This window comes from Zea mays, chromosome 6 (genome assembly GCF_902167145.1).
Source record: "Zea mays cultivar B73 chromosome 6, Zm-B73-REFERENCE-NAM-5.0, whole genome shotgun sequence".
Taxonomy (NCBI): domain Eukaryota; kingdom Viridiplantae; phylum Streptophyta; class Magnoliopsida; order Poales; family Poaceae; genus Zea; species Zea mays.
The window spans coordinates 6623630-6693644 of record NC_050101.1 but is presented as its reverse complement, the minus strand read 5'-3'; the positions used below and the strand labels follow the sequence as shown (position 1 = coordinate 6693644).

General features: G+C 50.9%; 5 protein-coding genes and 1 long non-coding RNA gene across 9 annotated transcripts; 4 read left to right on the top strand and 2 right to left on the bottom strand.

Moving 5' to 3' along the window:
• Window positions 1-16653: 16653 nt before the first annotated feature.
• Window positions 16654-17444, top strand: LOC541619 (ferredoxin 2). Its single transcript, NM_001111374.2, has one exon. The coding sequence runs from the start codon at window positions 16742-16744 to the stop codon at window positions 17162-17164; it is 423 nt and encodes a 140-aa protein (NP_001104844.1). The 5' UTR covers window positions 16654-16741; the 3' UTR covers window positions 17165-17444.
• A 2258-nt stretch (window positions 17445-19702) lies between these two features.
• LOC103628936 (uncharacterized) lies at window positions 19703-46942 on the bottom strand. Its single transcript, XR_554010.3, has 3 exons — window positions 46728-46942; window positions 20019-20171; window positions 19703-19943 (listed from the first exon to the last, which is right to left on the bottom strand). It is a non-coding gene; the product is annotated as an uncharacterized lncRNA (long non-coding RNA).
• Window positions 45835-46445, top strand: LOC103628935 (ferredoxin 5). The gene has a single exon (NM_001310218.1). It carries the CDS (start codon window positions 45858-45860, stop codon window positions 46272-46274), a length of 417 nt encoding a protein of 138 aa, NP_001297147.1. The 5' UTR covers window positions 45835-45857; the 3' UTR covers window positions 46275-46445.
• Window positions 46943-49580: 2638 nt separating the features above from the next.
• Window positions 49581-50301, top strand: LOC101027099 (ferredoxin 1). Its single transcript, NM_001279470.1, has one exon. It carries the CDS (start codon window positions 49643-49645, stop codon window positions 50093-50095), a length of 453 nt encoding a protein of 150 aa, NP_001266399.1. The 5' UTR covers window positions 49581-49642; the 3' UTR covers window positions 50096-50301.
• A 913-nt stretch (window positions 50302-51214) lies between these two features.
• Window positions 51215-51845, top strand: LOC100279096 (uncharacterized). Its single transcript, NM_001152141.2, has one exon. It carries the CDS (start codon window positions 51290-51292, stop codon window positions 51677-51679), a length of 390 nt encoding a protein of 129 aa, NP_001145613.2. The 5' UTR covers window positions 51215-51289; the 3' UTR covers window positions 51680-51845.
• Window positions 51846-52059: 214 nt separating this feature from the next.
• On the bottom strand, window positions 52060-56020 carry LOC100279400 (Receptor homology region transmembrane domain- and RING domain-containing protein 2). Of its 4 annotated transcripts, none has more exons than XM_023300272.2 (6): window positions 55651-56020; window positions 55371-55489; window positions 54901-55123; window positions 54264-54488; window positions 53573-53977; window positions 52060-53238 (listed from the first exon to the last, which is right to left on the bottom strand). In XM_023300272.2, the coding sequence occupies exons 3-6, from the start codon at window positions 55040-55042 to the stop codon at window positions 52472-52474; spliced, it is 1539 nt and encodes a 512-aa protein (XP_023156040.1). In that variant the 5' UTR covers window positions 55043-55123; window positions 55371-55489; window positions 55651-56020; the 3' UTR covers window positions 52060-52471.
• Window positions 56021-70015: the final 13995 nt, after the last annotated feature.

Sequence of the window (70015 nt, the reverse complement as noted above, 5' to 3'; positions counted from 1 at the left end):
AAGGAAGATGATCAAGGTGTGATATGGTTTAAAAACCGCATAGTAGTGCCAAAGAATGAAGAGCTCCGCCAGCAAATTCTTGATGAAGCACATCTTAGTCGTTATTCTATTCATCCCGGAAGCACTAAGATGTATCAAGACTTAAAGCAACACTACTGGTGGACAAAGATGAAGATTGAAATTGCACGCTATGTGGCTAAGTGTGACACTTGCAGACGTGTCAAGGCCATACACATGAAAACTGCTGGTCCATTACAATCCTTGCCAATCCCAACATGGAAATGGGAGGACATCAGTATGGATTTTATTGTGGGACTACCCAGGACAGCAAAGGGGTATGACTCTATTTGGGTTATTATTGATCGACTCACAAAGATCGCCCACTTCCTCCCTGTCAAAGTTAAATATCCCGTCATTACCTATGCGGAGTTATACATTGCCCGTATTCTCAGTTTGCATGGTGTTCCAAAGACCATAGTGTCGGATCGTGGACCTCAGTTCGTATCCAAGTTTTGGGAAGAACTTCATAAATCCTTGGGTACCAAATTACTCCACAGTTCGGCCTATCATCCTCAAACCAGTGGACAAACTGAGAGAGTGAATCAAATGCTTGAAGATATGCTGCGGACATGTGTTCTGGACTTCTCGCAAAAATGGGATGAATGTTTGCCTTTGGCGGAGTTTTCATACAATAACAGTTATCAAGAAAGTATCAAGATGGCACCTTTTGAAGCTTTATATGGACGTCGGTGTCGAACTCCGCTAAATTGGTCTGAACCTAGAGAAAGATATTTCTTTAGGCCTGATATGGTGAAAGAGGTCGAAGAAAAGGTTCAGAGAATTATTCATAATATGAAAAAGGCACAAGCTCGTCAGAAGAGTTATGCAGACATACGGCGAAGGCCCTTATATTTCCTGGAAGGAGACTATGTTTACCTGAAGGTCTCACCAATGAAGGGTGTATCGCGTTTCGGGGTTAAAGGGAAACTTGCACCCAGGTACATTGGTCCATTCCTGGTGCTTGAGCAATGTGGACCAGTGGCATACCGACTTTAGCTCCCCGAAACATTGTCTGCTGTGCACAATGTGTTCCACGTGTCACAATTGAAGAAGTGTCTTCGGGTTCCTGATCGAACCGTTGAAGTGACTGATGTTGTCCTGGAACCAGATTTAACGTACTCGGAACATCCTATTCGAGTTCTGGATCAAAAGGACAGGGTCACCCGAAGAAAGACTCTCAAATTCTACAAGATACAGTGGAACCAGCATTCGGAAGATGAGGCTACATGGGAAACCCAAGACTTCTTAGATAAGAATTTCCCAGGCTTTTTAGCCTCATGTAAATTGTAAAGCCTGTATAGCTATTGTAATAAAGAAGTAACCCCCACATTACCCCTGCCTTATACCAAAATTAAGGAAATAAAAATGTGATGTGTTTTCTTTACCATTACCTACCCTAGGATTTTAATCTCGGGACGAGATTCTTTTATAGGGGGAAGGATGTAACACCCCTGGTGTTACTATAACTAAAACTTGAGCATGGCATCATAAGCATTGGCATTACATATGTTTGACACATCTAGAGTGCATTCACTAGGCAAAAATTTCAAACAAGTTGTATTGTTTTAATGTTTTTGCAAATGGAACCCTGGTTAATGGACTTAACCCTAAATAGTGGTTAAAGGGGTAAAACTTAACCCAAGTTGAGAAAATCTAAAAGCTTTAGGGTAAAAGTCATAAAATGACCCCAAAAATAAACTTGAATCACTTTTATACCCCTGGGATACCAGAAACCCTAATTGGAACCCTGGAAAACCCTGAAACCAAACCCTAGGGGCTTATATGCAAAATTAGTCCACTTTTGGACTAAAGTGCAAAAACCAAGCCAAATAAGTATCTTAAGTCCTTTGGTTCACAAATATGTGGACTTGAAAGCAAAACCCTAAGTTTTGGGTTTATTTGCAAAAAGTACCACTTGACCTCTATATAGCCTAAGTCTGAAATCAGTGTTGTGAGCACAACTTTGAGCCCTTGTGACTTTCAAAGCATAGAGTTTTTGCCCTAGGTGACCACATCAAAGTTGAAGATCAATATTAGGAGAACAACTTTGCTTAAGGTTGAAAGCATAGTTGTTAAGAGTATTTGAGAGATAATTAAGCTCAAAGTCGGGCTGTCAGTCAATCTCTGAACTGAATTTTCAGTAGCAGTGTGATGGGATGAACTTTGAGCTCGATTATGAATGGGATCCAGTGACTTTTTGTGGAAGCACATTGTATCAAAGTTATAGATGGGTTATAGCTCTACAACTTTGTTGCAGAAAGTTGGCATAGGTTTCACCCAAAATTAGGAGTAAATTGAGCTTCAAAATGCACTGTCAGGGTCATCTGAATGAAACGCCATGGTACAGTACGGTTAAACTGAAAAAGATCCCATCCCGTGCTCGTCGCCGGTGGCCGTCGTCGTTGATTGCCGGTCGCCGAGATTCGTGCGCCGTGGCCATCGGATAAGTTCCGCCCGGTAAAAATCTTTGCCGCCGGTGAGCTGGATGCCACCTCGGCCCGCCGTAGTCCATTCCCCCTTGCTCACCGATCCCTCGGATAAGATTCTTACCGCCGTTGAACCATCACCGTCATCCGCCGCGTGTCCGGACGCTTTACCACGTCGCGGCTAACCGTGCTTCGCATGTCCGGTGATCGCTGGAGGTACCGCCACGGTAAAAGCCACGTTGCGCGGCCACCAGTGACTCACCCCGTGTTACAGATCACGATCCGCCGCTCAAATTCGTTGTCCTCGCGGCCGCTGCCTATAAATTGAAGCCACTGCAAGCTCCGTAGGGTAGTCAAGCACCCCGACACCCACTATTGTCCCCAGTTGATCGCTAGCAAGCGTGAATTTCGCAATTTCCCCAAATTCGGTTTGCGCCACCGCAAGAACACCCTCACCGCGGCCAGCCTAACTCAGGTTCGTCCAAGGCTCTCCGTCTCTTGTTCTAGCGTCCCTAGGCCCTCCTCATGCTCCTTGACCCACCCATTTGAACCGAGTTGCCTTAGATAATCGGGAACGTGCTATTCCTTTGGTCTACCGCACTGTCGCCGTGGCCAGGGAGTTTTAGTACGTGATTGGTGAAATTAAGTTGGGGGAAACATTCATACGGACTCGGATTTGGTCTCAGCCGAAGCTGAGCGCCAGTCTTAGCCTCAATCGGCCGGTGCAGTAGCTCGCCGGAGCTCAGCCGCACTTGAACACCGTCGGGGACCTCCCAGTGCGAAGAAACAGAAGTTGGAGGACCCCTGTGCAAAGCGTCAGTGACTTGCGAAAACAGTGAATGAACCTGTTCCTAGTTAGCCGAAACATCGGGGGCTTTTCTGTAAAGCCACCAGCGCGGGCGCAGGTGCGCGCGCATTTTCCTTAGGCTTGGGCCATTTGGGCTGTTTCTGGCCCGATACTGTTCAATCTTTATCTTTTTCTTTTTCCAGCAGAACTCCAACAATTATAGAAAAATGTAGAAAAATCCTAAAATTATGAAACCAATTTTCCTAGGCTTGGTATTTTCCCTAGAATTTAATAAAAATAATTTTGTGATTTTTAGTGGAAATAAGAAATTTTGAGGCATTTAAAATAGCTTAAACTAACAGTTCTGGATTTTTAGAAATTAGATAATAATCCCAAAATTTCTCAAACTTTTTATGTGAGCTTTTCACAATATTTAGAGACCTTGGGTAAAGTTTGGATGGATTTGGACCTTGTTTGATCACCAAACCCCAAAACACCCCCCCTGCCCTATGAACTCCTTTACCGACTCCGGAAACCCTAAGTTCCCGGAACTCCGTGAAGGCAAGTTGTATTCAAGACATAAATAATAAGTTTATGTTATCTTTGCATCCTCATGAGCATCCCATGGCATCCATTCTTATACATATGTATGGTTATGATTAGAACGTGAAGAAGAGGTAGAAGTCACCGAAGACAGGACACCACCACCACCTTCGGAGTCTCAGGCCGGGAATCATTTCTACTTTGACATCTGTGGATCTGAGCCTGATTCACCTGTGAACGAAGGCAAGCCCCGGTGCATTTGCCACCTTCCTTGCTATTTTAAAATCTTTCTCACTTGATTGCTGCATTAGGTGATAGGAGTTGCTTGATAAAACCATTCCTGCATTACCTTCCTTGAATTTGATTACCTTCCTTAATCACCTGTTTTATAAAAGCTTTTTGATGCTTAGCTGGGCTTTAGAAAAACAAAAGGTTTTGTTTTTACAAAATATGATGTGGCAAAAGTGGGTGGGATGTTTTTCAAAAACAAAACTTGATGATGGATCTATCAAAGGCCTTGATGGGTTCAACATCGGAAAAGATGTACCTCTGTCAGGTACCAAGCTTTGGGTTTGAAATGATTAAGCTGAGACCGGGCGGGTGACTTGCACGAGAAGAGAGTCTCGGTGTAGTGTCTCCGTCTGAGTCAATTAAGGACCTTGTCGATGTAGGCTTGATGATCGAGGACCCTTTAACTGGTCACATGCCTCCTCATGGGTAAGCCTTGCCTCGGGCAGACTAAGGCCGGAATAAGATAACACGAAATGGGCGTGGAGCGGTGGCGAGAGTAGCGTGTACCCTCCGTGGCAAGAGGCTGGACGGTGGTGTATCTGTGCTCTCGGTTTGCGTGAACCTGATCCGGTCTTAAGAACCCCGGTGGCGGGTTGACATATGCAAGGGTTAAGTGCTACATATGTCGTGTGATTGGAGATCCTCAGCTGAGTATAATCGATTCGGATCGCCGTACCTTCGCGGTTATGAAGACTTGGTCACTTCCCTGCAACCTAGAGTCAGGATGTGAACACGATGGATAAAAATGATGTTGTCTTGATGTGATGCGAAATTAGACTAGATGCAAATGGAGTCTATTAATACTTAACATGGCGTTAAAAGACTGAAAGTAAGGACTCACTTTAGTAAGCTACTTCTGCAAAAGTATAAGTTGATTTTTGCTAAAGCCTCTCCTTGACTCCTATTTATCCAGCATACCCTTGAGAGTCTTTTCCTTAGTCGGGTAAGACTTGCTGAGTATTCCATACTCAGGGTTTATCCCTTTGTTGTTTTTAGGTGAGGAAGCGACAAACTTTTGTTGCTTTTGCTCCAAGGTGGTACCTAACGAGGAAAAACAAGACTGAAGTGCGGGAGGACTCGGTCCTCCACTTAGGATCTTTTGCTTATCGGGAGGAGTTTGTGCCTCCCTTGGTTTGTATAATACTGCTCTGCACTCACTTTTAGTCTGGTCTGTAATAAAAATAACTCAAGCTTGCTTTTGAAATAAAATGTAAGTTTATGTAATTCGCTTCCGCATTTCTTTATCTCCGATGTTCTGTAATGTCTGCAAGACGGGTGAAACGTTCCTGGTAAGGTAAGGAAAGATACCGAACTTGTCAAGTGACTTAGGAACATCTACAGGGTGTCTGATGTCTGTTAGACAAGGACAACTGTAGGTGGGCCTAATTACTTGGGAGGTTCTGTCACACCGTTGGGGCCCGGCATCTTGAGCTTGAGGTAGGTGTAGTTGGGGACGGCCATGAACTTGGCGTAGCATGGCCTCCCCAGTACTGCGTGGTAGGTTCCTCGGAACCCGACCACCTCGAACGTGAGGGTTTCCCTTCGGAAGTTGGAGGGAGTCCCGAAGCAGACGGGCAGATCGAGTTGTACGTGGGGTTGGACGCGTTTCCCGGGGATGATCCCGTGAAAAGGCGTCGCGCCTGTCCGGATCGAGGACAGATCGATCTGCAAGAGCCCAAGGGTCTCGGCGTAGATGATGTTGAGGCTGCTGCCTCCGTCCGTGAGGACCTTGGTGAGCCTGACGTTGCCGATGACGGGGTCGACAACGAGCGGATATTTCCCCGGGCTCGGCATGCGGTCGGGGTGGTCGCCCTGGTCGAAGGTGATGGGCTTGTCGGACCAGTCTAGGTAGACTGGCGCCGCCACCTTTACCGAGCAGACCTCCCGACGCTCTTGCTTGCGGTGCCGAGCCAAGGCGTTCGCCACTGGCCCACCGTAGATCATGAAGCAGTCGTGGACCTCGGGGAACTCCTCTGCCTTGTGATCCTCCTTCTTGTCGTTGCTGTGGGCCCTGCCAGCTTCTGTAGGTGGCCTGGCCTTGTGAAAGTGGCGCCGAAGCATGACGCATTCCTCAAGGGTGTGCTTGACGGGCCCCTGATGATAGGGGCATGACTCCTTGAGCATCTTGTCGAAGAGATTGGCACCTCCGGGAGGTTTCCGAGGGTTCTTGTACTCAGCGGCAGCGACAAGGTCCGCGTCGGCGGCGTCGTGTTTCGCTTACGACTTCTTCTTGCCCTTCTTCTTGGCGCCGCGCTGAGTGGACGCCTCGGGGATGTCTTCCGGTTGGCGGCCCTAGGGCTGCTTGTCCTTCCGGAAGATGGCCTCAACCGCCTCCTGGCCAGAGGCGAACTTGGTGGCGATGTCCATCAGCTCGCTCGCTCTGGTGGGGGTCTTGCGACCCAGCTTGCTCACCAGGTCGCGGCAGGTGGTGCCGGCGAGGAACGCGCCGATGACATCCGAGTCGGTGACGTTGGGCAGCTCGGTGCGCTGCTTCGAGAATCTCCGGATGTAGTCCCGGAGAGACTCTCCTGGCTGCTGGCGGCAGCTTCGGAGATCCCAGGAGTTCCTAGGGCGCACGTACGTGCCCTAAAACTTGCCGGTGAAGGCTTGGACCAGGTCGTCCTAGTTGGAGATCTGCCCCGGAGGCAGATGCTCCAGCCAGGCCCGAGCGGTGTCGGAGAGGGACAGGGGGAGGTTGCGGATGATGAGGTTGTCATCGTCCGTTCCACCCAGCTGGCAGGCCAGTCGGTAGTCCGCGATCCACAGTTCCGGCCTCGTCTCCCCCGAGTACTTTGTGATAGTAGTCGGGGTTCGGAACCGGGTCGGGAACGGCGCCCGTCGTATGGCCCGGCTGAAAGCCTGCGGACCGGGTGGTTTGGGCGAGGGGCTCCGATCCTCCCCGCTGTCGTAGCGTCCCCCACGCCTGGGGTGGTAGCCTCGGCGCACCTTTTCGTCGAGGTGGGCTCGACGGTCGCGGCGGTGGTGCTCGTTGCCAAGGTGACCCGGGGCCGCAGGCGCCGTGTTGCGCGTGCACTCGGTATGGACCGAGGCTTCCCGTATGAATCGAGAAGTCGCGGGGCGATGCTCCGAGGGGTACCCCTGCCTTCGGGAGGCAAGGCTTTTGGCCCGTCGGACCGCGACATCCTCCAGGAGATTCTTGAGCTCTCCCTGGATACGCCGTCCTTCGGTGGTCGATGGTTCCGGCATTGCGCGGAGTAGTATTGCTGCCGCAGCCAGGTTCTGGCTGACCCCACTGGAAGCCGGTGGTGGCCTTGCCTTGACGTCGTCGGCAATGCGGTGCTGGATGCCCTGGGGCAGATGACGCGCTTCTCCGGCCGGAGCTTGGTCTTCCCATTCCTGCCCGATGTTCCGTCGGAACGGCTCAAGTGTTCCTGCTCCCTCGTCGAGCCTGGCCTGCATCTCGCGGATTTGCTCGAGCTGTGCGTCCTGACCCCCCGCAGGGACTGGGACCACAGCTAGCTCCCGAAGGATATCAACGCGAGGCGCAGGCCTAGGGGGATCACCGTTTTCCGGTATACCAAGATGGTTGCCTTCGCCGGGACCCCCTAGATCGACGTGGAAACATTCACGACTCGGGCCGCAGTCCTCGTCGCCGAAGCTGCGGCTACCGTCGGAACAATCGGAAAGGCAGTAGTCGCATGCGGTCATGAAGTCCCGCACGACACTGGGGTTACCGAGCCCGGAGAAATCCCAGCAAAAGTCGGGCTTGTCATCTTCCTCGGAACCCGAGGGTCCGTAGGTCGAGACGGCCGTCAGCCGGTCCTAGGGTGACCGCATATGATACCCCGGAGGGTTCAACATGCCTTTATAAAAGCGTCCACCAAAGTGGGGTCGCTCGGTGGGTCGCAGCTGGATCTAAAAGGCACGAGATGGGAACCGGTCGGTACCTCTTGGTCGACAGGCGGTGACGAAGTCGCGTCAGGGGCGGACTACACCGTCGTCTCAGGTACGAGGCTGACACCCAGCAAGTTCTTCGCGAGCGTGCTGGCATCGTTCGTCCGCTTGGAGTTGGCGTGTTGCGGGGAAACGACGCTCGTCTTCGTCTCAGACGCGAGGTCGTCGCCCGACGTGTCCCCCGTTGGGGCGCCGGCGCCGTCGACTCGCTCGACAGCCGACGAGGTGCTGCCTCCAGCTTGGCCATGGTTGCCCCGCCTCCTCCGTCAGCGGGGGAGGTGACGGGACAAACCCGAATGTTGTTCTTCTGCCACGTGGGGAAGACGTCGTTGATTCCGCCGCCGGCGGGCGGGCTATCGGCCGCCATTGTCGCTGTCGCGCGGCGGAGGAAGGAGTATCATGTCGTTGTCGCCGTCGAGGGACATGAACTCAAGACTCCCGAAATGAAGCATTGTCCCGAGTCGAAGAGGTTGTTGGAGACTACCCATCTGGAGCTTGACGGGAAGCTGTTTGTCAACACATAGCAGACCCCTACCTGGCGCGCCAACTGTCGGCGTTTCGACCCTGGGGGGTCCCTGGACCGACGAGTAAATTGTCGTCGCGTGTCCCAACCCAGATGGGTCGGCGCAAGACGGAGCACGAAGGGGGGAAGGAGACAGGCAAAAGGGGAAACCCGTGGCCTTCGTGTTGTCCTGCACCCAGGTCGGGTGCGCCTGCAGTAGGGGGTTACAAGCGTCCGCGCAGGAGAGAGAGAGAGAGCCCTACGCGCCGGCCCGTTCTCCCGCGCGGCCAACCTTCTCGTACGAGAGCCATGGACCTTCCTTTTATAGGCATAAGGAGAGGGCCCAGGTGTACAATGGGGGATGTAGCAGTGTGCTAACGTGTCTAGCAGAGAGGAGCTAGAGCCCTAAGTACATGCCGTCGTGGCAGCCGAAGAGGTTTTGGCACCCTGTTCATGTGATGTCGTGGCCGTTGGAGGAGCGCTGGAGCCTTGCGGAAGGACAGCTGTCGGGGCTGTCGAGTCCTTGCTGACGTCTCCTTGCTTCCGTAAGGGGCTGAGAGCCGCCGTCGTCATGGAGCACGCGGGGCACCATCATTATTTGTTTACCGAGGCGAGCCAGATGGGACGCCGGTCTTGTTCCCCGTAGCCTGAGCTAGCTAGGGGTAGGGTAATGATGGCCCCCCTGTGACGTGGTCAGTCCGAGCCCTGGGTCGTGCGAGGCGGAGGCTCCTCCGAGGTCGAGGTCGAGTATGTCTTCCGAGGTCGAGGTCGAGTCCGAGCCTCGGGTCGGGCGAGGCGGAGACCGTCGTCCGAGGCCAAGGCTGAGTCCGAGCCCTAGGCTCGGGCGAGGCGGAGTTCGTCGTCTTCCGGAGCCGAGGCTGAGTCCGAGCCCTGGGGTTGGGCGAGGCGGAGTTCGTCGTCTTCCGGAGCCGAGGCTAAGGCCGAGCCCTGGGGTCGGGCGAGGCGGAGTTCGTCGTCTTCCGGAGCCGAGGCTGAGCCCGAGCCCTAGGGTCGGGCGAGGCGGAGTTCGTCGTCTTCCGGAGCCGAGGCTGAGCCCGAGCCCTGGGGTCAGGCGAGGCGGAGCTTCCTATGGCGCCCGAGGCCGGACTTGGCTGCTGTCAGCCTCACTCTGTCAAGTGGCACAGCAGTCGGAGCGACGCAGACGACGCTATCTTCTTGTTAGGTCGGTTAGTGGAGCGGCGAAGTGACTGCGGTCACTTCGGCTCTATCGACTGAAGAGTGCTCGTCAAGATAAGGTGTCAGGCGATCCTTGCATTAAATGCTCCTGCGATACGGTCGGTCGGCGTGGCGATCTGGCCAAGGTTGCTTCTCGGCGAAGACTGGGCCTCGGGCGAGCCGAAGGTGTGTCCGTTGCTTGAGGGGGCCCACGGGCGAGACGTGAATCCTCCGGGGTCGGCTGCCCTTGCCCGAGGCTGGGCTCGGGCGAGGCGAGATCGTGTCCCTTGAGTGGACTGAGCCTTGAACGAGCGGGTACTTCCCTGGGCTCGGCACGCAGTCGGGGTGGTCGCCTTGGTCGAAGGTGATGGGCTTGTCGGACCAGTCTAGGTAGACTGGCGCCGCCACCTTCACCGAGCAGACCTCCCGACGCTCCTGCTTGCGGTGCCGAGCCGAGGCGTTCGCCACTTGCCCACCGTAGATCATGAAGTAGTCGTGGACCTCGGGGAACTCCTCTGCTTTGTTTCCCTCCTTCTTGTCGTTGTCATGGCCTTTGCCACCTTCCGCTGGGGGCCCGGCCTTATGGAAGTAGCGCCGAAGCATGACACACTCCTCAAGGGTGTGCTTGATGGGACCCTGATGATAGGGGCACGACTCCTTGAGCATCTTGTCGAACAGGTTGGCCCCTCCGGGAGGCTTCCGAGGGTTCCTGTGCTCAACGGCGGCGACAAGATCTGCGTCGGCAGCGTCGCGCTTCGCTTGCGACTTCTTCTTGCCCTTCTTCTTCGTGCCGCGCTGGGCGGATGCCTCGGGGGCGTCTTCCTGCTGGCGTCCCTGAGGCTGCTTGTCCTTCCGGAAGATGGCCTCGACCGCCTCCTAACCAGAGGCGAACTTGGTGGCGATGTCCATCAGCTCGCTCGCCCTGGTGGGAGTCTTGCGACCCAGCTTGCTCACCAGGTCGCAGCAAGTGGTGCCGGCGAGGAACGCGCCGATGACATCTGAGTCGGTGATGTTGGGCAGCTCGGTGCGCTGCTTTGAAAATCGTCGGATGTAGTCCCGCAGGGATTCTCCTGGCTGCTGGCGGCAGCTTCAGAGATCCCAGGAGTTCTCAGGGCGTACGTATGTGCCCTGGAAGTTTCCAGCGAAGGCTTTGACCAGGTCGTCCCAGTTGGAGATCTGCGCAGGAGGCAGATGTTCCAGCCAGGCTCGGGCGACGTCGGAGAGGAACAGGGGGAGGTTGCGGATGATGAGGTTGTGATCGTCCGTTCCACCTAGCTGGCAGGCCAGCCGATAGTCCACGAGCCACAGTTCCGGCGTTGTTTCCCCCGAGTACTTAGTGATGGTAGTCGGGGCTCGGAACCGGGTCGGGAACGGCGCCCGTCGTATGGCCCGGCTGAAAGCTTGCGGACCGGGTGGTTCGGGCGAGGGACTCCGATCCTCCCCGCTGTCGTAGTGTCCCCCACGCCTGGGGTGGTAGCCTCGGCGCACCTTCTCGTCGAGGTGGGCTCGCCGGTCGCGGCGGTGGTGCTCGTTGCCGAGGCAACCCGGGGCTGCGGGAGTCGCGTCCCGCGTGCGCCCGGTGTGGACCAAGGCTTCCCGCATGAATCGAGAAGTCGCGGCGCGATGCTCCGGGGGGTATCCTTGCCTTCGGGAGGCAGAGCTCTCGGCCCGTCGGACCGCGACATCCTCCAGGAGATTTTTGAGTTCTCCCTGGATACGCCGCCCCTCGGTGGTGGATGGCTCCGGCATCGCTCGGAGTAGTATTGCCGCTGTAGCCAGGTTCTGGCCGACCCCACTGGAAGCCGGGGGCAGCCTTGCCCTGGCATCGTTTGTGATGCGGTGCTGGACGTCCTGGGCCGGATGACGCGCTTCTCTGGCTAGTGCTCGGCCTACCCACTCCTGCCCGATGTTCTGCCGGAGCTGCACAAGTTGTCCTGCTTCCTCGTCGAGCTTGGCCTCCATCTTGCGGATTTGCTCGAGCTGTGTGTCCTGACCCCCGCAGGGACTAGGACCATAGCTAGCTCCCGAAGGATGTCAACACGAGGCGCAGGCCTAGGGGGATTGTCGTCTTCCGGCATACCAAGGTGGTTGCCTTCGTCGAGACCCCCTAGATCGACGTGGAAACATTCGTGACTTGGGCCACAGTCCTCGTCGTCAAGGCTATGGCCACCATCGGAGTAATCGGAGAGGCAGTAGTCACATGCGGTCATGAAGTCTCGCATGGCACTGGGGTTACCGAGCCCAGAGAAATCCCAACCAGAGTCGGGCTCGTCGTCTTCCTCGGAGCCCGGGGGCCCGTAGGTCGAGACGATCGTCAGTCGGTCCCAGGTTGACCACATATGGTACCCCGGAAGGTTAGGATATGCCTTTATGAAAGCGCTCACCGAAGCAGGATCGCTTGGTGGATCGAAGCTGAATCTAAAAGGCACAGGGTGGAAAACGGACAGTACCTCCTGATCGATGGACGGTGACGAAGTCGTGTCGGGGACAAACTGCGCCGTTATCTCAGGTACGAGGCTAACACCCAGCAGGCCCTTCACGAGCGTGCTGGTGTCATCCGTCTGCTTGGGGTTGGCGTGTTGCGGGGAAACGACGTTCGTCGTCGTCTCAGGCGCGAGGTCAACGCCCGACGTGTCCCCCGCTGGGGCGCCGGTGTCGTCGATTCGCTCGACAGCCAACGAGGTGCCACCTCCTGCTTGGCCATGGTTGCCCCGCCTCCTCCTCCTGCGGTGGGGAAGGTGACGGGACAAACCCGGATGTTTCTCTTCCGCCATGGAGGGAAGACGTCGCCGAGTCCGCCGCCGCCGGGCGAGCTGTCGGCCGTCATTGTCGCTGTCGTGCGGCGGAGGAAGGAGTACCATGTCGTAGCTGCCGTCGAGGGACATGAACTCGAGACTCCCGAAACGGAGCAGCGTCCCGGGCTGGAGAGGTTGCTGGAGACTGTCCATCTGGAGCTTGACGGGAAGCTGTTCGTCAACACGCAACTGGCGCGCCAACTGTCGGCGTTTTGACCCCGGGGGGTCCCTGGACCGACGAGTAAATTGTCGCTGCATGCCCCAGCCCAGATGGGTCGGCGCGAGACGGAACACAAAGAGGGGAAAACCGCGACTTTGTGTTGTCCTGCGCCCAGGGTGGATGCGCTTGCAGTAGGGGGTTACAAGCGTTCGCGAGGGAGAGAGAGAGAGAGTCTCGCGCAGCCACCTCCCTCGTACGAGGGCCCTGGACTTTCCTTTTATAGATGTAAGAAGAGGGTCCAGGTGTACAATGGGGGTGTAGCAATATGCTAACGTGTCCGGCAGAGAGGAGCCAGAGCCCTATGTACATGCCAACGTGGCTATCGGAGAGGTGCTAGAGCCCTGTGCATGCGATGTCATGGCCGTCGGAGGAGCGCTTGAGCCCTGTAGAAGCACAGCTGTCGGGGTTGTCGGGACCTTGCTGACGTCTCCTTGCTTTCGTAAGGGGCTGAGAGCCGCCGTCGTCATGGGAGCACGCGGGGTGTCATCATTACTTGTTTACCGGGGCGAGCCAGATGGGACGCCGGTCTTGTTCCCCGTAGCCTGAGCTAGCTAGGGGTAGGGTAATGATGTACCCCCATGTGGCGTGGTCGGTCCGAGCCCAAGGTCGGGCCAGGCGGTGACTCCTCCGAGGTCGAGGTTGAGGCCGAGCCCTGGGGTCGGGCAAGGCGGAGACCGTCTTCCGAGGTTGAGGTTGAGGCCGAGCCCTGGGGTCGGGCGAGGCGGAGACCGTCTTCCGAGGTCGAGGTTGAGGCCGAGCCTTGGGGTCGGGCGAGGCGGAGACCGTCTTCCGAGGTCGAGGTTCAGGCCGAGCCTTGGGGTCGGGCGAGGCGGAGACCACCTTCCGAGGCCGAGGCAGGGGCCGAGCCTCGGGGTCGGGCGAGGCGGAGCTTCCTATGGCGCCTGAGGCTGGACTCGGCTGCTGTCAGCCTCACCCTGGCGGGTGGCACAGCAGTCGGAGCAGGGCAGGCGGCGTTGTTTTCCTGTCAGGTCAGTCAGTGGAGGGGCGAAGTGACTGCGGTCACTTCGGCCCTGCCGACTGAGGAGCGCGCGTCAGGATAAGGTGTCAGCCGATCCTTGCATTGAATGCTCCTGCGATACGGTCGGTTGGCGAGGCGATCTGGCCAAGGTTGCTTCACTGTGAAGCCTGCCCGAGCTGGGCCTCGGGCGAGTCGAAGGTGCACCCGCTGCTTGAGGAGGCCCTCGGGTGAGGCATGAATCCGCCTGGGTCTACTGTTCCTGCCCGAGGCTGGGCTCGAGCGAGGCGAGATCGTGTCCCTTGAGTGGACGGAGCCTTGACCTGAATTGCGCCCATCAGGCTTCTGCAGCTTGTGCTGATGGTGATTACCAGCCGAGTTTAGGAGTCTTGGGGGGTACCCCTAATTATGGTCCCCGACAAGGTGTGCGTTAGATTTCATTTCAATTGGAGTTCGTTTGGTTCAGTTTCGCATTCGAGAACAGAATCTCGTGTTGCTAAAATCAGCACTTGTTCGCGACACGGTTTTGGGCCGATTGAGACTTTTCGGTGTCTGATTTGTGATCCGTTTGTTTTAATATGTTTTTGGTTTGAGCGTTTTCTTCATCTCAATTGAAGTGAAGTGCTCAATTTCATTTTTAGAAGCAAAATTTGATTAGCTCTCATTCACTCCGCTTCTGGTCACCTCACCGATTCTTCAGATGAGTTATGCATTCATGGAGGGAGGCCGAGAGAATGAGCTTTCATCCAGACTATCAACATTTATTCTGATTGTTTTAAAAACCGGTATTGATATAAGCATCAGCACCGGTTTTAAATGTCGAGTCCGTGCAAAAGTTGCTAATACCGGTTGGTGTCTCCAACCGGTACTAATATCAAGTCTTTAGTACCGATTTGTCTTATGAGTACATAATTTTCATCGGGAGACATCTACGGCATCAGGGAGGCCTTTGGAGGCCTCCAACTCGACCTCCCTTGGAGGCGCGACCTAAGACAGGGTCCGCCATGTCCTGATTGTGTTAAGTTTGTGGCAATGACTGACTCCGTCAGGGATCCATTTCATGACACCCTCCTATCGAATGACTGACTCCGTTAGGGATCGAAGATGATTCTATAAGACCCCATTAGGGCTTGTTCGGTTATTTTCAATCCATATGGATTGGAGAGGATTGATACGGATTGAGAGAGATTTTGACTTAGGCCTTGTTCGTTTGTGCCAGATTGCACCCGGAATCGTTCCAGCTAATCAAAGTTTATATAAATTAGAGAAGCAATCCGGTTAGGGATCGTCACGACCTACCAATCCGTAACAACCGAACGACGCCTTACTAGGGATTAAACCCTCTTAATCCCCATTAATCCATATGGATTGCGGTAGAACCGCACAAGCCCTTAGGTAATGACAACTTTAAGAAATTGGGATTCATTTGACAGACTCCGTTAGGGAATGACTGACTCCGTTAGGGCTTGTTTGGATAATCTTAGATTGGAGTGGATTGAGGTGGTATGTGGTGTGTTGAAGTGTAATATGAACTAATTTTTTTTTCAATCCCCTTCAATACACCTTAATCCACTTCAATCCCTCTATACCCAAACAAAGCCTTAGGAATTCTATAAGACTGTCAATATCTCGTTGGAGCCTTGGACGAAAGGAAATATAAACACGGTTTGACCGAGACCATTACAAGTGTGTCGTCTTGGAGCAATCTTCACGTCTTGGTCTCCTACAAATAAAAAAAAAGATCATGTATCATATATGAACGTATACGATGAGTGATATAGATATTAATAAATATCAGGAGATAAACTAAACGCCATGGAAGCGTGTCATTTTCCTTTGGTTCTTCCTTGTCCGCGTGAACGAATTTGACTGAGTTCATACAACCCCCGCACAGGATATGCAGGCGTACTGGGCTGGGCTGGGCTGGCTATGTATGCATCGCAAGTTACCAAATAAAGCCCACCAACAGAAAAAAGGAGATGGAGAGGCTAGGGCCCTTTCTCAGCCCGACCTACAAAAGGTAAAAGGTAAGCTGTGTTTGGTTCAGCTTTATGAACCACATTTACTGAAAATCTTAACCAACAGAATAGATTTCTAAAAAAATATAGGTTCTTTAGTTTAAATGATCAGAATCATCTTCGATCCTAATTTTTTTAGATTTATGTCATCCACATCACAAGTTATCACAGTCTTATAGAATCTATAGTCGACAATTGTATTACCCAACAAATTTCAGTCTTTTTATAATTATCAGCTCACAACAACTTTTTCACAGCTCATAACTAAAATCAGATTTTAATCAAAACTCCCGTCGGCGAAGAACAAGCAAACAAACAAAACGAATCACACAAGTAAACTGAATGAAAGGAAGTACTAGTAAGCAACGTGGCCTCCACATAACAATATATAAGGAAACATACTAGCTAGGTACTACATCCGTTCACAAATATATAAACTGTTGACTTTTTTTTGTTTCGAAAACTTTGACCACTTATCTTATTTAAAAATGTAAAATTTTAAGTTAAGCACAAACTAGATTAAGTGATAAAACAAATCACAAAAAAAAATAATAACACATTATTTTTTTAATAAGATGAGCGGTCAAAGTTTTTTTTAAAAAAAGTCAACAATCTCATATATTTATGAATTGAGTGAGTATACCATACTCTTATATATATGCGTTAATTTGTACTATAGTGTTACCATATATAGATCTGACAGCTAAGTGATCGAGTAGCTAGACGATATATATCATACGATGGATGTATGGCCTCCACACGCCTATCCAAATCCAACCAAGAGGGGCAGGCGGATGGCTGGTAGCGACGATGAGCAACGTGTGATCCTCGATGGGGGTTGCATTGCACTGCAGATAAGCCGACCGCTCACCGCCCGCCACGTAGCACCCCCACCCACCCTTCCCTCCGCCAATAACTCTCCCTTGTCAGCTAGCTAGCGAGCCGTGTGGCCGCCCGTGTCGTGTAGTGTGTAGTCGCAGCAGCTAGCGCCCGGCCGGCCAGTCGAGTGAGTCCATCCTCCATCGCCATCCAATGGCCGCCACCGCCCTGAGCATGAGCATCCTCCGCGCGCCGCCGCCCTGCTTCTCGTCCCCACTCAGGCTCAGGGTCGCGGTTGCCAAGCCGCTGGCGGCCCCCATGCGGCGCCAGCTGCTGCGCGCGCAGGCCACCTACAACGTGAAGCTGATCACGCCGGAGGGGGAGGTGGAGCTGCAGGTGCCCGACGACGTCTACATCCTGGACTTCGCCGAGGAGGAAGGCATCGACCTGCCCTTCTCCTGCCGTGCGGGGTCCTGCTCCTCCTGCGCCGGCAAGGTCGTCTCTGGCTCCGTCGACCAGTCCGACCAGAGCTTCCTCAACGACAACCAGGTCGCCGACGGTTGGGTGCTCACCTGCGCTGCGTACCCCACCTCCGACGTCGTCATCGAGACGCACAAGGAGGATGACCTCCTATAATTCTAGCTAGCTATACACCGCCAGGGCCCGTCGTCTTGTGCCACCACATGCAGTACCGCCCGCGCAGGAGATGAGACGTGTCGTCTCAATAATTCTAGCTATATATATATATATGCATGCATGCATGTACTTTTCCCTGTTCCAAACTGAGTATATTCTAAATTACAAGATTTAATCACAAGGTTTAGAGCAACTCCAACCATGAGTCTCATAATTGGCTCTATATTTTGATTTAGCAACTCACTTAATTTGTTTAAGATCTAAACACATGTTTTGTTTCCAACATTTGGGCCTTAAAATCACAACTACCATTTTGTGTCATCCCCGTCTAGGCACTGACGCCCTGTGTCCTCCCCTTCAGGGCTTGTTCGGTTATTTTCAATCCATATAGATTGGAGGCGATTGATACGGATTGATAGAGATTTTAACTTACTAGAGATTAAAACTCCCTCAATTACCCTCAATCCATATGGATTGGGGTAGAACCGACACTAGTACAGATAAGCTCTATAGTGGCGGTTGTAAACCTATTTACAGTGGCGTTTTTCATAGCCGCCAGTGCTAGGGGCCAGTAGAAATCATCATTTTTACAGGCGGGTAACTAAGAACCGCCAGTGGAAATCGATTTTCACTGACGGTCGACGTAATAAAACCGTCAATGAAAATCGATTCCAGGAAACATAAAACAGATTTTAAAAATAGCAAAAAAAATTTATTGGGGAGGCCTCGCGACCCACCCACCCCAACGGTCCGTCTCCATCGAAGTCGCAGGTCGAGGAATTTTTTGTGCACTACGTGGTTGCTAGGAATCGAACCCCTGACCTCACCCTCACGCATATCATCCTCTATCACTCCGGCTATGAAATCCTTTGTGTCTAGTTTGTAGTTTTGTTGCCAACATATTACAACCAACTGAGTGTAAATTTCTTGTTTGAGACCATAAACGAATTCAAATAAAACAGTTGTCAACTACAAAGTTGAATAATTTTTGAAGTTCTAAAACTTTTATTTTGACACTTTTTTCATCCGAGGTCGTTTGCAAAATTTGAATTTTAAATTTGATAAATTTAGATACAATTTTTGAGAGCCGAAATGATTTCAAATAAAAAAGTTGTCAACTACAAAGTTTTATAACTTTTAGAGATCTATAACTTTTATTTTGATGGTTTCGTCATACGAGGTCGTTTGAAAAACTCGAAAAATTAAGGATAAAAATGATTTCTAGTGGCGGTTCCTTAAGAAAACCGTAACTAGAAATCGATTTCTACAGGCGGTTTCTTAAGAAAACCACCAGTAGAAATCATGGATTTCTACAAACGGTTTTTATATGGAACCGTCTCTAGAAATACGATTTCTAGTGGCGGTTTTCTTAAAAAATCGCCACTAAAAATAGCACAGGCGGTTGATAACCGAATCCGCCTATAAAATATACCGCACCGTAGGCTTTAAGCCCTTTTCTACCAGTGCGAACAAGCTCTCAGGCTCTATTTAGAGAGTAAATAGCTCTTCAGAAATCTGCTGGTGAGTCACTGCTGATGCTGGAAGATACAAACAAGAATGTACACTAGATCGATCGATGAACTAATGAACTAAACCTGGAAGGAGAACATGCATGGTGCCTAGTGTTCTCCATCAACTAATGAACTAAACTATAACTTTACACGATGATGGAATTAAAGTATAGGATAGTGCTAATATAAATCGTATGCGATGCTGCTTCTCTACGATGGCGATGACATGCACCCAGGCGCAAGAATATGATCTAAGCTTTGCATATGACCACAAAGCAAGGGAGGAGAGCCCTCGGGTTGATCAGGTAGAGCTCCTCGATGCTAGAGTCGGCGCCCATAGGGCCGACAACCGAGTCGAACCCCGACTGCCCCGCGACGTCTCACAGGCAGGGGCAGAGGGAGGGGGGTGGGGGGGGGGCAGCGGGGGCCATGCCCCTGCCAACGGCAACATGTTATTATATGGGCCACGTGATCACAGGCTCACAGCCCAGGTTCACACCGTTGTTTATTCCTAATTCTGTGCTGACCTAATTTATTTTAGTCGCCGCAGCCTATAGGCATCAGTGCATTGTGCACCACGAATCCACCTGCAGACCTACTCGACGCTCGCTGCTTTCTCCTCTTGCGGTCTTGCTGACTCGCCGCCAAGCAGTGAAGCAGTCAAGCAGGCAACCGTAGGCCGTAGCATCGGGGCTGTGCGCCTGTGCGTGGCGGCCAGCGCTGCGCTGGCGCTCTCCATCATCCGCTGACCGCTGCCCGCTAGTACTCGCCGATCTCCTCAACCCCACCGTCATGTATCGGTAGATGCCTAGATAGCTAATTTATTTAATTTGTCTACTGTTCAGGCCTCCTCTTCAGCACAATCTACTCTAAAGGTTTCAATCATTTGACTACTGTTTTTGTTGTGCACTGTGCAATACTTTATTTATTTAATATTTTAATTTACTCGATATTGGTTGAGTAATGTATGTATCGGTAGATGCTAATTTGTCATATTATGTTTTTATCTTAAAGGACAATCATGGTATTCAAAAGAACAACAATTGATATTTTTTATAATAAAGATATTGTTGTCGATGTCCCAAGAGAACAAGAACAAAATAGTTCTGATTCTGAGTAATATGAAATTGCTAATTGGCTTGCTGCACAATAAGAGGAAGCTCCAGAACAACCATCTCCTAAGGTTCGTCGAGTAAATTTTGAAGATACTGGTGTGTTGGTTGTAGAAAGAGACCCAGGCTTACGTTGCCAGATTTTTTCTTACACCCCTGATAAGCAAGAACAAGTTATTAGAGCATACATGAAACATGGCCCATACCAATTTTTTAGAGATGTATACCCACCTTCAGGTCCAAAGAATCATCCACGGAGGTTTCAGTCACAGTGGTTTGAAACTTTTTCTTGGTTAGAATACTCGCCAACAAAAGATGCAACCTTTTGCTTTCCTTGCTTTTTATCTAAGAAGCCAGTAGGAAAAGCAGGATCTGATGTGTTTACTGTCAAAGGATTTAAAAATTGGAAGAAGGTTAAAAGTGGGGATAATTGTGCCTTCAAAATTCATGTAGGAGAGAGTGGGTCAGCTCATCGGTATTCTGTTAAATGCTATGATAATTTGAAGAATCGGTTATACCATATTGAACCGATTCTTGAGAAGCAAACAAGTGATGAAGTCAAGGCAAATAGATTGCGGCTTAGAACATCAATTGATGCAGTCCGTTGGTTAGTATTTCAAGCTTGTCCCTTTCGTGGACATGATGAGTCTGCTAATTCAAAGAACCAAAGTAATTTTCTTGAGATGGTAAAGCTAATTGCATCATATGATGAGGAGGTCAAAGCTGTTGTATTGAGTAATGCTCCACAGAATGCTAAATACACGTCACATCAAATTCAGAAGCAGATATTGGACCTTATAGCTTTTAATGTGCAAACAACTATTCGTGATGAAATTGGTGATGCCAAATTTTGCTTGATTGTTGATGAATCAAGAGACAAGTCAAGAAGAGAACAAATGGCACTTGTTGTTCGGTTTGTTGACAAAGGGGGTTTCATTCGAGAGCGTTTTCTTGATCTTATTCATGTTCATGATACATCATCTGCCACTCTTAAGAAGGAATTGGACTTTGTTTTATCACATCATAAATTAGATGTTCAAAATATTCGTGGACAAGGATATGATGGTGCTAGTAATATGTTGTGAGAGTGGAATGGATTACAAGCAAAGTTTGTAGAAGAGTGCCCTTATGCATATTATGTTCACTGCTTTGTTCATCAATTACAGCTAGCTCTTGTAGCTGCATCTAAAGAGGTAACATAAGTTCATAATTTTTTTGAACATCTTGCTCTTATCGTCAACACGGTTGTGTCTTCTACTAAGAGAAATGATGATCTACGTGCTAATCAAGTTGCTGAAATAGAGCACCTCATTGAGCTTAACGAGATTGAAACAGGAAGAGGTATTAATCAAATTGGAACTCTGCAACGTCCTGGTGAAACTAGGTGGAGTTCTCATTATAATTCCATTTGTAGCCTTATAAAGCTTTACAAGCCGACATTCTTAGTGCTGAAAGATATTGCTATTGCAAAAGGTTCAGGAACCACAGCTGCTGGACGTGCGAAGGCTGCTGGTGCTATTAAGCTGATGATGTCATTTGACTTTATATTTATTATGCATGTTATGAAGGAATTAATGGGGCTTATAGATTTACTCTGCAAAAAGCTACAACATAAATCTCAGGACATTGTGAATGCTATGGATGATGTTGCCACTACCAAAAGGTTGATTCAGAACATGAGAGACCATGGTTGGGATAGACTTATTAATGATGTGACAGTATTTTGCAATAAGCACGAAATCATTGTTCCAAACATGACTGAATTATATGTGGACTACATTCGATCTCGTGCAGGGAATGAGATCACAATTGAACATCACTATAGATATGATATTTTCACTAGTGCAGTTGATCAACAAGCTCAAGAACTAAACCACAGGTTTAGTGAACAAGTTACAGAACTTCTGATATTATGTGCTTCTTTAGATCCTAAGAATTCATTCAACTCATTGAAAATTAATGATGTGTGCTCTCTTGCTTCAAAGTTTTACCCTACTGATTTTTCTGAGCAAGAAAGAAGTACCTTAAGGCTTCAGTTGCAACATTATGAATTTGATGTACCTACAAATTCGAAGTTTCAGAATTTGACAACTGTTGCTAATCTTTGTCGCCGGCTAGCAGAAACTAGGAAATCAGATGAATGTTATTTGATCGACAGGTTATATACCATTTTATATTTAATTTAGTTAATTATTTTTCTATCGGTACAGAAAAACTCATACATTTCATCAACAGGTTGATTTGGCTTGTTCTAACTCTACCAGTTTCAACAGCAACGACGGAGCGTGCCTTTTCTGCGATGAAACTTGTTAAGACAAGGCTTCAAAGTAGGATGGAAGATGAGTTCTTAAGAAATTGCTTAATAACTTACATCGAGAAGGAGATAGCAATTCAGTTTGCAACAGATAAACTTATTGATGACTTCGATGCAATTCAAACACGCAGAGTAGCACTCAAGTAAAACATGTGAGTTCTTTTAACAATTTGTTTTGCTGAATTTAAATTATGTGAATGTAAAATTACTAAAATTTTACTTACTATATACATAGGATTGATTTGATACTTATAATTATTATTATTTCTTACACTACTATATACTATGGTCTTGTTGGCCTCTCCTATATCTTCTTTCTGGCTCCGCCCCTGCTCACAGGTTATCCAGCGGGCGGTGGATCCTCCCCGTGATGGCCCTACACACTATCAGCGCGTGTGCCCGAAAGGGAAATGTGCCCTTGGGCCATTTCTAAGTATTTTGGTGATTGAGTGCCAACACAAGTGCTTAAATGTGAAATCATGCTTGTGGATGGACAAAGTGCAAATCAAGAGCAAAGGTATGTTTCTATGTCTTAGTACATTGGTTTTGTGTACTAATATACTTGTCTAAGTATTGGAAACAGGAAGAAAAAGAGTTGGCTATGTACAGCCAAGGGGCTGTTTCGGTCTGGGGCACCGGACTGTCCGGTGGTGCACCGGACAGTGTCCGGTGCGCCAGGCTGCCTCGGCCGAAGAGGCCGCTCTCGGGAATTTTGCTGACGGCGTACGGCTAAAATTCACCGGACTGTCCGGTGTGCACCGGACTGTCCGGTGAGTCAACGGTCGCCAGGGCCAACGGTCGGCCGCGGATTCTGCGCGCGACACGTGGCCAAGCCAACGGTCGGAAGGGGGCACCGGACTGTCCGGTGTGCACCAGACATGTCCGGTGCGCCAACGGCTCCCAGACCTGCAACGGTCGGCTTCGCCATTTAAGGAAAGGAATCGGGCACCGGACACTGTCCGGTGTGCACCGGACTGTCCGGTGCGCCCGATGACAGAAGGCAAGGATGGCCTTCCTGATTTGTTCTCAACGGCTCCTAGCTGCCTTGGGGCTATAAAAGGGACCCCTAGGCGCATGGAGGAACACACCAAGTATTCCTACAACATTCTTAAGCACCAAGACATCGCTCTCGCGCATTCGTTTCATTGTGATAGCATCTAGAGCTCTTGTTGAGTTGCGAACTCTTTGAGTTGTGTTGCGAGCTCTTGTTGCGACTTGTGTGCGCGTTGTTGCTCTGATCTTTTGAAGTCTTGTGTGCGTTGCTCATTCCCCCTTTGCTCTGTGTTCTTTGTGAACTTCAATTGTAAGGGCGAGAGGCTCCAAGTTGTGGAGATTCCTCGCAAACGGGATAGAGAAAAAGCAAGCAAAACACCGTGGTATTCAAGTGGGTCTTTGGACCACTTGAGAGGGGTTGATTGCAACCCTCGTCCGTTGGGACGCCACAACGTGGAGTAGGCAAGCGTTGGTCTTGGCCGAACCACGGGATAAACCACTGTGTCAACTCTGTGATTGATCTCTTGTGGTATTGTGTTTTGTTGAGACTCCTTTCTAGCCACTTGGCATTTATTGTGCTAACACTTAACAAGTTTTTGTGGCTATAAGTTTAAGCTTTACAGGATCACCTATTCACCCCCCCTCTAGGTGCTCTCAATTGGTATCAGAGCAGTTCTCTTCAAGAAAGGGACTAACCGCCCGAAGAGATGGATCCTAAGGGGAAGGGAATCGTGATCAACGACAAGGAAAAGGAGTCCTTCGTCAACGAGCCAAAAGATGACAAATCCAACGACTCTGGCTCGGGCCACAGACGTAAAGATGGGAAGAAGAAGAAGACAAGGCGCATCAAGGAGATCGTCTACTACGACAGCGACGAATCCTCTTCTTCCCAAAAGGACGACGACAACGACTACAGGAAGACGGTCAATTCGAACTTTTCATTTGATTATTCTCGTATTCCACATAGTTCGAATTCGCATTTGCTTTCCATTCCTCTTGGCAAACCTCCACACTTTGATGGGGAGGACTACGGATTTTGGAGTCACAAAATGCGTAGTCATTTATTCTCTCTCCATCCAAGCATATGGGAGATTGTAGAGAATGGAATGAAATTTGATAGCTCGGATAGCCCTATGTTTATTAATGAACAAATTCATAAAAATGCACAAGCTACTACTGTGTTGCTAGCCTCTTTGTGCAGGGACGAGTACAATAAGGTGAGCGGCTTGGACAATGCCAAGCAGATATGGGACACCCTCAAGATTTCTCACGAGGGGAACGACATCACCATGCTCACTAAAATGGAGTTGGTGGAGGGCGAGCTTGGAAGGTTTGCAATGATAAGGGGCGAGGAGCCAACCCAAACATACAACCGGCTCAAGACCCTTATCAACAAAATAAGGAGTTATGGAAGCACGCGATGGACGGATCACGACGTCGTCCGCCTAATGCTAAGGTCATTTACCGTTCTTGATCCTCATCTCGTGAACAATATTCGTGAGAATCCCAGGTACACGAAGATGACGCCCGAGGAGGTACTCGGAAAATTCGTAAGCGGGCGGATGATGATCAAGGAGGCAAGATACGTGGACGACGCCTTGAATGGACCGATCAACGAGCATCAACCCCTTGCTCTCAAGGCAACAAGTAGCAAGGTGGCACAAATTGAGGCGGCCGGACTTAATGATGAAGAGATGGCTCTCATCATCAAACGCTTCAAGACGGTGCTAAAAGGTCACAAGGGGCAGCCAAGCAAGACCAAGACAAAGGGAAAGCGCTCATGCTTCAAGTGCGGTAAGATTGGTCATTTTATCGCTAACTGCCCCGATAACGATAGTGACCAGGAACAGGGAAACAAGAGGGAAAAGAAGAAGAATTACAAGAAGGCCAAGGGCGAGGCACACATCGGAAAGGAGTGGGATTCGGATTGCTCCTCCGACTCCGACAATGAAGGACTCGCCGCCACCGCCTTCAACAAGTCATCCCTCTTCCCCAACGAGCGTCACACATGCCTTATGGCAAGGGAGAAGAAGGTGAGTACTCGAGACTCCACTTATGCTCCTTCTAGTGATAATGAGTCTAGTGATGATGATGACATAGACTATTCATGCTTATTCAAGGGTTTAGATAGATCTAAGATAGACAAAATTAATGAATTGATTGATGCCTTGAATGATAAGAATGTGCTTTTAGAAAAGCAAGAGGATTTGTTGTATGAGGAACATGACAAATTTGTAGAAGCACAAAAATCACTTGCATTAGAGATTAAGAGAAATGAAATGCTTTCTTGTGAGTTGTCTACATGTCATGATTCAATTGCTAGTTTAAAGAGCAAAAATGATGATTTAAATGCTAAACTAGAAAAATCTAGTAAATCAACATCTTGTGTAGAACATGTTGAGATTTGCACTAGGTGTAAAGATTTCGATGTTGATGCCTGTAGTGATCATTTAGTTTCAATTTCCAAACTAACTGAGGAATTGGCTAATCTTAATGCCCAACTTAAGACTAGCAAGAATGAATTTGATAAACTAAAATTTGCAAGGGATGCCTACACGATCGGTAGACACCCCTCAATTAAGGATGGACTTGGCTTCAAGAGGGAAGCCAAGAACTTAACAAGCCATAAGACTCCCATTCCCGCTAAGGAGAAAGGGAAGGCCCCTATGGCTACTAGTGTTAAAAAGAACCATGCCTTTTTGTATCATGATAGAAAAAATTCTAGAAATGCTTTTAGAAGTTATGATGCTTATGATTCACATGCTTATGATTCTTATGCTATGACTGCTTCTAGTTCTCATGTTGTGCATGATAGAAATGTTGGTAGAAGGAATGTTGTTAATATTCCTAGGAAAGTTAATGAGCCTTCTACAATATATCATGCTTTGAATGCTTCCTTTGCAATTTATAGAAAGGATAGAATGGTAATTGCTAGAAAGTTAGGGGCAAAATGCAAGGGTGATAAAACTTGCATTTGGGTCCCTAAGGATATTTGCACTAACCTTGTAGGACCCAACAAGAGTTGGGTACCTAAGTCCCAAGCCTAAATTTGCCTTGCAGGTTTGTGCATCCGGGGGTTCAAGCTGGATTATTGATAGCGGATGCACAAACCATATGACGGGGGAGAAGAAGATGTTCACCTCCTACGTCAAGAATAATGATTCCCAAGATTCAATTATATTCGGTGATGGGAATCAAGGCAAGGTAAAAGGATTAGGTAAAATTGCAATCTCAAATGAGCACTCAATTTCTAATGTGTTTTTAGTTGAGTCCTTGGGATATAATTTGCTATCTGTTAGTCAATTATTCAACATGGGGTATAACTGTCTATTTACAAATGTAGATGTGTCTGTCTTTAGAAGAAGTGATGATTCACTAGCTTTTAAGGGTGTATTAGACGGCAAACTTTATTTAGTTGATTTTGCAAAAGAGGAGGTCGGTCTAGATGCATGCTTAATAGCTAAGACTAGCATGGGCTGGCTGTGGCATCGCCGCTTAGCACATGTGGGGATGAAGAACCTTCACAAGCTTCTAAAGGGAGAACACGTGATAGGTTTGACTAACGTGCAATTCGAAAAAGATAGACCTTGTGCAGCTTGTCAAGCAGGTAAACAAGTGGGAGGAGCACATCACAGCAAGAATGTGATGACCACTTCAAGACCCCTGGAGCTGCTGCATATGGACCTCTTCGGACCTGTCGCCTATCTGAGCATAGGAGGGAGTAAGTATGGTCTAGTTATTGTTGATGACTTTTCCCGCTTCACTTGGGTGTTCTTTTTGCAGGATAAGTCTGAAACCCAAGGGACCCTCAAGCGCTTCCTCAGGAGAGCTCAAAATGAGTTTGAGCTCAAGGTGAAGAAGATAAGGAGCGACAACGGGTCCGAGTTCAAGAACTTTCAAGTGGAGGAGTTCCTTGAGGAGGAAGGGATCAAGCATGAGTTCTCCGCTCCCTACACACCACAGCAAAATGGTGTGGTAGAGAGGAAGAACAGGACGCTAATTGATATGGCGAGGACTATGCTTGGAGAGTTCAAGACCCCCGAGCGATTTTGGTCGGAAGCCGTGAACACGGCTTGCCACGCCATCAACAGGGTCTATCTTCACCGCCTCCTCAAGAAGACGTCGTATGAGCTACTGACCGGTAACAAACCCAATGTATCGTACTTTCGTGTATTTGGGAGCAAGTGCTACATTCTAGTAAAGAAGGGTAGAAATTCTAAATTTGCTCCCAAAGCAGTAGAAGGGTTTTTGTTAGGTTATGACTCAAATACAAAGGCGTATAGAGTCTTCAACAAATCATCGGGTTTGGTTGAAGTCTCTAGCGACGTTGTATTTGATGAGACTAATGGCTCTCCAAGAGAGCAAGTTGTTGATTGTGATGATGTAGATGAAGAAGATGTTCCGACGGCCGCTATACGAACTATGGCGATTGGAGAAGTGCGGCCACAGGAACAAGATGAACGAGATCAACCATCTTCCTCAACTATGGTGCTACCCCCAACTCAAGACGATGAACAGGTTCATCAACAGGAGGCGTGTGATCAAGGGGGAGCACAAGATGATCATGTGATGGAGGAAGATGCGCAACCGGCACCTTCAACCCAAGTTCGAGCGATGATTCAAAGGGATCATCCCGTCGACCAAATTCTGGGTGACATTAGCAAGGGAGTAACTACTCGATCTAGATTAGTTAATTTTTGTGAGCATTACTCCTTTGTCTCTTCTATTGAGCCTTTCAGGGTAGAGGAGGCCTTGCTAGATCCGGACTGGGTGTTGGCCATGCAGGAGGAGCTCAACAACTTCAAGCGCAATGCAGTTTGGACACTGGTGCCTCGTCCCAAGCAAAATGTTGTGGGAACCAAGTGGGTGTTCCGCAACAAACAGGACGAGCACGGGGTGGTGACGAGAAACAAGGCTCGACTTGTGGCAAAAGGTTATGCCCAAGTCGCAGGTTTGGATTTCGAGGAGACTTTTGCTCCTGTGGCTAGGCTAGAATCAATTCGTATCTTGCTAGCATATGCCGCTCACCATTCTTTCAGGTTGTACCAAATGGATGTGAAGAGCGCTTTCCTCAACGGGCCAATCAAGGAGGAGGTGTACGTGGAGCAACCCCCTGGCTTCGAGGATGAACGGTACCCCGACCATGTGTGTAAGCTCTCTAAGGCGCTCTATGAACTTAAGCAAGCCCCAAGAGCATGGTATGAATGCCTTAGAGACTTTCTAATTGTTAATGCTTTCAAGGTTGGGAAAGCCGATCCAACTCTTTTTACTAAGACTTGCAATGGTGATTTGTTTGTGTGCCAAATTTATGTCGATGACATAATATTTGGTTCTACTAACCAAAAGTCTTGTGAAGAGTTTAGCAGGGTGATGACGCAGAAATTCGAGATGTCGATGATGGGCGAGTTGAACTACTTCCTTGGGTTCCAAGTGAAGCAACTCAAGGACGGCACTTTCATCTCCCAAACGAAGTACACGCAAGACTTGCTAAAGAGGTTTGGGATGAAGGACGCCAAGCCCGCAAAGACGCCGATGGGAACCGACGGACACACAGACCTCAACAAAGGAGGTAAGTCCGTTGATCAAAAAGCATACCGGTCCATGATAGGTTCTTTGCTTTATTTATGTGCTAGTAGACCGGATATTATGCTTAGCGTATGCATGTGTGCTAGATTTCAATCCAATCCTAAGGAGTGTCACTTAGTGGCGGTAAAGCGAATTCTTAGATATTTAGTTGCTACGCCTTGCTTCGGGCTCTGGTATCCAAAGGGGTCTACCTTTGACTTAGTTGGATACTCAGACTCCGACTATGCTGGATGTAAGGTCGATAGGAAGAGTACATCGGGGACGTGCCAATTCTTAGGAAGGTCCCTGGTGTCATGGAATTCTAAGAAACAAACTTCCGTTGCCCTATCCACCGCTGAGGCCGAGTATGTTGCCGCAGGACAGTGTTGCGCGCAACTACTTTGGATGAGGCAAACCCTCCGGGACTTTGGCTACAATCTGAGCAAAGTCCCACTCCTATGTGATAATGAGAGTGCTATCCGCATGGCGGAAAATCCTGTTGAACACAGCCGCACAAAGCACATAGACATCCGGCATCACTTTTTGAGAGACCACCAGCAAAAGGGAGATATCGAAGTGTTTCATGTTAGCACCGAGAACCAGCTAGCCGATATCTTTACCAAGCCTCTAGATGAGAAGACCTTTTGCAGGCTGCGTAGTGAGCTAAATGTCTTAGATTCGCGGAACTTGGATTGACTTATAGCATACATGTGTTTATGCCATTGATCATGTTCCTTATGCATTTTGTTGCTTATTGATGGTGCTCAAGTTGTACAAGCACTCCCCGGACCTCACAAGTCCTTTTGCAAGTGATGCACACATTTAGGGGGAGATGTGCTACAACTTGACCCTTTGAGACTAACCATTTGTTTGAGTTTGCTTGATTTAGTCTCGAAGGAGAATTGAAAGGGAAAAGGTGGACTTGGACCATGCAAGACTTCCACTGCACTCCGATGAGAGGGTAACTTATTCCAAGTTCATCTCTATGATCTTATTGCCTTTGTACTCTTAATTGAAGATTTTGGTGAGGCAATGGGGTTAAAAGGGCCAAGATTGATCCCGTTTTGGTGCTTGATGCCAAAGGGGGAGAAAATAAAGGCCAAAGCGATAAATGGATCAGCTACCACTTGAGATTTTGAAAATAGTAGAATAGAGCTTTTCGTTTTGGCAAAACTCTTTTATTGTCTCTCTTATCAAAAGTTGGCTTGTTGTGGGGAGAAATGTTGATTATGGGAAAAAGGGGGAGTTTTTGAAATCTGTGACCAATCTCTTTTGGAATAACTCTCTATATGCTTCAACATGTGTGTTTGACCTAGAGATAGAGATTTGAGTTTGATTTGCAAAAACAGACCAAGTGGTGGCAAAGGATGATCCATATATGCCAAAATTGAATAAAACTCAAATTTATTTTTATTTGAAGTGATTTTGCACTTGTTCTAGTTGCTTTATGTTGTGTTGGCATAAATCACCAAAAAGGGGGAGATTGAAAGGGAAATGTGCCCTTGGGCCATTTCTAAGTATTTTGGTGATTGAGTGCCAACACAAGTGCTTAAATGTGAAATCATGCTTGTGGATGGACAAAGTGCAAATCAAGAGCAAAGGTATGTTTCTATGTCTTAGTACATTGGTTTTGTGTACTAATATACTTGTCTAAGTATTGGAAACAGGAAGAAAAAGAGTTGGCTATGTACAGCCAAGGGGCTGTTTCGGTCTGGGGCACCGGACTGTCCGGTGGTGCACCGGACAGTGTCCGGTGCGCCAGGCTGCCTCGGCCGAAGAGGCCGCTCTCGGGAATTTTGCTGACGGCGTACGGCTAAAATTCACCGGACTGTCCGGTGAGTCAACGGTCGCCAGGGCCAACGGTCGGCCGCGGATTCTGCGCGCGACACGTGGCCAAGCCAACGGTCGGAAGGGGGCACCGGACTGTCCGGTGTGCACCGGACATGTCCGGTGCGCCAACGGCTCCCAGACCTGCAACGGTCGGCTTCGCCATTTAAGGAAAGGAATCGGGCACCGGACACTGTCCGGTGTGCACCGGACTGTCCGGTGCGCCCGATGACAGAAGGCAAGGATGGCCTTCCTGATTTGTTCTCAACGGCTCCTAGCTGCCTTGGGGCTATAAAAGGGACCCCTAGGCGCATGGAGGAACACACCAAGTATTCCTACAACATTCTTAAGCACCAAGACATCGCTCTCGCGCATTCGTTTCATTGTGATAGCATCTAGAGCTCTTGTTGAGTTGCGAACTCTTTGAGTTGTGTTGCGAGCTCTTGTTGCGACTTGTGTGCGCGTTGTTGCTCTGATCTTTTGAAGTCTTGTGTGCGTTGCTCATTCCCCCTTTGCTCTGTGTTCTTTGTGAACTTCAATTGTAAGGGCGAGAGGCTCCAAGTTGTGGAGATTCCTCGCAAACGGGATAGAGAAAAAGCAAGCAAAACACCGTGGTATTCAAGTGGGTCTTTGGACCACTTGAGAGGGGTTGATTGCAACCCTCGTCCGTTGGGACGCCACAACGTGGAGTAGGCAAGCGTTGGTCTTGGCCGAACCACGGGATAAACCACTGTGTCAACTCTGTGATTGATCTCTTGTGGTATTGTGTTTTGTTGAGACTCCTTTCTAGCCACTTGGCATTTATTGTGCTAACACTTAACAAGTTTTTGTGGCTATAAGTTTAAGCTTTACAGGATCACCTATTCACCCCCCCTCTAGGTGCTCTCAGTGCCTCACTCCGCCTCCGTCGTCCTTGTTGGACTCTATCGTCGACGAGAAATCGTGCCGGATGATGCGGCAAACGTTGCAGTTCCCGACCCGCAGACGATGTGCGAGCCAACGGAGCCGAGAGAATAGGAGATGGAAGCCTGCGTGAAAGCTCCGTGGAAGTTGGAAAACGTGGTAACAATATTGGGCCAGCACTTCTGGAGTCTCAAATTGTCGGGGACCATAATTAGGGGTACCCTCAAGGCTCCTAATTCTCAGCTGGTAACCCCCATCAGCATAAAGCTGCAAAGGCCTGATGGGTGCGATTAAGTCAGGGATCAGTCCGTTCGAGGGACTCGATCACGCCTCGCCCGAGCCTAGCCTCGGACAAGGGCAGCCGACCCCGGAGGATTTCCGTCTCGCCCGAGGCCCCCCTCCAGCGGCGAATATATTTCCGGCTCGCCCGAGGCCCTGTCTTCGCCAAGAAGCAACCCTGACCAAATCGCCGCACCGACCGACCAAATCACAGGAGCATTTAATGCAAAGGTGGCCTGACACCTTTATCCTGACACGCGCCCCCCAGCTGGCAGAGCCGAAGTGACCGCCGTCACTTCGCCGCTCCACTGACCGGCCTGACGGAAGGACAGCGCCGCCTGCGCCGCTCCGACTGCGGTGCCACTTGACAGAGTGAGGCTGACAGGCAGTCAGGCCCGGCCGAAGGCACCATAGGAAGCTCCGCTTCGCCCAACCCAGGGCTTGGACTCGGGCTAAGTCCCGGAAGACGGCGAACTCCGCTCCGCCCGACCCAGGGCTCGGACTCGGGCTAAGTCCCGGAAGACGGCGAACTCCGCTTCGCCCGACCTAGGGCTCGGACACGGGCTAAGTCCCGAAAGACGGCGAACTCCGCTCCGCCCGACCCAGGGCTTGGACTCGGGCTAAGTCCCGAAAGATGACGAACTCCGCTCCGCCCGACCCAGGGCTCGGACTCGGGCTCAGCCCCAGAAGACGACGAACTCCGCTTCGCCCGACCCCAGGGCTCGGACTACGCCCTGGCCTCAGCCGACGGTCTCCGCCTCGCACGACCCAGGGGCTCGGACTCGACCTCGGCCACGGAAGACAGACTCGACCTTGGCTTCGGAGGAGCTTCCACATCGCCCAACCTAGGGCGCAGACCAGCCACGTCGACAGGAGGCGCCATCATCGCCCTACCCCGAGCTGACTCGGGCCACGGGAGACAAGACCGGTGTCCCATCTGGCTCGCTTCGCCAGATAGTCAATGATGGCGCCCCGCATATTCCGTGACGACGACGGCTCTCAGCCCCCTTACGGAAGCAAGAGGACGTCAGCAAGGACTCAACAGCTCCGACAGCTGTCCCTCCGCCAGGCTCCATCGCTCCTCCGACGGCCACGACATCACACCAGCTGGGTGCCAAAATCTCTCCGGCTGCCACAACGGCATGTACTTAGGGTGCTAGCTCTCCTCCGCTAGACACGTAGCACTCTGCTGCACCCCCCATTGTACACCTGGATCCTCTCCTTACGCCTATAAAAGGAAGGACCAGGGCCCTCTTAGAGAGGGTTGGCCGTGCGGGGACGAGGACGAGACAGGCGCTCGCGTGAGGCCGCTCGCTCCCTCTCCCGCGTGGACGCTTGTAACCCCCTACTGCAAGCGCACCCGACCTGGACGCGGGACGAACACGAAGGCCGCGGGATTCCCACCTCTCTCACGCCGGTCTCCGACCGCCTCACTTTCCCCCCTTCGCGCTCGGCCTCGCGTCGACCCATCTGGGCTGGGGCACGCGGCGACATTCACTCGTCGGCTTAGGGACCCCCCGGTCTCGAAACGCCAACAGTTGGCGTGCCAGGTAGGGGCCTGCTGCGTGTTGACGAACAGCTTCCCGTCAAGCTCCAGATGGGCAGTCTCCAGCAACCTCTCCAACCCGGGACGACGCTCCGTTTCGGGAGTCTTGAGTTCATGTCTCTCGACGGCAGCTACGACATGATACTCCTTCCACCGCCGCGCGCCAACGACAATGGCGGCCGACAGCCCGCCCGCCGGCGGCGGAATCGACGACATCTTCCCCGCGTGGTGGAAGAACAACATTCGAGCTCGCCCCGTCCTCTCCCCCGCCAACGGAGGAGGAGGCGGGGCAACCAAGGCCAAGCAGAAGGCAGCGCCTCGTCGACTGTCGAGCGAGTCGACGGCCCCAGCGCCCCAACGGGGGGCGCGTCGGGCATCGACCTCGCGTTTGAGACGAAGGCGAGCGCCGTCTCCCCGCGACACGCCAACTCCGAGCAAACGGACGACGCCAGCGCGCTCGCGAAAGGCTTGCTGGATGTCACCCTCATACCTGAGACGATGGTGTAGTCAGTCCCTGACGTGACTTCATCACCGCCCGTCGACCAAGAGGTACCGGTCGATTCCAATCCCATGTCTTTCGGATTCAGCCTCGACCCGCCTAGCGGCTTCGCTTTGGCGGGCGCTCTCGTCGAGGCGAGTCCAAACCCTCTGGGGTTTCGTATGCGGTCACCTTGGGACCGGCTGACGGACGTCTCGACCTACGGGCCCTCTGGGTCCGAGGAAGACGACGAGCCCAGCTTCTGTTGGGATTTCTCTAGACTTGGCAACCCCAGTGCCATGCGGGACTTCATGACCGCATGCGACTACTGCCTTTCCGATTGTTCCGACGGAAGCCGTAGCCTCAGCGACGAGGACTGCGGCCCAAGTCGCGAATGCTTCCACGTCGATCTAGGGGGTCCCTCCGAAGGCAACCATCTCGGCATGCCGGAGGACGGTGATCTCCCTAGGCCGGTGCCTCGCGTTGACATCCCACGGGAGCTAGCTGTGGTCCCCGTTCAGGCGGGGGGCCATGACCCACAGCTCGAGCAAATCCGTGGGGCGCAGGCCAGGCTCGACGAGGGAGCAGGAGCGCTTGAGCCGATCCGCCGGGACGTCGGGCAGGCATGGGCGGGCCAACCTCCGGCCGGAGAAATACGTCATCTACCCTAGGGCTTCCAGCACCGCATCACCGACGACGTCAGGGTCAGGCCGCCACCCACATCTAGTGGGGTCGGCCAGAACCTGGCGGCAGCAGCAATGCTTCTCCGCGCGATGCCGGAGCCATCAACCACCGAGGGGCGGCGAATCCAGGGAGAGCTCAAGAATCTCCTGGAAGGCGCCGCGGTCCGACGGGTCGAGAGCTCCGCCTCCCGAAGGCAGGGGTACCCCTCAGAACCTCATGCCGCGACTTCCCGATTCATGCGGGAAGCCTCAGTCTACACCGGGCGCACGCGCAACACAGCGCCTGCAGCCCCGGGTCGCCTCGGCAACGGGCACCATCACCGCGACCGTCGGGCCCACCTTGACGAGAGGGTGCGCCGAGGCTACCACCCCAGGCGTGGGGGACGCTACGACAGCGGGGAGGATCGGAGTCCCTCGCCCGAACCACCCGGTCCGCAGGCCTTCAGCCGGGCTATACGACGGGCGCCGTTCCCGACCCGGTTCCGACCCCCGACTACTATCACAAAGTACTCGGGGGAGACAAGACCGGAACTGTGGCTCGCGGACTACCGTCTGGCCTGCCAACTGGGTGGAACGGACGATGACAACCTCATCATCCGCAACCTCCCCCTGTTCCTCTCCGACACCGCTCGCGCCTGGTTGGAGCACCTGCCTCCGGGGCAGATCTCCAACTGGGATGACCTGGTCCAATCTTTCGCCGGCAATTTCCAGGGCACGTACGTGCGCCCCGGGAATTCCTGGGACCTCCAAAGCTGCCGACAGCAGTCGGGAGAGTCTCTCCGGGACTACATCCGACGATTCTCGAAGCAGCGCACCGAGCTGCCCAACATCACCGACTCGGATGTCATCGGCGCGTTCCTCGCTAGCACCACCTGCCGCGACCTGGTGAGCAAGCTGGGTCGCAAGACCCCCACTAGGGCGAGCGAGCTGATGGACATCGCCACCAAGTTCGCCTCCGGCCAGGAGGCGGTCGAGGCTATCTTCCGAAAGGACAAGCAGCCCCAGGGCCGCCCATCGGAAGATGCCCCCGAGGCGTCAACTCACCGCGGCGCCAAGAAGAAGGGCAAGAAGAAGTCGCAAGCGAAACGCGACGCCGCCGACGCGGACCTTGTCGCCGCCGCCGAGTACAAAAACCCTCGGAAACCCCCCGGAGGTGCCAACCTCTTCGACAAGATGCTCAAGGAGTTGTGCCCCTATCACCAGGGGCCCGTCAAGCACACCCTTGAGGAGTGCGTCATGCTTCGGCGCCACTTCCACAGGGCCGGGCCACCCGCGGAGGGTGGCAGGGCCCGCGACGACGACAAGAAGGAAGATCACCAGGCAGGAGAGTTCCCCGAGGTCCGCGACTGCTTCATGATCTACGGTGGGCAAGCGGCGAATGCCTCGGCTCGGCACCGCAAGCAAGAGCGCCGGGAGGTCTGCTCGGTAAAGGTGGCGGCGCCAGTCTATCTAGACTGGTCCGACAAGCCCATCACCTTCGACCGAGCCGATCACCCCGACCATGTGCCGAGCCCGGGGAAATACCTGCTCGTCGTCGACCCCGTCATCGGCGACGTCAGGCTCACCAAGGTCCTCATGGACGGAGGCAGCAGCCTCAACATCATCTACGCCGAGACCCTCGGGCTCCTGCGTGTCGATCTGTCCTCCGTCCGGGCAGGCGCTGCGCCCTTCCATGGGATCATTCCCGGGAAGCGCGTCCAGCCCCTCGGACAACTCGACCATCCCGTCTGCTTCGGAACACCCTCCAACTTCTGAAGGGAGACCCTGACGTTCGAGGTGGTCGGGTTCCGAGGAACCTACCACGCGGTACTGGGGAGGCCATGCTACGCGAAGTTCATGGCCGTCCCCAACTACACCTACCTGAAGCTCATGATGCCGGGCCCCAGCGGGGTCATCACCGTCGGCTCCACGTACAAACACGCGTTCGAATGCGACGTGGAGTGTGTGGAGTACGCCGAGGGCCTCGCCGAGTCCGAGGCCCTCATCGCCGACCTGGAGAGCCTCTCTAAGGAGGTGCCAGACGTGAAGCGTCACACCGGCAACTTTGAGCCAGCGGAGACGGTTAAGGCCGTCCCCCTCGACCTCAGCGGCGACGCCTCCAAGCAGATCCGGATCGGCTCCGAGCTCGATCCCAAATAGGAAGCAGTGCTCGTCGACTTTCTCCGCGCGAACGCCGACGTCTTCACGTGGAGTCCCTCGGACATGCCCGGCATACCGAGGGATGTCGTCGAGCACTCGCTGGACATCCGAGCCAGAGCCCGACCCGTCAAGCAGCCTCTGCGCCGATTCGACGAGGAGAAGCGCAGAGCCATAGGCGAGGAGATCCACAAGCTAATGGCGGCAGGGTTCATCAAAGAGGTATTCCATCCCGAATGGCTTGCCAACCCTGTGCTTGTGAGAAAGAAAGGGGGGAAATGGCGGATGTGTGTAGACTACACTGGTCTAAACAAGGCATGTCCGAAGGTTCCCTACCCTCTGCCTCGCATCGATCAAATCGTGGATTCCACTGCTAGGTGCGAAACCCTGTCTTTCCTCGATGCCCACTCAGGGTATCATCAAATCTGGATGAAAGAGTCCGACCAGCTCGCGACTTCTTTCACCACACCCTTCGGTATGTACTGCTATGTCACCATGCCGTTCGGCTTGAGGAATGTGGGCGTGACGTACCAGCGGTGCATGAACCATGTGTTCGGCGGACACATTGGCCGCACGGTCGAGGCCTACGTCGATGACATCGTAGTCAAGATGAGGAAAGCCTTCGACCTCCTTTCCGACCTTGAAGTGACATTCCGATGTCTCAAGGCGAAAGGCGTCAAGCTCAATCCCGAGAAGTGTGTCTTCGGGGTGCCCCGAGGCATGCTCTTGGGGTTCATCGTCTCCGAGCGAAGCATCGAAGCCAACCCGGAGAAGATCGCAGCCATCACCAGCATGGGGCCCATCAAGGACTTGAAAGGCGTACAGAGGGTCATGGGATGTCTCGTGGCTCTGAGCCGCTTCATCTCACGCCTCGGCGAAAGAGGTCTCCCTCTGTACCGCCTCTTAAGGAAGGCCGAGTGCTTCACTTGGACCCCTGAGGCCGAGGAAGCCCTCGGGAACCTGAAGGCGCTCCTCACAAAGGCGCCTATCTTGGTGCCCCCAGCTGCCGGAGAAGCCCTCTTGGTCTACGTCGCCGCGACCACTCAGGTGGTTAGCGCCGCGATTGTGGTCGAGAGGCAAGAAGAGGGGCATGCATTGCCCGTTCAGAGGCCAGTCTACTTAGTCAGCGAGGTACTGTCCGAAACCAAGATCCGCTACCCACAAGTTCAGAAGCTGCTGTACGCGGTGATCCTAACGCGGCGGAAGCTGCGACACTACTTCGAGTCTCATCCGGTAACTGTGGTGTCATCCTTCCCCCTGGGGGAGATCATCCAGTGCCGGGAGGCCTCAGGGAGGATTGCAAAGTGGGCGGTGGAAATCATGGGCGAGACAATCTCGTTCGCCCCTCGGAAGGCCATCAAGTCCCAGGTCTTGGCGGACTTCATAGCTGAATGGGTTGACACTCAGCTCCCAACAGCTCCGATCCAGCCGGAGCTCTGGACCATGTTCTTCGACGGGTCGCTGATGAAGACAGGAGCCGGTGCAGGCCTACTCTTCATCTCGCCCCTCAGGAAGCACCTACGCTATGTGCTACGCCTCCATTTCCCGGCGTCCAACAATGTGGCCGAGTATGAGGCTCTGGTCAACGGGTTGTGGATCGCCATCGAGCTAGGGGTTCGACGCCTCGACGCTCGCGGTGACTCACAGCTCGTCATCGACCAAGTCATGAAGAACTCCCACTGCCGCGACCCGAAGATGGAGGCCTACTGCGATGAGGTTCGGTGCCTGAAAGGCAAGTTCTACGGGCTCGAGCTCAACCACATCGCCCGGCGCTACAACGAGACTGCAGATGAGCTGGCTAAAATAGCCTCGGGGCGAACATCGGTTCCCCGGACGTCTTCTCCCGGGATCTGCATCAACCCTCCGTCAAGATCGACGATACGCCCGAGCCTGAGGCACCCTCGGCCCAGCCCGAGGTACCCTCGGCATAGCCCGAGGCACCCTCGGCATAGCCCGAGGCACCCTCGGTTCGGCCCGAGGTACCCTCGGCCCTTGAGGGCGAGACACTGCGCGTCGAGGGGGAGCAAAGCGGGGTCACGCCTGATCAAAACTGGCAGACCCCGTACCTGCAATATCTCCACCGAGGAGAGCTACCCCTCGACCGAGCCGAAGCTCGGCGGTTGGCGCGGCGTGCCAAGTCGTTCGTCTTGCTGGGAGATGGGAAGGAGCTCTACCACCGCAGCCCCTCAGGCATCCTCCAGCGATGCATCTCCATCACCGAAGGTCAGGAACTCCTTCGAGAGATACACTCGGGGGCTTGCGGCCATCACGCAGCACCTCGAGCCCTCGTCGGGAATGCTTTCCGACAAGGCTTCTACTGGCCGACTGCGGTGGCCGACACCACTAGAATTGTCCGCACCTGCGAAGGGTGTCAGTTCTACGCAAGGCAGACCCACCTGCCCGCTCAGGCTCTGCAGACGATACCCATCACCTGGCCTTTTGCTGTATGGGGTCTGGACCTCGTCGGCCCCTTGCAGAAGGCACCCGGGGGCTACACGCACCTGTTGGTCGCCATCGACAAATTCTCCAAGTGGATCGAGGTCTGACCCCTAAACAGCATCAGGTCCGAGCAGGCGGTGGCATTCTTCACCAACATCATCCATCGCTTCGGGGTCCCGAACTCCATCATCACCAACAACGACACCCAGTTCACCAGCAGAAAGTTCCTGGACTTCTGCGAGGATCACCACATCCGGGTGGACTGGGCCGCCGTGGCTCACCCCATGTCAAATGGGCAAGTAGAGCGTGCCAACGGCATGATTCTACAAGGGCTCAAGCCTCGGATCTACAACGACCTCAACAAGTTCGGCAAGCGATGGATGAAGGAACTCCCCTCGGTGGTCTGGAGTCTGAGGACAACGCCGAGCCGAGCCACGGGCTTCACGCCGTTCTTCCTAGTCTACGGGGCCGAGGCCGTCTTGCCCACAGACCTGGAGTACGGCTCCCCGAGGACAAGGGCCTACACCGACCAAAGCAACCAAGCTAGTCGAGAAGACTCGCTGGACCAGCTGGAAGAGGCTCGGGATAGGGCCTTACTACACTCGGCGCGGTACCAGCAGTCCCTGCGACGCTACCACGCCCGAGGGGTCCGGTCCCGAGACCTCCAGGTGGGCGACCTGGTGCTTCGGCTACGACAAGACGCCCGAGGGCGGCACAAGCTCACGCCCCCCTGGGAGGGGACGTTCGTCATCGCCAAAGTTCTGAAGCCCGGAACATACAAGCTGGCCAACAGTCAAGGCGAGGTCTACAGCAACGCTTGGAACATCCAACAGCTACGTCGCTTCTACCCTTAAGATGTTTTCAAGTTGTTCATATACCTCGCTCTCACGCAAAGTTTAGTCATCAAGGAAGGGTCGGCCTCGCCTCGGCAAAGCCCGACCCTCCCTCGAGGGCTAAAAGGGGGGAACCCCCTCTGCGTCGAAATTTTCCTCGAAAAAAGATCTTTTCTGCCAGAATGTCTTTCGTGCTTTTTGACTACTTCGAAAGTGGATCCTGAAAACGACGGAGTACACGTAAGCAGCCAAGGCTGACCGAGCCGAGGGACTCCTACGCCTCCGGGATATGGATACCTCACTCATCACCTTCTGCGATAAGTAACTCATGTTCGGATAAGTGATTCCGCGGACCGAACAAGTCTTCACATTCGAAAGCTCTTCTGCTGAAGCGATTCTTCGAGCCTTCTCGACTGCGTCGGTGACAGAGCCCCATGGACGGGTAAGAGTGCGCGTAAGCGGCAAGGCCGACCGAGCCGAGGGACTCCTACGCCTCCGGGATACGGATACCTCACTCATCACCTTCCGCGAGAAGCAACTCTCGCTCGCACAAACATTTCTGTCACCGACAAAAAAGTCCAGGTACTCGAAACAAGAGGAAAAGAGACGCAGCTTTACAACACGGTGAGGGTGTGTTTTGGCCTCGGCGGCCGCAGGAAACACACGCTACAAGACAATCCGATCCCGCAGGCTCGGATCCTGACGCTTGAAGGGAGCAGTAGCACCCTCGGCGTCGACAACACCTTCGGCGAGGTCCGACCTAGCCTCGGACGGCGACGCGGTCCGAAGATCTCCACTCTGAAGGACGGCGTCATCACCAAGCCCAGGCCATCGCTGCCAGGGTCTTCTCCGGGAATCCGGCCCGAGCAGGCGGCTCGGCCGGTCACCCCGGGGCCTCGGCCAGCTGTCCTCCAAGGACGTCAGCCCGACCCGAGGCCTCGGCTGGTCAATTCCAGCGTCGGTCCCGCTAACAGACGACCCGGCCAGGCTCCGGCCGACCAGGTCTTCTTTTCAAAGCCAACTCTGCCTCTGTTCGCGCTGACACCGCTACCCCTGGCCTCGGCTCATCGAAGAGCGGCCGATGGGTTCCTTTAACTGAGCAAGAGAAGCCTCGGGCAACAAGGCCGACCGAGCCGAGGGACTCCTACGCCTCCGGGATACGGATACCTCACTCGTCACCTTTGCACGGGGCGACTCACGCTTGGTGAAGCGGTTCAGACAACCAACAGGCGAGTCTTAGTGCTCGAAAATGAGGAAAAAACACGGCTCCGTGCCAAAATTACATACATGTTCAGGCCTCGACAGCCACAATGAACAAAAACACTGGCATTCAAAGTGCCATTACAAACGGAACTCCGGTTCCACCTCCGCAGGTATGAACAACCCCACTCGATGGGGGGGGGGCCTGCGGAGCAACAGAAGACCGACGAACGGCGCGCCGTCGCCCGCTCCAGCAGCGGCGACGACGACGACTTCTGCTCCAGGGGGCCAAACAGCGGCAGCGATGACCTCAGGGCGGATGCTGCTGCCAGGAGGCCCCCGCCTATGCCCAAACTCGTGAGGCAAGGACGGGCAGAAGGCCGTAGAGTTGGAGGTCGATCCGTGGGCGGCCCTGGCTATCTCGTCGGCGGAAGAACCTCTTCCAGCTGCCGTGGCAGACGCCGGCGCCAGGAGCGGCTCCGAAGCCACTCGCGTCCGAGAGCCAGGCACGCGGCAGCTGCTGGTGCCACAGACAACAACCGCCCTTCCCCCCGATCACTGAGGGAAGGAGCGGGCCGCCGCCCACGCATGGGCCAGCCCCAACTCGACACACTCCCCTCCCCAGCCCTGGTGATGAAAATCCTTGAGGCTGAGGGAGGGGCAGAGGCTGCAGCCCGACTCGCTTTCCCCCACCATCAAACTGGAGGTCACCGTCTTGGGTGACCGCCGGCGGAGGGGTGCAGCCGGGCTGCATGATGAAAATCCTTGAAGCCGAATGATGGCCGAAAGGTACCAACTCCCGCGGAGTTGCGTTCCCCCGACGACAAGGCGGAAAGACGGCGGGTATCCCCCATCTGGGGGCTTGGAAGGTGGAAAGACGCGATGCGTAAGGAAGCGCGAAGACATGGTCGCCTTCTAAGGGGGTCACCCTCCTTTTAAAGGCGACTCTCCTTACTTGTGTCCCCAACCGTCGCGGGCTGAGTCTTCTCCAACACGCTCCAAGGCCCTCCTCCTATGGCGCGGAGGCTGGGTCCCATACGTCATGCAAGCCGGCTCAAAGCAGAAGAAGCCAAATCGTCGTGCGCGGTGCGTACAACCGCCCAGCGGTTACAAGCGACTTTCCACTTTTGCCCAGACCAGCGGGCGAGAGGGCGGGCAGCCATGCAGGCGGCATGCAACCGCGCCAAGTGGGCGCACTTCTCCGACTGCCAACACGCCCGGCATGGAGACCCAGGCCCACGCGTCATGCAACCGGCGCGCCGAGTGCTTCGTGCATGCAACTGCACCGCCACTTGTGCCACCACCGCGCCTCCTCGACTGCGGAACCAATACCGCGACTCGAGGCGACCCAGCGCACGACCCAGCAGCGCCAGCCTGGCGCGATGGTCAATGCGGCCGAAAATGGGCCGGCAGTAATGGCGGTGGCAGGCGGGCAGGAGCAGCGGCCGCGTCGTCAGCCAAGCTCACGTCCCAACCGGCGGCAACGAGAGAACCCTCTCTCACGGCGTGAAGACAACGCGCCCGTGTTCCGTTCCTCGAACGGCTCGCGCACGCGCAACGGCCGCCCCGCGAACCACTCGCCCCGTAGCATTAACTCCGCGGCGGGACAGGCGGCGCCTCTGGCAGGAGAAGCGAACGACGCTTCGCCTTTGCCATAATGACCGCGACAAAAAAGGTACACCGCGTCGTTCGATTTCGTATCCTTTTCCTTTTTCCTCTTTCTCTCTCTTGCAACAGGGACCGGGAAAGGGGGATATCCCGAAAAGGATCCTTCCCCGTGAAGGAACCAGGCTCCGAGCCTCCCTACTGATCAGAGGTTCGAAGGCTGGCCCCTCGGAAGGGTTCGACAGCCGCCTCAGATCACGTGGGCCCTACACCCACTACTGGTCAGAGGTTCGAAGGCCGGCCCCTCGGAAGGGTTCAACGACCGCCTCAGGCTACTCGGGCTCCGCGCCCACTACTGATCAGGGGTTCGAAGGCTGGCCCCCGAAGGGTTCACAGTCGCCTCAGACACAGAGCGAGGGATGACCATGGGTACGTTCGATACATAACCAAGGCTCGGGCTGCACTCCCGAGGTACCCTAGGACATTTCCGAGACCAGCGGGAACGATCTTGTAACGGAATCCCATCAGAGGGAGGCATCGAGCCCTCGGACCCCGTCGCCAGGGGACCGGGTCCGGCAGATCACCCGCAGGTACTTTTGGGCGTGCCTCCGGGCCCCTAGCCGACCCCTAACGAATGGGGCACGGACGTCCACTCGGATTACCCGCCTGCAGCTCACCGGAAACACCATGTTCGGCGCCCATTGAGGGCAACATGGCGCTTTCCCCCCCTCCTCCTTGCGGAAAGGCGACGCAGGGGCGTATGTAAAAAAGTCGAGTCTGTCCCTGATCGCCCTCTCGCCCTGTGCAGAGGCTCGGGGGCTGCTCTCGCAAACCTGGCTCCGGCCGAACCGTTGACAGCGTCAACATACCAGCCCGAGAACTTGGGACCCGACCGTACACCCGGGCTACGGCCAGCTCGCATGAGGGAATGACCAGACCAGCCGAAGCACTACGCGAGGCAATAAGACATCGGAGGAGTGAAACCACTCCTCCGAGGCCTCGGGGGCTACACCCGGCGGGTGCGCTCGCGCGCACCCACCGGAACAAAACGCAACCGAGAAAGGTTGGTCCCCTTGCAAAAAAGTGCGATGAAAAGCCTCCAAGCGAGTGCTAACACTCCCTTCGAGGCTCGGGGGCTACTGTCGGGGACCATAATTAGGGGTACCCTCAAGGCTCCTAATTCTCAGCTGGTAACCCCCATCAGCATAAAGCTGCAAAGGCCTGATGGGTGCGATTAAGTCAGGGATTAGTCCGTTCGAGGGACTCGATCACTCCTCGCCCGAGCCTAGCCTCGGACAAGGGCAGCCGACCCCGGAGGATTTCTGTCTCGCCCGAGGCCCCCCTCCAGCGGCGAATATATTTCCGGCTCGCCCGAGGCCATGTCTTCGCCAAGAAGCAACCCTGACCAAATCGCCGCACCGACCGACCAAATCGCAGGAGCATTTAATACAAAGGTGGCCTGACACCTTTATCCTGACGCGCGCCCCCAGCTGACAGAGCCGAAGTGACCGCCGTCACTTCGCCGCTCCACTGACCGGCCTGACGGAAGGACAGCGCCGCCTGCGCCGCTCCGACTGCGGTGCCACTTGACAGAGTGAGGCTGACAGGCAGTCAGGCCCGGCCGAAGGCACCATAGGAAGCTCCGCTTCGCCCGACCCAGGGCTCGGACTCGGGCTAAGTCCCGGAAGACGGCGAACTCCGCTCCGCCCGACCCAGGGCTCGGACTCGGGCTAAGTCCCGGAAGACGGCGAACTCCGCTCCGCCCGACCCAGGGCTCGGACACGGGCTAAGTCCCGGAAGACGGCGAACTCCGCTCCGCCCGACCCAGGGCTCGGACTCGGGCTCATCCCCAGAAGACGACGAACTCCGCTTCGCCCGACCCCAGGGCTCGGACTACGCCCTAGCCTTAGCCGACGGTCTCCGCCTCGCCCGACCCAGGGGCTCGGACTCGACCTCGGCCACGGAAGACAGACTCGACCTCGGCTTCGGAGGAGCTTCCACATCGCCCAACCTAGGGCGCAGACCAGCCACGTTGACAGGAGGCGCCATCATCGCCCTACCCCGAGCTGACTCGGGCCACGGGGGACAAGACCGGTGTCCCATCTGGCTCGCTCTGCCAGATAGGCAATGATGGCGCCCCGCATACTCCGTGACGACGGCGGCTCTCAGCCCCCTTACGGAAGCAAGAGGACGTCAGCAAGGACTCAACAGCTCCGACAGTTGTCCCTCCGCCAGGCTCCATCGCTCCTCCGACGGCCACGACATCACACCAGCTGGGTGCCAAAATCTCTCCGGCTGCCACAACGGCATGTACTTAGGGCGCTAGCTCTCCTCCGCTAGACACGTAGCACTCTGATGCACCCCCCATTGTACACCTGGATCCTCTCCTTACGCCTATAAAAGGAAGGACCAGTGCCCTCTTAGAGAGGGTTGGCCGCGCGGGGACGAGGACGAGACAGGCGCTCGCGTGAGGCCGCTCGCTCCCTCTCCCGCGTGGACGCTTGTAACCCCCTACTGCAAGCGCACCCGACCTGGGCGCGGGACGAACACGAAGGCCGCGGGATTCCCACCTCTCTCACGCCGGTCTCCGGTCGCCTCACTTTCCCCCCTTCGCGCTCGGCCTCGCGTCGACCCATCTGTGCTGGGGCACGCGGCGACATTCACTCGTCGGCTTAGGGACTCCCGGTCTCGAAACGCCGACACAAATATAGTACTCACGAGGTTGGGCCCTAACATGTTTGGATGGATTTTATTGAAATAGGGCTCTTGTTGGAGATATTTTTTGTTGAACAAGCCCTATATTTTAATTTGTTTGTGTTTAGGGCTTGAATCAGAGTTGCTCTTTCATTCACCAGACGAACTAACTTTTTACGTATTTATTATTATCTACTATCTTTATTCTCAAATATTTGTTGATGACTAATTTATTTTTGCACTAAACCACGACAAATAAAAAATAACAGGTACAGTATATTCAAAGAAAAGTCCCGTCGCAACAAAGATCCAACCATATAGCGAGCGTCGGAGTCCGATTTCCAAAATAAATTGGAATGCTATGTGGGCATCCACTGTAAGCAAGCCAGCCGAACGGCGTCTTTTGAATGGGTGGACGAAATAAATTCTGGCGCCAAGAAGATAAGAGCCTACACGCTGGCTGCACTCACTCCATCCATCATCTCATTCGCATATCTGGGGCAGGGAAGCTATCTGTCCACCAGACCAGCACTAGCAGCCGCTCACTCCAGCCATTACCCGCAGCTAGCAAACAAATGGCCACCGTCCTGAGCAGCCCCCGCGCGCCGGCCTTCTCCTTCTCCCTCCGCGCCGCGCCAGCGCCCACTACCGTGGCCATGACCCGTGGCGGTGGCGCCAGCAGCAGGCTGCGCGCGCAGGCCACCTACAACGTGAAGCTCATCACGCCGGAGGGGGAGGTGGAGCTGCAGGTGCCCGACGACGTCTACATCCTGGACTACGCCGAGGAGGAAGGCATCGACCTGCCCTACTCCTGCCGCGCGGGGTCCTGCTCCTCCTGCGCCGGCAAGGTCGTCTCCGGCTCCGTGGACCAGTCCGACCAGAGCTACCTCGACGACGGCCAGATCGCCGCCGGCTGGGTGCTCACCTGCGTGGCGTACCCCACCTCCGACGTCGTCATCGAGACGCACAAGGAGGATGACCTTATCTCCTAAGCAAATTAATAAAGCACCGCCAATTATCACGTCGACTTGCAAGCACAGGAGAGTAGAAGATGTCTCAATACTGGCTGTGCATGTAATTTTTTTGTCCGTTTCAAACTGTATTGTAAACTATTACCTCTGTTTTCAAATATTTTTTAAATATTTATCGCCGGCTAGTTCTTCATTCTTGAACTAAAAACACAGGTATAAGATAAAAAGAATAACCAAATGGTGATTCAACAAATGATAGGAAGAGAGAGTGAACGGAATATATGCCGTTCAACTATTCGGGTCAACCTCACATGAACGATTCATTACCCTTTTTCGTCGAGTACGTCAATAAATTAGAGAAATCCCTTAGAGCAATATGTTTCTTACATCCACAAGATCCTTTTACTCAAAGGGATTCACAAGACCTTAGCTATAACCAAAGATCAGGGCAAAAGATAGAGAAGAGAGCTTTACCTCGATCTATCGATTCCACTCGCGAAACTTCAAATCAATGGAGGGAATAGGTGGAGGACCTCAACATGATGAAGTCCTCCAAGTTTCAATGGATTTGGCTCAATATTTTGGTTGAGGGGAGGGTTTGAGAGGGGGATAGAGAAGGGGCGGCGTCTCCTTTTCAAATAACTCGACTAAGGAATGAGAAGAGAGAGAGAAGAGAAAAAAAGAAATAAACCCGGTCGACTCTCTGCGCAAACTAAGTTGAATTGGGTTTAATCTCGGTTGAACCGACTTTCTAGAAGAGCAGTCTGCGAGGCCAAACTGACAGATGGCAGGGTTGACTGGCAAAGCAGGTCAAAAGTCGGTTGAACCGAGTTTTTCCCCGGTTGAACCAAGTCTGACCAGAGAAGAATTTGGTTGAATGGCCTATTCAACTCACTCTATCAACCGAAAATTATCAGAGAAACCCTTTGGCGATCTTCATTATGGCATCTATTTTGCCTAACTTAACAAAAAAATTTGTATAAATATATAGAAATTAGTCATTTTAAAAAGTTTTACAGCACATGAAACATCCAAATTTTAAGCACACACTTTCCAAGACATGTTACGAGAGTCCAAGATATTTAGTTCACTTCTGAGAAAACAAACCTAGTCTCATTTAGGGGTATGATGAAGATATCGGCTAGTTGGTTCTCAGCACTCACATGCCATATTTTGATATCTCCTTTGTCCTCATGGTATCTTAAGAAGTGATGTCTAATGTCAATGTGTTTAGTTCTAAAGTGTTGCACGTGATTGTTTGAAAGTTTTATGGCACTCTCATTAACACAAAGTAGCGGAATTTTGCTAAACTCACAACCAAAATCCCTCAAGGTTTGCTTCATCCATAAAAATTGGGCGCAACAAACATCAGCTGCTATATACTCAGCCTCGGCAGTGGAAAGTGCAACACAATTTTGTTTCTTGGAACTCCACGACACTAAGGACCGCCCAACGAATTGGCAAGTCTCGATGGTACTTTTTATCTACTTTACAACTGATGTAATCTGAGTCAGAGTAGCGAAGCAAATTGAAAGTGGAGTCTTTAGGATACCAAAGGCCTAGGTTAGGTGTATGAACCAAATATACTTGGTTTGGCATAGAAAAGTCTCTTTCTTTAATTGTTTTACTTGGAATCCTCAGAAGAACTTTAACTCACCCATCATAGACATCTCAAACATATTCATCATTACCCTGCTAAATTCCCCACAAAACTCATCATTAGTACTGCCAAGTATAATGTTATCGACATATATTTGGCACACAAATAGTTCATTATCAAACTTGCGAGTAAATAGAGTAGAGTCGGCTTTGCCTATTTGAAAGCCATTTTTAATCAATAACTCCTTAAGGCATTTATACTATGCTCTAGGAGATTGCTTAAGCCCATAGAGCACCTTATGGAGGAGAAATACATGGTTAGGCTTATTTGATCTTCAAAGTCCGATGGTTGCTTCACATAGACCAACTCTTGTAGTGGTCCATTTAGAAATGCACTCTTGTCGTCCATTTAATATAGCTTGAAATCATGGTTAGTTGCATAAGCAATCAAAATTTTAATTGACTCTAACATTGCCACTGGTGCATATGTCTCTCCAAAATCAAGCCCTTCTACTTGAGTGAAGCCTTGAGCAACCAACCACGCCTTGTTTCTTGTGACCAAGCCATGTTCATCTTGCATGTTGCGGAAAACACACTTAGTTCCAATGACATTTTGCTTGGGTCTTTCCACAAAGGGCTAAACTTCATTCCGGGTGAAGTTATTGAATTACTCTTGCATTGCTACTATCCACTCTAGATCACCCAGTGCTTCTTCTACCCTAAGTGGCTCAAGAGAGGAAACAAACAAGTAAGATTCACAAAAAATTGTTAAGCGAGATCGAGTTGTTACCCGTGTCCTTATGCTACCAAGAATGTTATCCACTGGCTGGTCCCTTCGGATACTTTGATGAACTTCACGTACTAATGTAATCTCATGTGTTTCTCTCAGACAGAAGTAATATATATAAATCTTAGATGGGGAAGAACTTCTCTCCCCCATTGACAGTAAAAAAACAATGTTTAAAATCAAACATGTGGGCCTCACATGCCATCATTGACACTAAAAACCTTATCTCTTCTCAATGCTAATGCCCTACTCCACCATTGTCGCCCTTCTACACGACTACACCACCACCAGTGCTTGTCGCCCACTTCGACGTCGATGACACTTGTTCCTCGGACCACCTGTCTCTGCCTCCCCGTCGCAATGAGGAGACTGTGGATCTATTTGGTTCTCATCTAACTCTATCACAACTTGTCCAAGATTATGCGACTAAGGCCTCCTCTGGTAGGGCTCATTCAACAACTCCTTGAAAAAACTACCAAAAGGGAGGTTTTTTATGGGCTCTTTCTCGAAAAGGGAGGAACTCCTCAAAAATTCAACAGGAACCGCCGGAACTAAATTTAAGTAAAAAAAACTAAAGAAACAATGATAAGTTACACCGAACTATAAAGTTCGTTCGTGCGCCACATGACCCCACGTGTCCCACGACCTGAAGGGACTCGTGGCCTACACACGCGCACAATAATCAGTTACCATGAATTATTTTATATGCGAATATCGACATTACACATGAATAATGTGAATTTGAATTTCCGCAGCATGCAAAATTCCCGTGAGTTTGAAGGGCGATAAAAACGGGTGGCCAAAATTGGGGCGGCAATGCAAGAAGATAAGCCTATCCATCCCTTGCATTGGTATTGTCATCTGGGGCAGGGCAGGGGAGGGCAGGAGAAGCTATCTATTGGCCATCTATCCAGCAGCCGCTCTCCCCAGCCCCACTCTCTCCATCTAGAGCTCCCTAACTGCACCGGCCGCCACACCACCGTACCCCGACCCCTCGACAACAATGGCCACCGTCCTAGGCAGCCCCCGCGCGCCGGCCTTCTTCTTCTCGCCGTCCTCCCTCCGTGCCGCGCCGGCGCCCACCGCCGTGGCGCTGCCTGCGGCCAAGGTGGGCATCATGGGCCGTAGCGCCAGCAGCAGGGGCAGGCTGCGCGCGCAGGCCACCTACAACGTGAAGCTGATCACGCCGGAGGGGGAGGTGGAGCTGCAGGTGCCCGACGACGTGTACATCCTGGACCAGGCCGAGGAGGACGGCATCGACCTGCCCTACTCCTGCCGCGCGGGGTCCTGCTCCTCCTGCGCCGGCAAGGTCGTCTCCGGCTCCGTGGACCAGTCCGACCAGAGCTACCTCGACGACGGCCAGATCGCCGCCGGCTGGGTGCTCACCTGCCACGCCTACCCCACCTCTGACGTCGTCATCGAGACGCACAAGGAGGAGGAGCTCACCGGCGCATAATCATTCATGCCCATCCATCTCTATCTCTGTGGGTCGTCGTTGTGTGTAATTTGAGTACGCGCGTACACGTACTGCTTTTGTTTCATTTGAGCACTGTTCGTGTAAGCGTCGAGTTGCCCTGCCATCGTCTCTCTCTCTCTCGATCTCTACTATTTCTGTGTGTGCGCGCTTCTATTTTTCCAATGTTGAGTTACGCATATTTGTCCAGTAACCTTGTTTTGCTTAATCACACACAGCTCCCAAATTCCAGTCGTTCTGTGGTGACGGTTGGTTGTGGGGTGTGGCGGCGACGTCAGTCATGGGAGAAGAGATCCGAATGCATGGGGGTGTTGGCGCTTTCTCTGTCCCTCTCCCTCTCCCTGTCTTCTCGCGCGCTCGCCGTCGTCATGGCTCGACGAACAGACATTCACTGCCTTCCCCGCGCGCTTCAGACAGACCACGCTTGTACGTAGCGCCGCTTCTCTAGTCGCCGGAGCAGGCACGAGTGGGTGGCGAAGAGGCCACGGCCCGACCTGCTAGCGCCAGCGACCGCATCTCGCCACCAGCCGCTGCCCGCTGGCCGCTGCCACCGTATGTTGGGTTGGGCTGAAGCCTGAAGCCCGTGACCTTTTTCTTTTTCTTTATTCTTTCCTTTTCTTTTGCCGGACAAGACAAGTGATGTTGCAAAATCCATATAAAATCCTAGAGAAACTATAAAGTTTTTTTTTGTTGAACTCCTTATAACAACGTCTACCCTTTAATATATGGTATATAATTTCACATGTTTTAGTATAAATTGTTTACTGTATTTCTATGTCTATATGCTCTTGGTAAGATTGTTTATAAATTTTAAATTTAAAATCTTAAAAGTCATAAACTTATAGAAAAAAATTAGGATCCTAAACAATTTTAAACAAAAAAAAAAACTTTTCAATTACAAAATCGTATGTGTTCTTTATGCATGCATGCAACTGAGAAGCTGCCCAACGGCCAGCGCAGCAGAAGGGCAGAGCGGTGGGCGGCCACGTCGCCGCCGCAAAGGAACTGACGTGTCCCGGCCCGACGACGACGACGCGAACCTTCACCGCGCCGCGCTCCACCTCTCTTAAGCTAAATACGCTAGTGCAGGCGCAGGCATCCAGCTGCGACAACGTAGCATACACTAGTGCTTTTGCTAGCTACTTGTGCGAGAAGAGAGAGCGCACGGCGATAGATATGGCGCATAGCAAGCGCGAAATCAAGCCCGGGAGGGCGCATACCAAGGTGGCCGGCGACGACGAGATGCTGCGGACCGGGTTCTTCGACGGCACGCCGCTGGAGGGCGGCAAGATCGCCGACTCCCAGCCCGTCGACCTCTTCGCCGCTGCCCGCCGCGTCGCCGACGCCCCGTACTCATCGCAGCAGGAAGGACCACACGAGGAGGGGACCAACAAGAACGCCGTCATCGCGGAGTCGGAGCCCGTCGACCTGCCCGCGAGCGCGCGGGGCGTGGCGGAGGTGAACCGTGCTGGGCCGGAGGAGCAGACAGGCCGCGGTCGGCAGGGCATGGCCGAGCCCACCGCCGGTGGACGTCGCTTGGGATTAGGTCGCCCGGCCCCGGCTTAACGATCCAGATCAAGCAGTACTCGACTACCGCCACTACACTACCTGCTCTGCTCGTGTCTTGTTTCCAGTTTTCTTTCTCTGTAAGCGGTGTAGGGTTTGCCAAACTTTTATGTACGAATTATGAATATCAATAAAGTCGATCTGCTGCTGCGTTTCTTGGCACCAACAATCTTTCCGCCTCATCAGAGCAACTCCCCCATAAATTTAAATTTCCTATAGTGAATTTGCTAGTCTGCTAGCGACTTACTAAGTAGTTCATACTGAACGGGAGAACAAGTGCCATCGAGGCTTCATGCACATTTCACTGACCATAAACAACACAGTGGTAAAAAACCATCCCATCGAGGCAAGGCAAAGATCCTGAGTTCAACATACCTCTCTGTAAAAATGCAGGGGTAAAACTTGTTATTTCTTTTCTTGAAAACCTTGTCTGTCATATAACTAATTCAAAATTAGGAAAACAAAAAAGAGAGGAAGGAATGCTACCGGCTCAAACCTCGATAGACAAACAGCAACTAGAATTACTACAGAGCTGTATCAGTACACGCTAAACGCTGGTGAAACCCGACATGGGCATTTGCTTCTTCAAGATGAAGCCACACATTCTGGGGGGTGCAATTCTCTCTTCTTACAAGCAATTCTGTCGCACCTTTTTTCTCTCATCATCATGGTGAACTGAGGAGCTCAAATCCACATGTCAATTCGGTGCCATGTAAGATTCCTCACGGCCGGGAGCTTTACTGGAGCCACCATCAATGTTAAAATGGTGAATTTTGCAGCAAGAATGAAGAATCAGCACCCTGGAAGCGACTGAGACGACGTGCCAGAATCTGGACAATGCTGCAGGTAGTAGAGCTGACGGAATGGTGCAGCAGCTGACAGATCTTTTTCCGAGTCTCCACCGTGCTGCAGCTGGTTCTGTTGCGGTGATTGGGGCACCATGGTGAACAGGCTCGTGCCTGACAAGGTGCAGTGCCTCAGGTAAGGATGCTGCTGCCCTGAAGAAGATCCAAGGTAGTAGCAACTCGGAGATCCACGGGACATGTGCGACGAGCCTACGTAACGGCTGGGAGATCCATAGGCAGAGCGCGAGACGTGCGCTGCAGAGGTATTCCTGATGTGGATCGGCGGGGACAGGCGGCCACCGCACGAAGAGTGAGCAGATGCAAGGTGCGAAGCGCGAGGCCATGGAGACGACGGCATGTTTGCGAGGTCCAAACTGCTTCCACTTGTGCAGGTAGGAGATGATGAGCTTGCATGAAACCTGGGGATAGGGGTGCCAGGGATGCTGGAACCCGAAACGGAGTGCTTGCGGGATATGGACCGTGATGGTGACGGATGCCGGCTGATTGGCCTGGGGGGAGACGCTGCTGCTGCCACTGTAGACCGGAAGGAAGCCGAAGCGGTTGGTTCTGGTAAGCGAATGGCGGATGATGAGAGCAAAGGCGTCGACTCTGATACAGGGGGGTCTGGTGTTCCAGCATTCGCGTCCCGCTTGCATACGGGGCAGAATGTTCTCCAGGAGGTGAGCCATAGGTCCACACAGGCTGCGTGGAACTCTGCAGAGTGAAACAACCAAAGCCTCAGGTCATGAGTTATAAAGGATAGGGATTTCTAGTTATGTAGAAGAGAGATCCATGAGGATGCAGTTAGCAAGTATACCAAGGTGATGTTTTAAGTGCATGCACTCAACTAAAATTCAATGTACGCAACATCATTAAACCAGGAAGCAAAATAAAGTTGCTGAATGCGTGTGAAATCTTGTATGGTAATAATATACAATCAACCTGAAATCTCAAGCTAGCAAAAAAATACAGAACTATTCAGTTCAGATGAAATGAATAGACCACAAACTACCAAACCATCAGTTAAATAGATGTGAGAGAAACATACTGTGTCGACAAGGTAGAACCCTTAGCTTTTCTCCAGCACTGTAGTCTTCCAAGCAAATGGCGCATGTTGCTGATGTGCAGTCGTCTTCTTGCACTTTCGTGAAAATAAGACTTGGCATTGCTTTAACTAACCGGCTGTTCATTCCATGGAACTCCCGAGTTTGGGGAAGTCGAGCCCTGTCCCGTCTTATCTGGTGTCTCCTCGCAAAGAAACACGCGGCTAGGACAGCAGACATAACAAGCAGTGATATAAATGAAATTGCCATGATTGACCAAGCCGAGTTCGCGTATGTTGGTATTATCCACAACTCTGCGTCAGTTTGGCCTGAATATTTCTTCAGCTCCTCCCCTGACGCTTTAGAGACAAACACGGCATATATGTGGACTCCAGACGAGCTTCCAGCCACTGCAATAATCCTGGCTTAATTAATATTGCAAGTATATGCACTCACCAACTACTCTAAATGGTAAAAGTTTTACCATTGAGGTTTGATAACTTCAGTTCTCTACCTTTCAGTTTCAATGGAACCGATATAATAGTTTAGAGCTGCTTTACAAATTTATTTTTCCTCTTAACAGTTTAATCAGAATTATGGACAAGAAATAATCAAATGCTTGTAGCCGCGTACTGATAAAGAATTGCATGTAACTGATGCTATGGTAAAAAAAAGAAATGATGTCTGGATCATTACTTGAAACAAGGACACCGTTGTCTTCAGTATCATATACTACAGCAGCCTTGAATCCAGCATTCTGAGCATTTCTAACTTTGTCATCGAAATGGCAACCGCCTCTTATAACCAACGCAAATGGTGAGACAGAGCCTCCTATCGCTTTTGTTTTCAATGGACTGCATGCATCCATAGGTTCCACAGCATAAAGGACACCATTTACACCTGAACCTTTCACTGCTGGAGCTGCAGGAAGAAAAAAAAAAGAATCATAAAGATCCACGAATGATGCCATCTAACTAGCTGGGCTAAAGGAAATAAAAAAAGAAATCAACCCATTATTCACCAATCGCGAAGAACAGGACAATTTACCATTAAAGAAAACATAACATAACAACAACAGCTAATCAAGAATGCACTGGTGTGTCTGATTGAACTACGTGTTTGTTATACGGTTTTTCTTCTTCTTAATAATATAATGATAGGCAACTCACTTGTGTGTTTGAGAAAAACCACAGCTAACTAGCTTTGCTTGTGTTGCCATTAGAATATCAAATTGCTATTGAGATGTACAGAGATACATGGAGATAGTGTAATAATGTGTAGCACACACTAAAAGTTGCCTCATGGAGACAGTGTAATAATGTGTAGCACTCACTAAAAATTGCCTCGACGTCGTCGAACGACAGGGTAGTGTTGTTCGCCATGAGTACAACATTGGAAGCTCCCAGCTGAGCCATGAGGCAGATCATCAGAAAGGAACGAAGGGGAAATGACATCCTTCCTCTTGGAGATGCCATGTCGACAGAACTCTGCTCCTTGGGTCCAGCAATTGAACAAAAGGCACTAATGAGGTCGAAAGCACCAATCACCTAAAACACCTGCAATCATATATTAGTAAAGTTAACAACATTGATTGAAATGGAAAAGCAGGAGCGACGCAACTTCACATAACACGAACAGTCTGTACAGTGTATTGTATGATTGTATCACCACTGAAGATAGTAGAGGCCTAGAATAACAAGATCACAATTCACAGGCCAAAGTCATATTTTTCTTTTCACAGCCTGCTTTCAGAAAGCAGCAGGAGGTATTTGTTTTCCACGGTCATGGGAAAAGAGCACTCACATGATCCATCTAGAATTCGCCGAAATCCAGGGTCTTGTACACGGGTACGAAAAGTGCATTGGACTGGTTAGAAGATGTCAATTTGAGCACGAAATCGCCCAAAAAGAAAAAGAAAAACCCTGTGAAAGAGGCATCAGTCCCGCCCAAAATTCCGCGGAGCAATCCCACATCGAATCGGGTGAGGACGGCGTCTCCCACATCAACACATAGCAGTAAAAAAACAACAAATCTTTGCAGATTGCGTTAGAACGAACGCGCCGGCGAGGAGAAAAGGCCGCACCTTTTGAACGATTTGATCTTGCCGGCAGCAGCGTCAGCAGCAGCAGGGAGGTGAGACGAGGATGAAGATGAGTCGGCGCAGGAGAGAGAGAGAGAGAGAGAGAGAGAGGAGACTAGAAGTCTAGAACTAGGAGGAATTAGCGGGTGGTTGAGGCGGATCGAGTGCGGATGGAAACGTCGGCTGCCATGAGAAAATTTTGCAGAGGAATTGGAGTGGCAAGGGGAGGAGGATAGGGGAGGGGGGAGGGCCTTATGGAATTCCGCCCGCAGAAATCAGAACGGGAGGTGGTTTGCAATGGAACGAAGCCATCAGAGCTGAATGAAAGAATCTATGGTTTGATCTCACGGAATATATAAATACACTGATGGCTACACTAATATAAATAATATCACTGATATAAATAATATAGTACTTATAGAGGCCTACCGGCCTTATAGAGGCCTACCGAGGCCGGGCTCGAGCAAGGTGGAAGTTCGCCCGAGACCATGACCGAGTCCGCTCAAGGATTCGTAGACGTGCGCGACACAGTTGAAGGAGTAGTCTCCTACGGGATTCGTATGGAGCAGGTAGTCGAGACCGGGCTCGGACGAGCCAGAGTTTGTCCCAAGGTTGAGTCCGACTTTGGGCGAGGCAGAGCTAGCGCCCGAGGACCAGCTCTCACTTTTGTCGTATGTGTGTCCCATTAGGAGTTAGCAGGTAGCGTAGGGGAACAGTGGCCTCATGCATCATCGTAGTTGGTGAAGTCCGACAGGACCGCGGTCTTGTCTCTCATGTTCACCTGCGATGTTACGTGAGGTAGGTATATGCATTGAATGCTTATGTCTCCTGCGGCCTTCGACTCAGACCAGCCTTGGGGTTGTCCTCCTTGCTCGAGACGGGCTCGGGGCGAGGAGACAACAGTTCCAGGGAGAGGGGACCTCAGCAGAGGCGAGGATTCTCCCGAGTATGTACCATGTCCGAGGCAGGCTCGGGTGAAGCGGAGTTATGGGTGACCGTCGGGAGGTGCTTTGGGCGAAGCGTGTTTTATACTCTATTGACCTCGAGGAATGCGTCTGATGTTGGTCTTGGGGTTAAGCTTGTTTTAGGGGCGTAATACAGGTACCCCTAATTACGATACTGAGAGCACCTAGAGGGGGTGAATAGGTGATCCTGTAAAATTCAACACTAATAGTCACGAAACTTAGTTATAAAAGTTAGAACGACTAAGTAGCTTGAAACGAGCTCTTGTGAACAGACAATCAAAGAGAAAGCACACAAGAGACACGTGATTTTATCCCGTGGTTCGGCCAAGTAACACTTGCCTCCTTCCACGTTGTGGCGTCCCAATGGACGAGGATTGCACTCAACCCCTTTCAAGTGATCCGATGATCAACTTGAATACCATGATTTTTCCTTTCTTAGTCTTTCTCCCGTTTGTGAGGTATCTCCACAACTTGGAGCCTCTCGCCCTTACAATGATGATCACAAAAGAAGCACAGAAGTAAGGGAGGGGAGAGCAACACACACAAGACTCAAATCACAGCACAATCACGCACACAAGTCACAACTTGAGCTCAAAACACAACCCACGGAGTTCACAACTCAAATGGAGCTCAAGTCACTATCTCAAAGAATCAAATGCGCGAAGTTGGAGTCTTGAAGTCTTAGAATGTTTCTTGTAAGCTTGGGTGACTCCTCCATACGCCTAGGGGTCCCTTTTATAGCCCCAAGGCAGCTAGGAGCCGTTGGAGGCCAACAAGGAAGGTCATCCTTGCCTTCTGTCGGGTGGCACACCGGACAGTCCGGTGCACCACTGGACAGTCACTGTAGACGGTCCGGTGCACCACCGGACAATCACTGTAGACGGTCTGGTGCCGATCTCTTTCCTATTCTAGCGCAGATGACCGTTGAACCTTCAGGCCAGTTGGCGCACCGGACAGTCCGGTGCCCCCTGCCGACCGTTGGCACGGGCCACGCGTCGCCCGTGGATTGCGCGGCCGACCGTTGCGCTGGTGACCGTTGGCTCACCGGACAGTCCGGTGCACCACCGGACAGTCCGATGAATTATAGCCGTACGCCACCGATTTTTTCCGAGAGTGGCCTGTTCACCGGAGGTTGGCCTGGCGCACCGGACAGTCCGATGTGCCAAGCCGAGCTGGACTTCGCTGCACCCAGCCATGTCTTTTGCAATTCTTTTCTTTTCTTCTTTTCTCTATTTCTAGCACTTTAGACAATATATGTTAGTACTCAACACAATGTACTAAGTCTAGAAATGTACCTTGTTACATGATTTGCACTTCTTGCCTGTTTGGCACATAATCGACTCACTTAATATGTGTTGGACACTTAATCACCAAAACATTATAGAAATGGCCCAAGGGCACATTTCCCTTTCAATCTCCCCCTTTTTGGTGATTTATGCCAACACATCAAGAAGCAACAAAAATAAGTGCAACATCGATGCAAATAAGGACCAAATTGTTTTTTACTCTAATTTGGCATATTTGGATCATTCTTTGCCACCACTTGGTTTGTTTTTGCAAATCAAATTCATTTTCCTATCTCTAAGTCAAACTCACTTGTTTGGGCATAAAGAGAGATATTCCAAGAGTGAAATTGATTAAGATCCAAAACTCCCCCTTTTTCCCATAATCATAAATTCTCCCCACAAGAGACCAATTTTTGCAATAAGAGTATTTTGACAAATTAAAAAGTTCTAACTCTATTGTTTTCAAAATTCACAAGTGGTAGCTGATCCATTTGCTTTAGCCTTAATTTCCCCCCCTTTGGCATTAAGCACCAAAACAGGATCATTATTGGCCCTTTAACCCCATTGCCTTACCAAAATTGTCAATTAAGAGCAAAAAAGGCAATAAGAGCATAAGAATGAACTTGGAGGTGAGTACACTAATACCGGAGTGCAGTGGAAGTCTTTGCATGGTTCAAGTTCACCTTTCCCTTTCAATGCACCTTTGAGACTACATCAAGGAACTCAAACACAAGGGTTAGTCTCAAAGGGTCAAGTTGTAGTACTTCTCTCTCTAAATATGTGCATCATTCACACATGGACTTGTGAGGTCCGGGGATCCCTTGCACAACTTGAGCACCATAAATAAGCAACAAATTACATAAATGCAAGAAGTAACATGATCAAAGCCATAAAACACATGTATGCTATAGATCAATCCAAGTTACGCGAATCTAAGACATTTAGCTCACTACGCAACCTGCAAAAGGTTTTCTCATCTAATGGCTTGGTAAAGATATCGGCTAGCTGGTTCTCGGTGTTAATATGGTACACCTCGATATTTCCCTTTTGCTGGTGGTCCCTCAGAAAGTGATGCCGGATGTCTATGTGCTTAGTGCGACTGTGTTCAATAGGATTGTCCGTCATGCGGATTGCACTCTCATTGTCACATAGGAGTGGGACTTTGCTCAGATTGTAGCCAAAGTCCTGGAGGGTTTGCCTCATCCAAAGTAGTTGCGTGCAACACTGTCCTGCAGCAACATACTCGGCCTCAACGGTGGATAGGGCAATGGAGGTTTGTTTCTTTGAACTCCAAGACACCAGGGACCTTCCTAGGAATTGGCACGTCCTTGATGTACTCTTCCTATCAACCTTGCATCCAGCATAGTCGGAGTCTGAGTATCCAATCAAGTCAAAGGTAGACCCCTTTGGATACCAGATCCCGAAGCAAGGCGTAGAAACTAAATATCTAAGAATCTGCTTAACGACCATAAGGTGACATTCCCTTGGGTCGGATTGATATCTAGCACACATGCATACGCTAAGCATAATATCCGGTCTACTAGCACATAAATAAAGTAATGACCCTATCATAGACCGGTATGCCTTTTGATCAACAGACTTACCTCCTTTGTTGAGGTCGACATGTTCGTCGGTTCCCATAGGTGTCTTCATGGGCTTGGCGTCCTTCATCCCAAACCACTTGAGAAGATCTTGAGTGTACTTCGTTTGGGAGATGAAGGTGTCGTCCTTGAGTTGCTTCACTTGGAACCCAAGGAAGTAGTTCAACTCGCCCATCATTGACATCTCAAACTTTTGAGTCATCACCCTGCTAAACTCCTCACAAGACTTTTGGTTAGTAAAACCAAATATTATGTCATCGACATAAATTTGGCACATAAAAAGATCACCGTCACAAGTCTTAGTGAAAAGAGTGGGATCGGCTTTCCCAACCTTGAAAGAATCGGCAATTAAGAAATCTCTAAGGCATTCATACCATGATCTTGGGGCTTGCTTAAGTCCATAGAGAGCCTTAGAGAGCTTAAACACATGGTCGGGGTACCTGTCATCCTCAAAGCCAGGGGGTTGTTCCACATACACCTTGAAAAGGAAATAGGCTCACACCTTTTCCGAAATGATTTTGGTGGTTGAATTGCCCAACACAAATAATTGGACTTGAAAGTCACCTAGAGGGGGGATGAATAGGGCGAAACTGGAATTTACAAAGTTAATCACAACTACAAGCCGGGTTAGCGTTAGAAATATAATCAAGTCCGCGAGAGAGGGTGCAAAACAAATCGCAAGCAAATAAGGAGTGTGACACGAGAATTTGTTTTACCGAGGTTCGGTTCTCGTAAACCTACTCCCCGTTGAGGAGGCCACAAAGGCCGGGTCTTTTTCAACCCCTTCCCTCTCTCAAACGGTCCCTCGGACCGAGTGAGCTTTCTCTTCTCAAATCAACCGGGAAAAAACTTCCCCGCAAGGACCACCACACAATTGGTGTCTCTTGCCTTGGTTACAAGTGAGTGTTGATCACAAGAAGGAATGAGAAAGAAGAAAGCAATCCAAGCGCAAGAGCTCAAAAGAACACAACAAATCACTCTCTCTGGTCACTCATGCTTTTGTGGAATTGGGAGAGGATTTGATCACTTGGGTGTGTCTTGTATTGAATGCCTAGCTCTTGTAAGTGGTTGGAAGGTGGAAAACTTGGATGACTTGAATGTGGGGTGGTTGGGGGTATTTATAGCCCTAACCACCAAACTAGCCGTTTGGTGGAGGTTGTCTGTCGCATGGTGCACCAGACAGTCCGGTGCACACCGGACAGTGTCCGGTGCGCCAGCAACGTCACCAGGCCGTTGGGTTCCGACCGTTGGAGCTCTGACTGCTGGGCCCGCCTGGATGTCTGGTGTCGCACCGGACATGTACTGTAGAGTGTCCGATGCGCCAGTTCGCGAGTGCCTGACTTCTGCGCGCTCTGGCGCGCATTTAATGCTTCTGCAGGTGACCGTTGGCGCGAAGTAGTCGTTGCTCCACTGGCTCACGGGACAGTCCGGTGTACACCGGACATGTCCGGTGAATTATAGCGGAGCGAATTCCCGAAGCTGGCGAGTTCCAGAGTCGCTCTTCCCTGGGGCACTGGACACTGTCCGGTGTACACCGGACAGTCCGGTGAATTATAGCGGAGCGCCTCTGGATTTTCTCGAAGGTGAAGAGTTCAGCGCTAAGTCCCCTGGTGCACCGGACACTGTCCGGTGGCACACCGGACAGTCCGGTGTGCCAGACTAGGGCTGCCTTCGGTTATCCCTTGCTCTTTTTGTTGGACCCATTTCTTGGTCTTTTATTGGCTAAGTGTGAACCTTTGGCACCTGTATAACTTATAGACTAGAGCAAACTAGTTAGTCCAATTATTTGTGTTGTGCAATTCAACCACCAAAATCAATTAGGAAATAGGTGTAAGCCTAATTCCCTTTCAATCTCCCACTTTTTGGTGATTGATGCCAACACAAACCAAAGCAAGTATAGAAGTGCATAATTGAACTAGTTTGCATAATGTAAGTGCAAAGGTTACTTAGAATTGAGCCAATATAAATAATTATAAGATACGCATGGATTGTTTCTTTATTTCTAACATTTTGGACCATGCTTGCACCACATGTTTTGTTTTTGCAAATTCTTTTGTAAATCCTTTTCAAAGTTCTTTTGCAAATAGTCAAAGGTAAATGAATAAGATTTTGCGAAGCATTTTCAAGATTTGAAATTTTCTCCCCTATTTCAAATGCTTTTCCTTTGACTAAACAAAACTCCCCCTAGATGAAATCCTCCTCTTAGTGTTCAAGAGGGTTTGATATATCAATTTTGAAATACTACTTTCTCCCTCTTTTTGAACATAACAAGATACCAATTTGAAATTTCCAATTGAAAATCATTTTTTAAATAAGGGTGGTGGTGCGGTCTTTTTGCTTTGGGCTCATGCTCTCTCCCCCTTTGGCATAAATCGCCAAAAACGGAATCATTAGAGCCCTAAGAATTACTTCCTTCCCTTTGGCAAATAAAATATGAGTGAAGATTATACCAAAGACGGAGTCCTTTTGCTTTGGACTCAGGCTCTCTCCCCCAAAGATGGAGAGTTGCCTGGAGCGACGGCGAAGGATGAGTTATGGAGTGGAAGCCTTTGTCTTCGCCGAAGACTCCAATTCCCTTTCAAAGTACCTATGACTTGATTTGAAATTCACTTGAAAACACATTAGTCATAGCACATGAAAGAGACATGATCAAAGGTATATGAATGAGCTATGTGTGCAAATCAACAAAAGAAATTTCTAGAATCAAGAATATTTAGCTCATGCCTAAGTTTGTTAAAGGTTTGTTCATCAAGAGGCTTGGTAAAGATATCGGCTAATTGATCTTTAGTGTTAATGTACGAAATCTCGATATCTCCCTTTTGTTGGTGATCCCTTAGAAAATGATACCGAATGGCTATGTGTTTAGTGCGGCTATGTTCAACAGGATTATCCGCCATGCGGATTGCACTCTCATTATCACATAGAAGAGGGACTTTGGTTAATTTGTAACCGTAGTCCCTAAGGGTTTGCCTCATCCAAAGTAGTTGCACGCAACAATGTCCTGCGGCAATGTACTCGGCCTCGGCGGTAGAAAGAGCGACAGAATTTTGCTTCTTTGAAGCCCAAGACACCAAGGATCTTCCCAAGAACTGGCAAGTCACCGATGTGCTCTTTCTATTAATTTTGCACCCCGCCCAATCGGCATCCGAATAACCAATCAAATCAAATGTGGATGCCCTAGGATACCAAAGCCCAAACTTAGGAGTATAAACTAAATATCTCAAGATTCGTTTTACGGCCGTAAGGTGAGCTTCCTTAGGGTCGGCTTGGAATCTTGCACACATGCATACGGAAAGCATGATATCCGGTCGAGATGCACATAAATAGAGTAAAGATCTTATCATCGACCGGTATACCTTTTGATCCACGGACTTACCTTCCGTGTCGAGGTCGAGATGCCCATTGGTTCCCATGGGTGTCTTGATGGGTTTGGCATCCTTCATCCCAAACTTGCTTAGAATGTCTTGCGTATACTTTGTTTGGCTTAGGAAGGTGCCCTCTTGGAGTTGCTTCACTTGAAATCCCAAGAAGTACTTCAACTCCCCCATCATAGACATCTCGGATTTTTGTGTCATGATCCTACTAAATTCTTCACATGTAGACTCGTTAGTAGACCCAAATATAATATCATCAACATAAATTTGGCATACAAACAAGTCATTTTCAAGAGTTTTAGTGAAGAGTGTAGGATCGACCTTTCCGACTTTGAATCCATTAGTGATAAGGAAATCTCTAAGGCATTCATACCATGCTCTTGGGGCTTGCTTGAGCTCATAAAGCGCCTTAGAGAGTTTATACACATGGTTAGGGTACTCACTATCTTCAAAGCCGGGAGGTTGCTCAACATAGACCTCTTCCTTGATTGGTCCATTGAGGAAGGCACTTTTCACGTCCATTTGGTAAAGCTTGAAGCCATGGTAAGTAGCATAGGTTAATAATATACGAATTGACTCAAGCCTAGCTACGGGTGCTTAGGTTTCACCGAAATCCAAACCTTCGACTTGGGAGTATCCTTTGGCCACAAGTCGGGCTTTGTTCCTTGTCACCACACCATGCTCGTCTTGCTTGTTGCGGAAAACCCACTTGGTTCCTACAACGTTTTGATTAGGACGTGGAACTAAATGCCATACCTCATTCCTAGTGAAGTTGTTGAGCTCCTCTTTCATTGCCACCACCCAATCCGAATCTTGAAGTGCTTCCTCTACCCTGTGTGGCTCAATAGAGGAAACAAAAGAGTAATGCTCACAGAAATGTGCAACACGAGATCTAGTGGTTACCCCCTTATGAATGTCGCCGAGGATGGTGTTGACGGGGTGATCTCGTTGGATTGCTTGGTGGACTCTTGGGTGTGGCGGCCTTTGTTCTTCATCCTCCTTGTCTTGCTCATTTGCATCTCCCCCTTGATCATTGCCATCATCTTGAGGTGGCTCATTTGCTTGATCTTCTTCTTCATCAACTTGAGCCTCATCCTCATTTTGAGTCGGTGGAGATGCTTGCGTGGAGGAGGATGGTTGATCTTGTGCATTTGGAGGCTCTTTGGATTCCTTAGGACACACATCCCCAATGGACATGTTCCTTAGCGTGATGCACAGAGCCTCTTCAACACCTATCTCATCAAGATCAACTTGCTCTACTTGAGAGCAGTTAGTCTCATCAAACACAACGTCACAAGAAACTTCAACTTGTCTAGTGGACTTGTTAAAGACTCTATATGCCCTTGTGTTTGAATCATATCCTAGTAAAAAGCCTTCTACAGTCTTAGGAGCAAATTTAGATTTTCTACCTCTTTTAACAAGAATAAAGCATTTGCTACCAAAGACTCTAAAATATGAAATATTGGGCTTTTTACCGGTTAGGAGTTCGTATGATGTCTTCTTGAGGATTCGGTGTAGATACAACCGGTTGATGGCGTAGCAGGCGGTGTTGACCGCCTCGGCCAAAACCAATCCGAAGTCTTGTACTCATCAAGCATGGTTCTTGCCATGTCCAATAGAGTTCTATTCTTCCTCTCCACTACACCATTTTGTTGTGGGGTGTAGGGAGAAGAGAACTCATGCTTGATGCCCTCCTCCTCAAGGAAGCCTTCAATTTGAGAGTTCTTGAACTCCGTCCCGTTGTCGCTTCTAATTTTCTTGATCCTTAAGCCGAACTCGTTTTGAGCCCGTCTCAAGAATCCCTTTAAGGTCTCTTGGGTATGTGATTTTTCCTGCAAAAAGAATACCCAAGTGAAGCGAGAATAATCATCCACAATAACTAGACAGTACTTACTCCCGCCGATGCTTATGTAAGCAATCGGGTCGAATAGATCCATGTGTAGGAGCTCCAGTGGCCTGTCGGTCGTCATGATGTTCTTGTGTGGATGATGGGCACCAACTTGCTTCCCTGCTTGGCATGCGCTACAAATCCTGTCTTTCTCAAAATGAACATTGGTTAATCCTAAAATGTGCTCTCCCTTTAGAATCTTATGAAGATTCTTCATCCCAACATGTGCTAGTCGACGATGCCAGAGCCAGCCCATGTTAGTCTTAGCAATTAAGCAAGTGTCGAGTTCAGCTCTATCAAAATTCACTAAGTATAGCTGACCCTCTAACACTCCTTTAAATGCTATTGAATCATCACTTCTTCTAAAGACAGTGACACCTACATCAGTAAATAGACAGTTGTAGCCCATTTTGCACAATTGAGAAACGGAAAGCAAATTGTAATCTAATGAATCCACAAGAAAAACATTGGAAATAGAATGGTCAGGAGATATAGCAATTTTACCCAATCCTTTGACCAAGGCTTGATTTCCATCCCCGAATGTGATAGCTCATTGGGGATCTTGGTTTTTCTCGTAGGAGGAGAACATCTTCTTCTCCCCTGTCATGTGGTTTGTGCACCCGCTGTCAATTACCCAGCTTGAGCCTCCGGATGCATAAACCTACAAAACAAGTTTAGTTCTTCACTTTAGGTACCCAAATGGTTTTGGGTCCTTTGGCATTAGATACAAGAACGTTGGGTACCCAAACACAAGTCTTTGATCCCTTGTGTTTGCCCCCAACATACTTGGCAACTACCTTGCCGGATTTGTTAGTTAAAACATAAGATGCATCAAAAGTTTTAAATGAGATGTCATGATCATTTGATGCACTAGGAGTTTTCTTCTTAGGCAACTTAGCACGGGTTGGTTGCCTAGAGCTAGATGTCTCACCCTTATACATAAAAGCATGATTAGGGCCAGAGTGAGACTTCCTAGAATGAATTCTCCTAATCTTGCTCTCAGGATAACCGGCAGGGTACAAAATGTATCCCTCATTATCTTGAGGCATGGGAGCCTTGCCCTTAACAAAGTTGGACAATTTCTTAGGAGGGGCATTAATTTTGACATTGCCTCCCTGTTGGAAGCCAATGCCATCCTTAATGCCAGGGCGTCTCCCACTATAAAGCATACTACGAGCAAACTTAAATTTTTCATTTTCAATTTCATGCTCGGCAATTTTTGCATCTAGTTTAGCTATATGATCATTTTGTTGTTTAATTAAAGTCATGTGATCATGTATAGCATTAATATCAACATCTCTACATCTAGTGCAAATAGTAGTGTGCTCAACGGTAGATGTAGATGGTTTGCAAGATTTTAATTCTACAACCTTACAATGCAATATATCATTTTTACTTCTAAGGTCGGAAATGGTAGCATTGCAAACATCAAAATCTTTAGCCTTAGCAAGCAATTTTTCATTTTCATCTCTAAGGCTAGCAAGAGAAAAGTTCAATTCTTCAATCTTAGCAAGCAAATCATCATTATCATTTCTAAGATTGGGAATTGAAACATTACAAGCAATAGAGTCAACCTTAGCTAATAAATTAGCATTCTCATTTCTAAGGTTGTCTATAGTCTCATGGCAAGTGCTTAGCTCACTAGATAATTTTTCACATTTTTTAACTTCTAGAGCATGAGCATTTTTAACTTTAACATGCTTTTTGTTTTCCTTGATTAGGAAGTCCTCTTGGGAGTCCAAGAGATCATCCTTCTCATGGATGACACTAATTAATTCATTTAATTTCTCTTTTTGTTGCATGTTTAAGTTGGCAAAAAGAGTACGCAAATTATCTTCCTCATCACTAGCATTATCATCGCTAGAGGATTCATATCTAGTGGAGGATTTAGATTTAACCTTTTTCTTTTTGCCGTCCTTTGCCATGAGGCACTTGTGGCCGACGTTGGGGAAGAGAAGCCCCTTGGTGACGGCGATGTTGGCGGCGTCCTCATCGTCGGAGGAGTCGCTAGAGCTTTCGTCGGAGTCCCACTCGCGACAAACATGGGCATCGCCGCCCTTCTTCTTGTAGTACCTCTTCTTCTCCTTTCTTCTTCCCTTCTTGTCGTCGCCCCTGTCACTGTCACTAGAAATAGGACATTTTGCTATAAAGTGACCTGGCTTACCACACTTGTAGCAAACCTTCTTGGAGCGGGGCTTGTAGTATTTCCCCCTCCTTTGCTTGAGGATTTGGCGGAAGCTCTTGATGACGAGCGCCATTTCCTCGTTGTCGAGCTTTGAGGCGTCGATGGGTGTTCTACTTGGTGTAGACTCCTCCTTCTTCTCCTTCGTCGCCTTGAATGCCACTGGTTGTGCTTCGGACGTGGAGGGACCGTCAAGCTCGTTGATCTTTCGTGAGCCCTTGATCATAAACTCAAAGCTCACAAAATTCCCGATTACTTCCTCGGGAGTCATTAGTGTATATCTTGGATTACCACGAATTAATTGTACTTGAGTAGGGTTAAGGAAAATAAGTGATCTTAGAATAACCTTAACCACCTCGTGGTCATCCCATTTCTTGCTCCCGAGGTTGCGCACTTGATTCACCAAGGTTTTGAGCCGGTTGTACATGTCTTGAGGCTCCTCCCCTTGGCGAAGACGGAAGCGACCGAGCTCCCCCTCGATCGTTTCCCGCTTGGTGATCTTGGTTAGTTCATCACCCTCGTGTGCGGTCTTGAGCACGTCCCAAACTTCCTTGGCGCTCTTTAATCCTTGCACCTTGTTGTACTCCTCCCTACTTAGAGAAGCGAGGAGTATGGTTGTGGCTTGGGAGTTGAAGTGCTCGATTTGAGCCACCTCGTCCTCATCATAATCCTCATCCCCGACGGATGGTACCTGTGCTCCAAACTCAACAACATTCCATATACTTTTGTGGAGTGAGGTTAGATGAAATTTCATTAAATCACTCCACCTAGCATAATCTTCACCGTCAAAAGTTGACGGTTTGCCTAATGGAACGGAAAGCAATGGAGTATGTCTAGAGGTGCGAGGGTAGTGTAAGGGAATCTTACTAAACTTCTTGCACTCATGGCGCTTAGAAGTTACGGAGGGCGCGTCGGAGCCGGAGGTAGATGGCGATGAGGTGTCGGTCTCGTAGTAGACCACCTTCCTCATCTTCTTTTTCTTGTCCCCACTCCGATGTGACTTGTGGGAAGAGGATTTCTTCTCCTTCCCCTTTCCCTTTTTGCGGGACTCTTCCGATGAAGCTTTCCCGTGGCTTGTAGCGGGCTTGTCGCCGGTCTCCATCTCCTTCTTGGCGTGTTCTCCCGACATCACTTCGAGCGGTTAGGCTCTAATGAAGCACCGGGCTCTAATACCAATTGAAAGTCGCCTAGAGGGGGGGGGTGAATAGGGCGAAACTAAAATTTACAAAGTTAATCACAACTACAAGCCGGGTTAGCGTTAGAAATATAATCAAGTCCGCGAGAGAGGGTGCAAAACAAATCGCAAGCAAATAAGGAGTGTGACACGAGGATTTGTTTTACCGAGGTTTGGTTCTCGCAAACCTACTCCCCGTTGAGGAGGCCACAAAGGCCGGGTCTTTTTCAACCCCTTCCCTCTCTCAAACGGTCCCTCGGACCGAGTGAGCTTTCTCTTCTCAAATCAACCGGGAACAAAACTTCCCCGCAAGGACCACCACACAATTGGTGTCTCTTGCCTTGGTTACAAGTGAGTGTTGATCACAAGAAGGAATGAGAAAGAAGAAAGCAATCCAAGCGCAAGAGCTCAAAAGAACACAACAAATCACTCTCTCTGGTCACTAATGCTTTTGTGGAATTGGGAGAGGATTTGATCACTTGGGTGTGTCTTGTATTGAATGCCTAGCTCTTGTAAGTGGTTGGAAGGTGGAAAACTTGGATGACTTGAATGTGGGGTGGTTAGGGGTATTTATAGCCCCAACCACCAAACTAGCCGTTTCGTGGAGGCTATCTATCGCATGGTGCACCGGACAGTCCGGTGCACACCGGACAGTGTCCGGTGCGCCAACCACGTCACCAGGTCGTTGGGTTCCGACCGTTGGAGCTCTGACTGCTGGGCCCGCCTGGATGTCTGGTGTCGCACCGGACATGTACTGTAGAGTGTCTGGTGCGCCACTTCGCGTGTGCCTGACTTCTGCGCGCTCTAGCGCGCATTTAATGCTTCTGCAGGTGACCGTTGGCGCGAAGTAGTTGTTGCTCCGCTGGCTCACCGGACAGTCCGGTGTACACCGTACATGTCCGGTGAATTATAGTGGAGCGAATTCCCGAAGTTGGCGAGTTCTAGAGTCGCTCTTCCCTAGGACACCGGACACTGTCCGGTGAATTATAGCGGAGCGCCTCTGGATTTTCCCGAAGGTGAAGAGTTCAGCGCTAAGTCCCCTGGTGCACCGGACACTGTCCGGTGGCACACCGGACAGTCCGGTGTGCCAGACCAGGGCTGCCTTCGGTTATCCCTTGCTCTTTTTGTTGAACCCATTTCTTTGTCTTTTTATTGGCTAAGTGTGAACCTTTGGCACCTGTATAACTTATAGACTAGAGCAAACTAGTTAGTCTAATTATTTGTGTTGTGCAATTCAACCACCAAAATCAATTAGGAAATAGGTGTAAGCCTAATTCCCTTTCAGGACTAACTAGTTTGCTCTAGATTATAAGTTCTACAGGTGCCAAAGGTTCAACACAAACCAATAAAAAGTCCAAGAAAGGGTTCAAATAAAAAGAGCAAAAGACAACCGAAGGCTGCCCTGGTCTGGCACACCGGACTGTCTGGTGTGCCACCGGACTGTCCGGTGTGCCAAGCGGAGTAACGGCTACAGCGCCAACGGTCGACTGCAAAAGTGAACAGTGAACAGTGCTAACTGCGCGCGCAGAGTCAGAGCAGGCGCCAGATGGTGCACCGGACAGTGAACAAGACCTGTCCGATGCACCATCAGACTGTCCGGTGGCCCACATGTCAGAAGCTCCAACGGTCGAACCCTAACGGTTGGGTGACATGGCTGGCGCACTGGACAGTGTCCGGTGGCGCACCAGACTGTCCGGTGCACCCATCGACAGCAGAGTTCCCCAACGGCCATTTTGGTGGTTGGGGCTATAAATACCCCCCAACCACCACTTCAAGGCACCCAAGCATTCACTACTCCTCATTCAATACAAGAGCAATACACAACACTCCAAGACACAAATCAAAGCCTCCGATCAAATCAAAGTCCACAATTCAACTCTAGTTTTTAGGACTTGTGA

What these genes read in the sequence shown, in the direction of transcription:
- LOC541619 (NM_001111374.2), top strand. Translation starts at nt 16,742, where the DNA reads ATGGCCGCCACCGCCCTGAGCATGAGCATCCTCCGCGCGCCGCCGCCC.
- LOC103628935 (NM_001310218.1), top strand. Translation starts at nt 45,858, where the DNA reads ATGGCCACCGTCCTGAGCAGCCCCCGCGCGCCGGCCTTCTCCTTCTCC.
- LOC101027099 (NM_001279470.1), top strand. Translation starts at nt 49,643, where the DNA reads ATGGCCACCGTCCTAGGCAGCCCCCGCGCGCCGGCCTTCTTCTTCTCG.
- LOC100279096 (NM_001152141.2), top strand. Translation starts at nt 51,290, where the DNA reads ATGGCGCATAGCAAGCGCGAAATCAAGCCCGGGAGGGCGCATACCAAG.
- LOC100279400 (XM_023300272.2), bottom strand. Translation starts at nt 55,042, where the DNA reads ATGGCATCTCCAAGAGGAAGGATGTCATTTCCCCTTCGTTCCTTTCTG. An exon ending in CAACGGTGTCCTTGTTTCAA is followed by an intron (nt 53,978 to 54,263) that starts GTAATGATCCAG and finishes GGATTATTGCAG; the next exon opens with TGGCTGGAAGCTCGTCTGGA. An exon ending in GGTTCTACCTTGTCGACACA is followed by an intron (nt 53,239 to 53,572) that starts GTATGTTTCTCT and finishes TTCACTCTGCAG; the next exon opens with AGTTCCACGCAGCCTGTGTG.